The sequence below is a fragment of the Lissotriton vulgaris genome, chromosome 11, assembly GCF_964263255.1.
Source record: "Lissotriton vulgaris chromosome 11, aLisVul1.2, whole genome shotgun sequence".
NCBI lineage: Eukaryota > Metazoa > Chordata > Amphibia > Caudata > Salamandridae > Lissotriton > Lissotriton vulgaris.
Window position 1 is genome coordinate 1,096,146,300 of NC_141699.1, and position 72,089 is coordinate 1,096,218,388.

The 72,089-nt window shown below is 44.8% G+C and overlaps 1 protein-coding gene across 1 annotated transcript; it reads left to right on the forward strand.

Moving 5' to 3' along the window:
• The first annotated feature begins 22,027 nt into the window (after positions 1–22,027).
• Positions 22,028–53,608, forward strand: LOC147684223 (uncharacterized). Its single transcript, XM_086942614.1, has 2 exons — positions 22,028–24,259; positions 52,959–53,608. Exons 1-2 carry the CDS (start codon positions 22,213–22,215, stop codon positions 53,606–53,608), a joined length of 2,697 nt encoding a protein of 898 aa, XP_086798740.1. The 5' UTR covers positions 22,028–22,212.
• The last annotated feature ends 18,481 nt before the right edge of the window (positions 53,609–72,089 follow it).

Sequence of the window (72,089 nt, forward strand, 5' to 3'; positions counted from 1 at the left end):
CTCGTTTCTAAGACATGATCTCTGATGAAAGGAGCCCATCCTCCATGCCAACAGGCAAAAGCGTTATTTTGAGGTCCACTCAGAATGAGGACTGTGAAGGGTTGCGTTGACGTTAGATCACAACGCCCTGAAAACTGAAATGGCCGAAATTAATATACGTATAGAGGGAACGAGCGCCGGCATCTTATGCCCCAAAAGGATCTATTCAATTTCAGATGTTTCAGAAAAAGAAAGCACACAACTCAGGTTTCTTTGACATCATTCTTCAAAAAAATGATTACAATTTATAGGCTAGAAGCATACAAAATTCGAAATAAAATCTTACATCAAAATATTGAAAATTAAGAAATAAAATATGACATTAAACAATTGTATGATAAAAATTGAAATATTATATGAAAACATTGAACCCCAAATTTAGATTTTAAGTGGTGCAAACTATTACAGAGGTAGCAGTTGACAAAATGCAGTTACACATCCAATTGCAGTCAAAGAGTTAAAAGAAAGAGTTAAAAAATAATAAAACCAGTATATTTAGAAACTTGAGATGCTGAACCACTTGCCATCTTTCCACCAGGGGTGCTGCTATGAGAAGCTGGGGGACACTTCAAACCAAGTACTAAAGTGCCTATTGCATGCACATACATTAGAGGTAGACAGGGAGCAAGTTCTGCCTCTGAAATCCCCTTTGGCACCCCTGACACTCGCTCAGCGTTGGGGTGGGCAGAACTCACAGTGTCGCGGAGTAACATATAAAAAGTCTGCGAGATTCCGTAGAGTTCGACAAGCAGGTTGAATTCGACATGACATGCTACTTGCACAGAATCTTAGCTCCAGTCGCTTTTTCTGTGCAGTACAATCAGCGCGAATGGAGCCACACGGTGCCAGAGGGCACGGCTTCTTTCTGCTGCTCAGGTAAATTTTGTACTCAAGCTGCAGCTTTTTCAACATGATCAGTTGTGACCTGCTGTTATTGCCTGCATTGAGAAATCTCACTGGGAGGCGTTCTTGCACCTGAATATTGCGATATGGAATAGAAATTCTCGCTATAATTCGACAACTTAATGCTGATGAGCCGCGTGCGAGTCGAAACTCCAGCATGTGGTGGTCGGCGGACTTTTGCCAAAACTCTGCGTTCCAAGCGGAACACAGAGTGGGCAAAACTCCTTCAACTTTGCCGGCAGAGCGGAATTTACAGCCCACCCCTATTCAGAATCCCCTGGTATCCAGAGATTGCAAAGGCAGAGGAAGGAACAGAATGTAGAGGGGGCTCTATAATTCACATGTACGTCCTGTTAATTCCACCCCATGCCCTTCCTCCAGCCCTCAGCAGCATATAGAAGCTTTTTTGGGGGACTAAAGTTTTTGAAAAGGGATTAAACATTTGATGGGGCCTTGGGGTCAAATGTTGAGTGATGCCACTTCAGCTACCCTTAGTGCCTCGGTCAATCGACCTCCATATCTGATTGACACGATGTCAATCAGATCTCCATCTTGTGGAGAAGTGTGGCTCAGGGGTTAGAGGCGGCAGACCCGGAAGCTGAGATCGGCACTGGACCAGGGTTCAATTCCCCGCCTCGACGGGGCTTGGGCTCAATAATTCCACGGACTCGATAATTCTCGCTTCGGTGCCTACCCAACTCACGGGTTCACACTCTGCGACTCTGGGCAATAGCTTGCTTAATCTCCACAACGGCCCCTCGCGGCGGGATGCCTGGCTTTCACCTTGTGGATACCCTGCCGGGGTCATCTCACAGGGGAATACCAGGACGGGTTCCCTAAGCAAGCGCTTAGATGCCTGCGATGTGGGTAATTTGCGCTATATAAATACATGTACATTGGAGGGTTTCAACTAATTGTAATGATGTACATAGCCTTAGAATTGAAGAACAGCTGCTCTAATGAGGCCTTTACTGAGGGCAGGAAAGTGAGTGATGGGAGGTTAGTTTACTACAGCATGGGTATACAGGTCAGGTTTTGGGAGGAAGGCAAGGATGTGGATGCTTTGTACACAAGGTGAGTATGGGCTTGGTTGGGGGAAGGACTGAGGATTGTGCAATGAGATAGAAGGCTGCATTGCAAGGTTTGTGATTGGATTCGAATATGTTGCTTTGTTTTTCTCATATGTTCCTTTGTGCTCTTCTCTACTTTCCCCATCTTTTTTAAAGGCATAATTTATGTGTGTTGACTGTGTATAAAAGATCTGCATTCTTGCCAATGTTGTAAAACTGCCAAGGGTGGTTGCTAACATTTCTATTGTAAAAGATGTTTACGCAGACTGAGAACTCAGGCATGTTTGCATTCTGTTGGAACATATTTGGAAGGCCAACAAAACGAAACCTATTGTTCTGTGAGCACACCCTAATAGGGTGTAACTAAAATAGACACTGAATGAATTTTTATAGGGGTCACTAAAAGCATAAATGTTGCTGGCACTTAGCTTGGGGATGTGTGTGTATAATCCAGGATTGTGCATTTATTAAGTGGTATTATATATGGCATAAAGTGCCCCCAACCAAGCACTATAAGCACTATAAGGATATGGCAAGTGGTTGAAGAGGTCTGCGTCGATGTAAAGGCGCGAGACTGCAGATGAGTGGGTTTATGAGATCACAAATCTCTCATATAGATTGCAATAAACTTAAATATAATCCTTCAAAAATAGTATAGCCAGGATATCGACTAGCACAATATTGTGAAGGTAAGTATGTGTAGTGTCTATGCACAGATCTACTATTCTTAAACACACTTATAGGTACCTTTATCTTAAACATGCGTAGACACGGAGTTAAAGATTGCACATCTATACTTTTTTTGTGTACAGTTACCGTCGGAATGTTGTGGTGGTCGACATTGTTGCTACAATATTTTTGTGGGACTATATTTTTGTACACAGTCTTCGGATGCACAACTCATTTTCATGTACGCTGGCTGTATATTGTTCTAATATATGGAAATCCACGGTGCTTCATTTGAACCGGTGGTTGCGGGGGGGGGGGGCTATACTCCGGGGGTCCAGCTGTCCATGGCAGTCACAAGGCATGCGTTTTTTCAAAGGAAGCAAGTGAAACAAACAAGCATTATCATAGCCAATAGGTCTCGCCTTTGGGACCTTATAAGTATTTAATTATGCAGCACAATATCATTGGTGCAACACCAACTGTTGCATGGCCAAACACTTATAATGTCCCAAAGGCGAGACCTGTTGAGTACCACTTCTCAAATCTCCGGATACCCATGGTGGATAGAACAGCCTACATCCTTGAACCCATTTATAGTTGGTACTCACCCCTGGAATGCTCATTCTAGTGCTAATGATGGTCCGAATTCTAAATAGCTGCATGTGAGAAACTGGGAATGTTTACATTCTAGCATGCTTGGTTGTATTAGTGATGAATAGTTTATTTGTTTGAGCATATGTGGATTTCTATCTCCTAGGACACCTACAAATGCACTGCCTTGCTCCGTTCACAAACGAGCGTTGTCTCTACACATACGACATCAAAGAGTGGACTTGCTACGCGTGTCTGATTCACTGCTACATCCCGAAACCTCAATGCACTGTAATTGTCATGTTGCAAAAAATTCAATAGGCACATTTTCAAAGATCAGATCATCTTTGAATTCAGGCGCTTCGAGAAAGAGAGGTCGGTAATTTCTGTCTCTGTGATAGCGAGTCAATCTTGTGTGCACTTTTGGAGTTGCGGAAGAAGATAAACTAGCACTTAATCTTGTATATTGAAGTGCACTTGCAGCACCGATACAGATCCATGTACAGGCAGGCATGCATTATGCTCGTATTAGGTTACCTGGGCTCTGGAATTCCCATTAAGAGATCTTTAATTAAGTTGCTTACTACTGTTTTTTTCAAAAATGCAACCGAGTGGGATGCTAGCTACGATAGGTACCAGACCCAGAAGGGGGAATCTAGGTTCAACTAATTCAGGAAAAGCCTTGTGATCACAGCAAATATTGGGGCCCACGTCCTCTTCTTTAAACTACTAGCATCGTGGTTTATTATGGAGGTCTCAATGGTAGAACTGTAGAGAACCAAAACTGACTGCCAAATACACATTCTAAATAAAAACAGAGGCGATGTTACCTTCTCTGTGGCTCAACACAAGCTCCAGCGCGAGCGACGACTCCTTGAATAAAACCTCAGAGCTGGGACTCGGTGCCTAGTCACGTGACTAGCCGGGCATGTGACCACTCCGAGTCAGAAACAAGGAAGTACCCTGCCGATTTTGCACAGTGCGGAGACCGCATGTGGGGAAATCCCAAAACCAAAAGTCAATGTGAATCCTTATGCTTATCTGAATGGAAATCACTTTGATTTCCGGATTACATAGAATACATATTAAGGCACTATTTTGCCCGATTCCGACTGAGAAGAGACCAGATCTAATGAGTGGTTCACGCGTGCGCGCCACAGCGAGGCATCTGGTTTGAATTATCGCGCACGCATCTGGGCACGATAATTCAAACCAGATGGTGCCTGTGCGGGTAACAGCACGCAATAGGCCGTGGGTGGAGCAAAGGCGGGACATGCACCCGCCTTTGCCCAATTGCGTGCTGTCTTTGTTAAAAAGACGCACGCAAAGCCCAATCGCTTGTAACGAAAGAAGACCACATGCACGAGCGTGGGGTGAGCTTTCTAAAGCCCCTTACAAAGGTCTAGCAGAGCAGTGTATGCGCGCTGCACTAGTATCGACCTAAAAACCATTGAGGATTATCTGTCTGCACGAAAAAAATTGGCAATCACGTGCAAGTTTGGTAATTTACAGGATGAGTTAGTGAGTGACCAGATCGTAATGTATACAACAAATAAATGCTTTCAAGACAACTTTTGGGTTGAAGGAGAAGCAAGCATCAAAGACATTAGACCTGGGCGGTGAACTCCGCTCTGTTTGTGGAGTTTTTCGCACTCCACGGAGCACGCAGAGTAAAAAGAAAACTCTGCTCCGTGGAGCGGAGTCTTTTCCCCACTTGCACTTGCCAACACTAAGTTGGGGAGCGCTAGTGAGGACAATCTAATGCTCGACTGCTTCCCGGCAAGATTTCACAATGCGGGCCATCGCGGATGGTCACTATCTCTCGCGTTGAGAAACCTTGCGTTCGCGTTGAGGAAGCTGCCCCTCAATTAGAACTTCTACTCGTGCGGCAGAAAGAACCTGTGCCCTCTTGCACTGCATGTGATGCTGTTTGCACTGATTTTATAGCGTGGGACAAACACCCAGAGATAAAAATCTGTGTGTACGGCTCCAGGTAATGCACTCAACGCATGAAGAACTCCAAGTAGCTTGGCGGAGATTTTTTGTCACTATGCTGCGTTTCACGTGAACTCCGCCCAGGCCTAGACATTATAGCCATGGTAAAGAAAAACAGAATTGTCTGATCATTGCGTAAAAGCTACGTTATCACAGGAGAAGAAGGTAGTTGACTCTGTGGGGGAAATCTCAGACAGTAAGCAGAAGAATACACCGAGCAGTGGGAACTGTGATGTTCAGAATGCATATAGAAGAAGAAGAGACTTTTGGGAACAAGGAAAGAACTACAACATTGTGCGTTATAGATGTGGCAGCATGATGCATTCAGCAAAATTTGACAGTTGTCTGGCAAAGGCTGCTAAGTGTTTAGAGTGTGGAGTAATATGCAATTGTGAAAAGGTGTGTAAAAGGAAGCAGAAGAAGAAATGTTTCATGTCCACAAAAGTAGCGCACAAGAGAGTGACGAGGATGACTCATCAGAAGTGAGGGATGAGGACACTGAAGTGAAGGATGTGGGACGTAGAAAGTAGGTGTTGAAAATATCTGGAAAAGGTTCAAGGTTCTAAGCCTTTGTGTTGGGTCACTTTTCGAGGACTAACTTTACAGGTAACTGCGGACTTAGGGTCTCCATATGCAAGTATTTGCTGAGAGAGGATGGGAGAAGCCTTTTATTGATGAAATTGGCGGGTTATTGTACCATCAGATATTTCTCCAGAGAGGTATAAAGGGAAAAGAATAAACACATTTTGATTTAAGCAATTAATATTTAGGTTTATAGACAGGCATGCTTCTTGTAAACTGTACATTGCCAAAGAAAGACCCTCAGTACTTGGTTGGAGGGATCAGAGAAGTCTTCATATGATTCAAGTTCCCAAGAAGTGTGGCTCAGGGGTTAGAGGCAGCAGACCCGGAAGCTGAGATCGGCCCTGGACCAGGGTTCAATTCCCCGCCTCGGTGGGTCTTGGGCTCAAAAATTCCATGGACTCGATAATTCTCGCTCCGGTGCCTTCTCAACTCACGGGTTCACACTCTGCGACTCTGGGCAATAGCTTGCTTAATCTCCACAACGGCCCCTCGCGGCGGGATGCCTGGCTTTCACCTTGTGGATACCCTGCCGGGGTTATCTCACAGGGGAATACCAGGACGGGTTCCCTAAGCAAGCGCCGGGAAACCCTTTGTGGGTAGCTGTGCGCTATATAAGCTCAAATACATTTACATTTACAACATCAAGGAACATGTTTTAGTAGCTTTTGAGGGTGAAGATACAAAGATATGGGTCCTACAAGCATTTCTTTCAGTCTTCAGTTGTACAATTGGGAGACTTAATGGTTTTATAAACAAATATGACTGACAGAAGGGGCCATACTAAAATAACACAAGGCACGTAATGTTCCATTGAATATTAGAGATGAAATGAAACAGTAATTAGAAAAGTTGTTGGAATTAAACATTTTGAATCCAGTGGAGGCATGTGAGTGGGTTTCTCCATTGGTGGTCGCCCAAAAGGCCAACTGCAAGGTTAGCTTGTGCGTCGATTTGAGATGATTGAATGGCAACATACTAGTAGATCAGTTTCCTTTGCTGAGGATTGATGAAACTTTGTTGGTAACCACGCAAGCTAAAAGGTTTTCGACATTCTATTTATCCACTGCGTACCATCAAGTGTTGTTGGATTCTAAAAGCAGGCACTTTACTATATTTTGCACACCCTTCGGCTGTTTCCAATTCAATCCCATGCCATTTGGATTGGCTTCATCCACAGCAGTGTTTCAAAGATTAATGTCACAATTGTTTGGACCTAAACCAGAAGTTGTTTTCTTCCAAAACAACATTTTAATAATGGGAAGGAACAAGAAACATCCCGATGAAGTGTTGACAAAAGGTGCTTAGTATTCTGAATGGAAAAAGGTTTGTCTGCAGAAAGATCTAAATGTAAGTTTGAAGAAAAAAGTTATATATCTGGGCCACAAGATCAGTGGTGTTGTCATTAAACCTAAGACGAAACTTGTGGAAGCCATTGTGAATGCCTCAGCTCCTGAGAACAAAGAGGAGCTAAGATCATACCTTGGATTAGCCGAGTTTTACTTACAATTTGTGGAAATGTTTTACAGAAAACTCATCTAATGGGGCTAATAATTAAGCACAAAGTTCAATTGAAATGAGGAATGGCAGAAGTCCTTTAAATAAATTAATAATCCCATTGCTGATGCTCCTACACTACAGGGGTTTGAGCCTCTAACATATTCATATGTCACTACTGTCTCCAGTGCTTCTGTATTAGGGGATGTGCTATCCCAGAAAACCAAACAAGGCATTAAAGTGGTAATTGCATTTGCGTCTCTCTCTCTCTGTCACCCACAGAAAAAAAATACTCAGTGATAGAGGTGGAGACATTGGCACGTATATGGGCAATGTAGCAGTTCCATAAATTCACGTAGCGTGGAAAATGTACTGTACGGTCTGACTACAAGACTACGACCAAGCTACTAACCACAGAAAGGTTGTTTAGAGCATCAGCAAGAATTGTACATCTTTCCATGAGAATGCAGGATTTTGTTTATGATGTAAAATATGTTCCAGGTGTTAAAAATGTGACGGTGGATTTTCTGAGCAGGTTGTTTTGACCGGGTATGCGTTCCATGGGCATTGCGGTGGATGTTCCCACACAACACACGTGAGTTTTTATGCATTCCCAGGTTTACAAGGATCCGTAAACCTGGACTGCGGCATAACTGTATGCCTGCCCAGGGCAGGTGTAACGAGGCGAAATATGCGTATTTCTTCTAGTTTGTACCTCATTCTACGTGTTCTGCATTCTACAGCACACGTAGAAAGAGGAAAACGCCTCCATGGATTGTTTTCGGGCAAGAACGTGTCACTTCCTGCACAAAAACAATCCTACCAATAACGCAGACACCCTTGCACCAGCGTTGGCGCTAGGCACCATACTGTACACTGGCTGAAAGGACAGGAATTACCCATATCTCGTAAACACGGTGCATTCAAGCCCATTTGATTTGCTGTAGGGCAGCGTAGCAAAAAGATTTGCGATGCTGTCCTATGCCAAATCCTTATAAAAAAGTCAGTTCATAATATTCGGAAGACTGTATGTCTATTTCATCTCATCCGTTAGCCTTCAGACACAGAATGATTATGTGACCAAATGATTAATGAAATATGAAATGACATTATTTGTCTTATCTGTTTAATTGTAATGTGCTGCTTCAATTTAACAGAAATTTAACAATTGCCTCTGAAAAAAAAAATATATATATCTGTTATTTGTAAATATTCTGGAAAGGTTTTTAAGAGCTTCAGCAAGAATTGCACGGCTCTCCATGAGAATGCAGGATTTTATATATGATGTACAATATGTTCCAGGTGTTAAAAATGTGGCAGCGGATTTCCTGAGCTTATTGTCTTTACCACTCAACAAAATAGATCTGGATGTGTGGAATGAATTTTTCTGTAGCCAGTATTTTTGTCTAATAAGCGGACAAGCAGTGTGAAAAACGAATACTGGATGAAAGCATACAGTACAGATGAGACATTAAAGATTGTAAAGGGTAAGATTGTGAATGGTAGGGGAAACTTGCACAGGAGTGAATACAATGGAGAAATGAAAGCTTTTTGTGAAGTGTGTGATGAATTGAGGGTTAATGATGAATTTGTATGAAGAGGGGAGAAAATTATCCCACCTGCTGGAGTTAGTGGAAAAATGATTTCAATTGGTTACGAAGGGCATCTTGGAATTACGCATACAAAACACAATAAAAATGCTTTATTGGTGGCTGAGAGTGGATTTGCAAATGGAGAGGTTTGTCAGAACATGTGTGGATTGTGAGAATGCAGATAAATCCCAGAAGACCGTGAATTCCCCTTTGTCTTCTTTGGGATTTCTCAAACTACCTTGGGTGGACTTTGCATTAGATATTATGGGGCGGGTTGCATGGTCGGAGGTCACATTCATCTACGTTATTGTCCTTGTAGATTTATTTTCCAGATGGATTGAGTTGAAGGTGGTGAGTAGAGTTGACACTCATATGGTCATCAAGTTCCTGGGTGAGGTTTTTCGAAAGGAGAGTTTTCTGGCGTCCATATTGACTGACAGCGGTGTGCAGTTCATTTCAGAGGAGATGAAATGTTTTGTCAAATTTGCAGGTATAGATCAAAAGTTTACAGCACCATATCCTACCTGGGGTAATGCTGTAGTGGAAAGGGCAAATGGAGTATTTAGGGGCATCATCCAATTGGCTAATAAAGGAAAAAAGAATTGGGGATGTGAATTGAAGAGAATGGTGTGGACATACAGAAAGACACCACATGAGACAGTGGGGCAGAGTCCATTTGCATTGATGAGAGGACGCTTGCCTCACTCAAAGGTAAATCCTGGATGTATGAAGAGGAGTAAGAAGGTTGATTGGGATGCTGAGTGTGTAAAAAGATGCATTGTGGCTTCACAAGAAAGAAATAAGGAGCATTTCGCTACCAAGCATAAAGCTAAAGAGGTGCATTTGGAGAAAGGTCAATGGGTGTTGGACTTGGCCCTTTTTGAAGGGTCTTCCCTGAATCTTTTGCCTTCCTCCTGAAAGAAAGAAAGAAGGAGTCTTGTCAACAAAGTGCCCCAGGACTGACCAGAACCGGTTTGGACTAGGCAAATGCCTCTCTACCTTCAGAGAACAAAGAGAACATGAGTATAAAAGGGGGAACCCAGACCTCATCATTTTAGATCACTTTTGGGAAACAAGAAGAAACCTTTGCTGAGGAGAGGAACCAGACAAACTGAGGAGGGGACTATCCCTAAGCTGAGTGCTGTTTGGGGGATTGGCCTGCAGTGGTTGCCTGACTGCCAAAGAAAGGAGAAATGACTTTTGTGCTACTTTCATTCACCTTGTGAAGGATCTCCAAGGGCTTGAGATAGAGCTTGCCTCCTGCTGAAGTCTCAGGGACAACATACTTCACCCACCATCTACCAAGGAGTTCTTTGGAAGTGCCTGCTGTTGTGTTGGGACTTCTGAGGGACTGGGTGTCTCAAGGAGCTGGAAGCGCGACTCACAAAGGAGAAGCATGTCGCCGCCGCAGCCTCTGTCGTTGCATCACTGAAGAAGGGTGTTGCCACTGCCGCTGTCGCTTCGTAACGCAGAAGCGCCTCGCATCGCCAGAGAAGAGGATCACATCATCGGAGAAGCGTGTCACCGCCGCAGCTGCCGCATCGCATGGCCGAAGCATCTCACATCACTGGAGAAGAAGATCGACGTCGCGTCAGACGTCGCCGCATCACCGGAGAAGCCTGTCGCAGGGCCTGTTGCGTCTCAGGAAGAACCGTTGAGTCGCCGCACAGCCGTCGCATCAAGAAGAAGACGCCATTTTGTTTAATTTGCACCGGATCTTCATAGCATCACGGCGCTGCTGGTCGCATCGCCACAGAAGCACAGTAAGAAACTGACGCATCACCCCCCCACGCCGAGAAGAACCAACGCATCCCCCCGCATCAGTATGGACCTGACGCATCGCCGTTCTTGCGTGTAAGGAACCGAGGCATCACCTTTCCAGCAACACTTTCGTTATATAGCGTTACGCACCCAAAGGTACATTGATCTCAAAGTGTCGCATTTTACATCTTAAGAGAACTGAGCTATTTCTACCATTTTTAAAGTACAGTATTGTGGATTTTTGTCATTTGTGGTCTTGTGTTAAGTCTATATAAAAATACTTATTTTTAATATACAACTCTTGTGGTGTCCATCGGTAGTGTTGTCACTGGGTTACTGTATGTGTTCACAAATGCTTTACACACGGCCGCTGAGAAAAGACTGTCTGCTCGGGCCAAGCTACCAAAGGGGTGAGCAGGGGTTATTTTAGGAGTGTACCTCCTTATCCTGACTAGACGCATGGGTCCCTATTTGTTCAAAGGTACCTACCTCTGCCAACTAGAGACCCCCAAATCTAACAATGGGTAAGAGTGAAGTCAGGAAGGAAGGTCCCCAAAGGCGGGAGTAGATTTGGTGAACCTAAAGAAGTTGTAAGAGTACTGAGAAATTCTGTGGAGTTGGACAATGGAAATATTTGTCACATGAGTCACTTAGCAAAGTATGGTACAGATAAGAGAGATGATGGTTGTAAAGAAGGTGAAGGTAAACAAGGGTTGTACAAGTACTGGTGGCTGGAAGTGGAACAGGAGAATGAGCAGTAGAAAGAGCAGACGGCGGTGGAGGGCCGCGTGGCCCTGGAAGAGAGTGCGGACTGCAGTATGACACTGGGAGAGGGTGCTTTAGAGCTGGAATTAGGCACAGAAGATTTGCAAGGAGTGTTTGAGGAGAGCTCAGAGAACGCGATGATTCGCAGTAGTAGAACCAGTAAATTTTGAAGAATTAGTAGGAAACCGAAGATTTTAGAAAACTATGTATGTGCATAGAGCATTTGTTTTTAGGGAAAAGACAACTAGTGTGTGTTTTTTAGACAAAACGTTTCCTTTAGTTTTGTTTTGCTTCAAGGAAAGGGGGTTTGTATTATTGGGGTAAGTTTCGACTAGTGGAATTTTGATTTAGAATTCTGATGTGGTGATGTTCTGTCTATATAAAGAGGGGAATGGAATGTGGTTAGGATAGTTGAAGAAGGAGCTGGCTATGTCTGCCCAGGCTGTGACATCCTTGTACGTGCAGACTTGAATAAAGTGGTCCTACACCTCAAATCCTATATGTGGAGTTCACTACCGGGCCACCAGCCCTCATATTTGGGACGTGCATGTATTTTTTCTCATCCAACATTTCCCAGGAGCAAAGAGGAAAAACATACAACAAAGAAAGAATGAGAAATAGAAAGACAGAAAAAACGCGACAAAAGGAGAAAGCAGAAACCTGCATGTAAAGGGGCCTGTTTGCAAGAATATCACTCAATGCAGCACAGTAAATCACCTTGCTGTGCTAAACAGCATGACAGGAAAAGGGCAGGAATTCGCTGTGTTTTAAGGCAATACAGCGCATTCCTGCCTTTCCTCCTACCCTGGCGCCTTGCACCAAAGCAGGTATTCTTGCACCATGGTGCAAGGGTGCCCCATTAGCATGCAGGATTGTTTTATGTAGCAAGGTACATCTTCCTGTAGCAAAACAATCCTGACAGGCATATTCCTCTTTCTATGTGTGCTGCAGGAAGAAACGAGGAGAAATAAAGATTTTTTCCCTGTTTCACCTCTCCAAGGGAGGCGCATCTTTTTGGCGCATTCCCAAGCCTACCAGCTCTGGTAAAACTTGGAAAGCATAAAAAACCATGGGAATTGTGTGGGAACACCCACGCACTGCACAGGAACCACCTTCCCAGGGCAGAGCTACGCAATGATTTGCGCAGCGTTGTCTTACTCTAGATTTATGGAGCCACTAAGGGACACGCAAAGCGGCCTTGCGTGGCTTCATAAATCACATGTAAGGTTTGCGCCACTCGTGCACCACATTGTATATTGCAAGAGTGATGCAAACTGGTTTATAAATAGACCCCCCAGTATTCTCAAGCTGGCGCTGGCTGCAAGCTTCTGAGCAAAGCTTTGGGCACCGGCGGCCCTTGTTCTTCAACAAACTAAGCATTGGAAATCCATAGCTTGCTTTTTACCTTCACTTTTATTTCCTAACCTCCTCTCCCTTTTCTAGCACTTCCATGCTCTCTTCTCACCCACTCCTTATCCATAAGGTTGTTTCTTCGCGGGAAACATCCTTTACAACGAAACTTTTACGACGCAAAGCTATTACAACGTAGGTTTTACTACGCATACCTTTACAACGCATTACACTGGGGGGCGCTCTAGGATAGGGAATACGTTTAATTTACTATCCAACACCTTCCCTAGTGTCCACTGGGACTGGAGTTGGAATAGTAAATTAAACTATTCACTATCCAGCACCCCAAAGTGTAATGCTTTGTAAAGGTATGCATAGTAAAACCTGCGTTGTAACAGCATGCTTTGTAAAAGCATGCATTATAATGTCATACATCCTTTCTTCGCCTTCGGTTAACAGTATCCGGGTCCCTCTCGTACCGCAGTGCATTGACAATCCTTCACCTCGCTGTCTCTTCCACACTATTCCCTCCCTTCCCAAATGCTTCCAGGTTTGCCACGTGGCTCCAGGTAATGTGTGACACCTTCGGCCAGCCCTGGCTTTTTAGATGAAAGACTTTAGTGCTCTTAATTCTGAGCCAGAACCAAACCCTTCTTAATGGACTCTAAATATAAACGGCCGGTCTGTGGGCACCCATTGTGAATGGATCTTTTTTGTTTGCTCCTCTCAGGTGTTTCCTTATTCATAGATGTCGAAACTAAAAGAGCAGGTGCCCGTATCCTTCAAGATGGCACTGGTTCAAAAATGTACAAAGCTGGCGGAGGCTGAACAGCGCCATCTCGTTTTACTTGTACCGTACAATGCGGAGCCAACCGCCTCCCAGCCCTGTTTGTCTCTCAGTGGATGGCAGCTGTGGACACCATTGACATTTTTAATATCCTTTCAGCCTTTTGTCTGGCCCCACCCTTGTTTCTCTCTCGGTTGAATGCAGAACAATGGGGGAACTTTATACCTGCTGAGAACACTTGAGATAAACACCTCCTGCATGATAGTTGGTCGCGCTAGAAGGCAGAACCAGAGATCCCCAGGATCTTTGACCGAGCTGGCATTTCCACCCCCTATAGAATGTGAGAAGGTAAGCCAAGACTAGACTATCTCCAAAACCAGACCTATCAAAAGTGTCAAACCAGCCAAACATCGCAAGAGGGGGAACTAGAGTGGGGCATTGAGCATTCATGGTTGGGTTACAGTAGGCCACCCCCCTCTGAAAGGAGCCCCTACCGGGCACATGCCAGCAGGCCAGAATGACCAGTCCAGCCCCGAAGGCAGCACAAGGCCAGTTTGTTTCTGGAGACATGGGGAGGTTGTGCATGAGTGTCCACCTGAGCACCGGTGTTGGACTGAAAATTTATCTGGATGACTTCTTTTAGCATTATACGAGCTAAGTTAGCAATTGCTGCACCATTTTGTATTCAGCCGCCATTTTGTGCCCTGATCGAAATTAAGCTTCTGTCTCACACCGTCTGCCTCAGCAGAAAACAGCCTCGATTATTCTTTTATTATTCAAGGTTGAACTTTGTTGCACTAATGAATAGCTTGCTCTGTTTTTGAATGCCTTTCCTCGTATGCAGCCCTGCTTCCACTCTGAGAGAGTTGGGCACAGGGTGAGCAACTTTGAAGCTAAGTGTGTTCCTGGTCTCAGGATGGTAGCTCCTTCTGTGCCTTCTTTGTTAACCTGCTCCAACTGGAAATCTCCAGTCTGGGCGGGTCCTGTTGAGTATCGGAAATGTATAATATCGGATGTTATGTTGGTGAGGGTCAGTCCATCGGCAGCTATCTAAGGAGGCTGGTCAGACCGGACTCCACTCGAGAGCATACTAATAAATAACTTTGGTTTGTTTTCTCTATTTTCTGACCGACTCTTCTTTTGTACGGAAGGCTCAGAGGTGGTCGGGGGTTACCCGGATGGCCCTAATTGGGTCACTTCCTTCACACAAGCCCAGTTCTTTTCCCCATAGTGGAAGCTATCATTGCAAAACCTGCTCCCGCCACAGTGTATGGCTCAGAAGTCCTAAGGTGGAGCACAGACGGAGTAATTAAAAACGTAATTAATGGTACATGCCGGTGTTTATTTTGGCTGCCGGGCCATACATCTCCAGCCCAAATATGGCTAGAATTCAGATTCCAAAGGCCCGATTGGCCAGGCTCGGTGTGTACCTAAAAATGTGCCACAAAATAAAAAGAGCGCAGGAAGGTTGAATAAATAACATCTTGCGGAAAGTAGTATCCGACCCAGGCAATCACGCAAAGAATGAACATAACCGGCCACGCAAACGCTGCAAATAGAACCACTATGGGCTCCATCTCTAAGCCAGGCGGCTTTTAATAAGGCTGCGACTCAGTGGCTAAAAAGCATTCTATTCCGACAGGCAAGGCCCTACTGGTGAAAAGGTCACATGCATCGGTGCGACTGGATCTTACAGATCCCTGAAACCTGAAGTCTAGCTGAACTTTTTGGGCTCAAGGCAAAGTTGAAGCTACTGGGCTATTGACTGGGCAGATTTACCCCTTTTTGCAATTCCCCAGCCTGGTTAAGACCAGTCACTGGGACTGCTTGTGGCCTGTGCAAATATCTTAAGGTGGACACAACACACATCGTATGCACATGTCCAACACTGGTGGAAGAAAGAACATAGGGGCATATTACCAAGAGCATTATCGCCGCATTAGCGGGACTTTTTCCCGCTAATGCGGCGATAATTTTATCGCCCTTTAACCAAGCTGTCGCTAACACCAGTTAGCGACAGCTTGTAGGCGATAGCGGGCATTTAGGGGCCCACTTTGCATGGCAGCGATAATTATCGCTAATGACATGCAAAGTGGGCGTGCCAAGATGGTAGCGACTGAAAACAGTCGCTAACATCTCTAACTCCTATTAACAACTTTTGGAAATATTCGCGCTAAGCGCGAATATCTCCAAAAGCTAACGCCTGCAAAAAGCAGTTCTTAGCCATGTTATCCAATGGTAGGTGGATAACATGGCTAAGAGCATTATCACGATAATGTTGATACATATGGCCCAATGTCTCATTGAGCATTTGCATGGAACATGTTTACAAAACAGCACAATTGCTGATTATTTCACTGCACATTTTTACGATGTCTCATGGCGAACTTTGACAGCAAAATGACTGATTGGTGCCCGCTCCGATTTTAAATTGAATTATTGGCGTTGTTTATAATATTTGATGTAGGAATGGACTGATGGGTATCACTGTGGTTTTAGCTGATAAGCTTGTTGTATTTGATGTTTATTTGTAATGGTTTTAATTAACTGATCAATAAACTAATTGAAGACAGCTCTTCATTGCAGAGCAGGGACTAACCGCATTTCAGATTCAGGGTTCCCAACGCCGCCCTTACTAAGAGCCTGGCATAACTGTAAAGTGGATTTGAACCATTGTCTATAAGCCACACCAGGAGAGTTCTCATGAAAAGGGAGCCTGGAGTAACAGTAAAGTGGATTTGAACCATTGTCCAGACGTGTAGCCACACCAAGAGAGATCTCATGAAATGAGAGCCTCGCATAATAAAAAATTGGATTTGAACCTTTGCCCAGAAGTATAGCCACAACAAGAGAGTTCTCATGAAATGAGAGCCTCGCATAATAAAAAAGTGGATTTGAACCATTGTCCAGAAGTATAGCCACAACAAGAGAGTTCTCTTGAAATGAGAGCCTCGCATAATAAAAAAGTGGATTTGAACCATTGTCCAGAAGTATAGCCACAACAAGAGAGTTCTCTTGAAATGAGAGCCTCGCATAATAAAAAAGTGGATTTGAACAATTGTCCAGAAGTATAGCCACAACAAGAGAGTTCTCTTGAAATGAGAGCCTCGCATAATAAAAAAGTGGATTTGAACCATTGTCCAGAAGTATAGCCACAACAAGAGAGTTCTCTTGAAATGAGAGCCTCGCATAATAAAAAAGTGGATTTGAACAATTGTCCAGGAGTATAGCCACAACAAGAGAGTTCTCATGAAATGAGAGCCTCGCATAATAAAAAAGTGGATTTGAACCATTGTCCAGAAGTATAGCCACAACAAGAGAGTTCTCTTGAAATGAGAGCCTCGCATAATAAAAAATGGATTTGAACAATTGTCCAGGAGTATAGCCACAACAAGAGAGTTCTCATGAAATGAGAGCCTCGCATGATAAAAAAGTGGATTTGAACCATTGTCCAGAAGTATAGCCACAACAAGAGAGTTCTCATGAAATGAGAGCCTCGCATAATAAAAAAGTGGATTTGAACCATTGTCCAGAAGTATAGCCACAAGAGAGTTCTCATGAAATGAGAGCCTCGAATAACTGTAAGGTGGATTTGAACCATTTTCTAGAAGTATGGCCACACCAAGAGAGTTCTCATGAAAGGAGACCCTGGAATCACAATATAGGTGCACAGACAAAATATCGACTACAAAATATCGAATGGACAAAATATCGAGTTAAAAATATGGACAACAATAAAATATCGATTACAAAAATATCGTTGGTCAAAATATCGTATAAAATAATGATTAAAAAATATCGAGTACAAAAATATCGACTCAAAAAAATCGATAATATGTAGAAAAAAGGTTAAAAAAAATTATTAATAGTAATATAAATTGTAGTTAATGTTTAGGAGCGGGATGTTGGGTTAATAGGGGATAAGGGTGGGGAGTAATTCAATAATAATTAATTAATTAATATATGTTTGTAAATATTTGTAATTAATAATTATTTGGTAATTAATTAATATTAATTAGTTAATTAATGAATATAATTTTGTTCATATTTTTTATCAGTAATTAATTGGTAATTAAATAATATTGATTAGTTAATTACATTAATTAGAGTAATTTATTTATATATATAATTTTTAGTTATTGTTAATTAATTAATTGGGAAAAAAGAATATTAATTATTAAATTAAATAATTACAGCTAATGTGCTAATATATTTACTTTATTGTTATTGTTAATTAATAATTATTTGGTAATTAAATAATATTAATTAATTTTGGGTAAAGGAGTATTTTTAGGGTTCAGGGTCAGTTTGGGGTTTTTGGGTAAAGGGGTATTTTTAGGGTTCAGGGTCAGTTTTCAGTTTTTGGGTAAAGGGGTATTTTTAGGGTTCAGGGTCAGTTTTCAGTTTTTGGGTAAAGGGGTATTTTTAGGGTTCAGGGTCAGTTTTCAGTTTTTGGGTAAAGGGGTATTTTTAGGGTTCAGGGTCAGTTTTCAGTTTTTGACTAAAGGGGTATTTTTAGGGTTCAGGGTCAGTGTTCAGTTTTTGGGTAAAGGGGTATTTTTAGGGTTCAGGGTCAGTTTTCAGTTCTTGGGTAAAGGGGTATTTTTTGGGTTCAGGGTCAGTTTTCAGTTTTTGGGTAAAGGGGTATTTTTAGGGTTCAGGGTCAGTTTTGGGTTTTTGGGTAAAGGGGTAATTTTAGGGTTCCGGGTCAGTTTTCAGTTCTTGGGTAAAGGGGTATTTTTTGGGTTCAGGGTCAGTTTTCCCTACTGTTGCACCCACTGGAGTGGGAATAGTAATTTTAACCCCTACGCTATCCAACGCTTTCCCTACGCTTGCACTCTTTGGAGTGGGAATAGTATTTTTTACACTTCTGGTATCGTACGGTAATATAATAGTATCTTATTTAATTATAGTATGTTACTATATATATATGTTTTAACAAATAAGATTGTAAAAAATTATTTTTATTATTTAATTATTATAAGTTAATTTAAGTATTTTTAAGTATATTTTAGTAATTAAATTTGAATATTAATTTAAATTAACACTGTTTTTAATAAAGTTGATATTTTTTACAACTATATTATTGTAAACGATATTTTGTACTCAATATTTTTGTACTTACCTGTTTGTAGATACAAACTCGATATTTTGACTGTCGATATTTTGTCCACGATATTTTTGCAAGTCGATATTTTGTCCCTCAATATTATTTCAGTGATCCAACAATATAGTGGATTTGAACCATTGACAAAACCATAACCTCACCCTCAGAGCTCCGACGAAGATAGACATACAGCAGTAACTCAACACCCATGACGTCACTGAAGTCTAGACTTTCTGTTCGTTTGCTTAAAAAAGAGCAGGGCCAGCGAAAGGCTGGGAATCTCGTTTGTCTTTACCAGAGGATTTTTACCTGGTGCTCAGATACCAACACAATAAATAACTATTTTCAGGTACTTTGTGGCAGATTCTAATTTTGGAGGGAAATGAAAAACTTTAGTGATTCAGAACAAGTCTCCCCAGTTACAAACCATAGAAAGTTTTGTTTTAAAAAGTATGTTTATTGACTAAGAGGCTCCTCTAAGGGAGGAAGTTGCAAATAAGTAATGCCTTGAATAGTTATTACATTTGTAGCAGCGGAAAGGCATAAGACATGATAGAAAACTGTCATACACTTCTGAAGCATTATTAAAAAAAAGGCACCATGAGATGCTTAAATGACCAAAGTTTTGCCCTTGCTTCAGCCTCGTCATCTACCTCAACACACAGAGAAGGACATTAAGCTAACCTAGATCAGCAAATATTGATTACATGATTGTTGACAATTAATTCACTACTTAGTCTTGCTTTATTGTAAGTCTCCAAGGAATCCCCTTTTTGTGGGGTGGTAGCAAAGGAGAGACATTATAGAGTGTTTTTTTGTCAAATCTATGTGCATTGATTGTCAGTACGCTCAATATGGAGTAAAAAATATATATGGATTTAAATATATAAATGAAGATCGAGGGCATTTTCTGCAAATTCAACGATGCGTAGTGCATTATGGGTGAAGAACATTGGGAGAGCAATGCAAGCAAGAGTAAAGGGTATTTATTTTACAGGGATTTGCAGATGTGTTTGTCTTCCTCAGGTTCTGAAATCTCTAAAAAATAACAAAACTCAACTCTATGTTAAAAGTAGGCCTGGGCGGTAAATTTTGTTCCGCTCGCGGAAATTGCGATAATTTGACATTTTCGTGTTCCGCTGGAGAGCGTGAAAATGTCAAAACGTTCGCAATCTGCAGCAAAACTGAAGATTTTTCTTGCTCGAGCTTTAAAAATGCTTTCTCGCGCGCGCGTACGGGTCCCTGCGTTCTCCGACGAGTTTTCCTATGTTGGATTGTTGGTAGCCGGTCGCGCTATCCTGCGTGAGTTTGCGATCGCGAACACGTCAATCGAGACCCCGAACAGGAAATAAGCATCTCGAGCGGGCGGGACAAGTAAAAACAGGATGGCGACCGCATGTGCAAGTTGGCGAGACATTTTTCAACGCGATCAAGCAGAAAATATCGCGAACAGGCGGGGGAAAAAAACTTCCACGTCTGCGATATTTCCGCGTGTTTGCGGGGATTTTTGACATTTTCGCGATAGTTTGCAAAAGTGAATTTCGCAAATTCTTTCCACCCCTAGTTAAAAGTCATTCTTGAGTTGGTTGTATATATGACTTTTCTTTGTGAGGTGCTGCAGAGGAACTCGTAGTAGGTGCCATTTTAACCCATACAGCTTTGCTTAAGGGTGAATTGGGTTTCAGTAGGATTTTACCCAAAAGCAAAAAGAACATTTGTTCTTACCGATTGGCCAGACTTCTGTGGGTTGGTAGGTAAGGCCAGTTTTCAGGAACAACAAAAGTGCCCCCATTTTATACCCCCTCAATATCTTCTTCATCACTATATATTTACAGGGTGTGTCCACAGCCCAGAGGTTCCACAAGTCACACTGAGGTAATGTTTGCACTGGGAGCATCCATTCTAGCGAGAATATAAACATTGTGATGGCTGATGAGGGATGCGACCTGATCTTCCCTTTGTTAGCAGACATAACTCGAGGCAATGGGACATGTGATTGCAAGATGAGGCACTTGCATAACATGATGTCTTGACAGTGTCACAGCTGCAAGACATCCTGCATTATGCAGGCTGTTGAGTAACACACCTGGCTGCATCTATATTGAAGGGAGCTAAGTGTTTGGATTTTAAAAATTTGACGTGATGCTTGATGGTGGCTTTCCTCGCGTTGCACAATATTCGGTAAAATATGCAGTGTGGGTAGAGCAATGGAAACGTTACACTCAAACATTTTCTGTTTTTTTCAGATATAACATTTCTGATGTTAGGTTGTGCTGCATTTTTTGCTTATAAAAATAAAGACAGAGAAATGGGTTTCAATAAAATGCAGAATATGAGAAAGAGCTGAGGTCTTCATATAGATTTCATCTAATCTGTGTCGATCTGATTAAGGGGGCGGGAGCGAATCAGGTTGCATTCCCTGGGCGTGAAGCAATCAGCCTCCTCGTTACAGTTGCCTATCTTGGTGAAGACAACAGACAGCCAAGCAACTTCAATTCTATGTCAGTCCACGGAGGCTCAGATTATGCTTCTCTTCACTTTACTGACATAAACAGCAGCCAATAAAAAACTTTAAACTGGCATGACCCCGGAAGGACAACCCCCTCCAACAGTATGCACCAATCACTATCAAGTCCACTGTATATCTGTCCATGTTTATCAATACGACCTCCTCTTTCTTTGCTGCTGCAGCAGCGAGTTAAGTGCCCTTCTATTTTACTTCTTTCTTGGGGGTAATGTGTGTAAGGGCGGTGGTTGTAGACGGCGCGCGCGCGCGTCAGTGATGATATGTGCTGAGCGGACCTCCGCTCGTGGTTGAGGTGTTTTGGTGACTTTGTGTTATTGCCTTTTTTCAAGTTTTCTTGTTTATTGGCCCGCGCGGGCGTTTTCTGTTTTCAGCGCGTAGCGCGACCGGCGGTGTACCGGTAGGGGGCGGTGGAGCAGGAGGAGGCAGACGCGAGACGCTCGCGCGCAGGAGGCAGTCGAGCCCGGCCCCCACACGCACTGCGCATGCGCGAGGAGCCGACTTTCGTTTTTCACTTTACCGGCTCCTCACGCATCGTGCTTTCAGACTGCATCAATCCTGGCCTCAGTAGAACGCTAAACGGAGCGCATCCGCATTAGAGCTCTGCTCTAGGGGAGCTTACAGTGTGCAAAATAGGGGTCTCCTTCCACCTAATATTCAGCCTCATTGCCTGTAGTGATTTTGGGTGTTTAAGTCTGTGTGTGTGTTGGAGGCTCCCCTGGGCTACTCCCCCCCCTTGAAGCTCCTCCACACCTCCCTGCTTCAGAGCTATGGCGTACTACGCCGAGGAGGATAACCAGTGGGCAGAATACGATGAATATGTAGACTATGAGCCACAGGAAGAGCATTTGGAGGAGAATTTGGTAGAGGCCCTGGATTCCCACGTCCAGGGGTCAGTGAAGACTGCACTAGTCCAGGCTCTTAAGCCTTTTGCTAAGCCCCTTAAAAATTATGGAAAGAGAAAGTTCAAATCTGCCGGGATGGGCGGTACCTCTTCTCAGTCCTCGGCCCAGGTGTTGGCCCGAATGGCCAGGAATGTCCTGAAGGACCATGGCTCAATGGCGAATGACACGTCTGGGGATTCTTCCCCGACTCCGCCGGATTCATCTGATTCGGAGGTGGGATCAGTGGCCCCCAGAAAGAGATCTAGGAAGGTGAAGCACACCCAAAAGGCGGACGATGGTCAGGTACCCAGGAATCTTCTTTTTAACCCAAACAATATTGTGCACCCTCGGTCCACTGAGTGGATACCGTGCCCTGAGGTGGCACAATATGTGAGCAACAACCTGCGTCAGGGTTTCGATAATGGAGTGAGGGCCACGTTGCGCTCCGAATGCCCCAGGCCATCCTTGACAGGGAAGGTGGCTGACACGCCGGATTTAGATCCCACAATGGCGGCGTTTATGCGCAAGTTTGCGAAGGATCCAAAGAAGGGGCTGGATAGAGCATGGAGAGGTGTCCAGGACAAAATGTTGGATGTCGCCGGTCCCCTAACGAAGATTCTGGACGCGGCGGTGATAGCCAAGGATAGGAATGTGCAGCTGAATGTGTCGGAGGTTCTGGAATGGGCACAGCGTGCCATGTGCTTTTTAGGTAATGCAAATGTGGCCGTGTCTACAGAGCGGAGGCGCTCTTTTCTTATGAGACTTGACTCCCAGCTGGCGGAGATGGCCCCTTCCGAACCTGGTGTCCTAGCTAATGGTATGCTATTCGGAGACAAATTTGTCAGGGAGATGGGCAAATATGTTGCCACCTTCTCTGCATTAGACAGGGCCCAGTCCAACATCAAGAGGGTTCTCCATGGTGGTGTTTTTGATAGGGCCGGACGCCCAAGAGGTCGAGGGTCCGGCCGAGGTTATGCACAGACCTCACGTGGAGCAGAGCAGAGGGGCAGAGGTAATCGACGCCCCAACTTCTACCCCTCCCGTGATAGAGGAGGTCGTGGCAAGGGGCAAAGAGGAGACTATCGTGGACAACAGGCGAACTCAGGAGACTACTCCTACTCAGGTACGACTTCTATGCCCATCAGAGCATATGGTGGGGGGCAGACTGTCACTTTTTCTCCACAGGTGGCGCCAACTTACGAACGACCCTTGGGTGTTACAAACGATACAGGGTTTCCACATAGAATTTTATGCCTCCCCGATGCAGCGGCGGAGACCAGGCCCACTGTGTTTTTCCCAAGCAGAGCAGAGTTTCATCGATGCGGAGATATGCTCCTTGATCCAGAAGGGGGCGATTGTGGAATCCTCCCCACACGAGCTAGGCTTCGTCAGCACCGTCTTTGTGGTCCCGAAGAAGGACCAAGGGTATCGACTGGTGTTGAATCTCAAGGAGTTCAATGGCTGGGTCGTTTATCGACACTTCAAAATGGAGGGGATACACCTCCTGAGAGATATACTATTGGAACAGGATTGGATGGTGCGTCTGGATTTAAAGGACGCCTATTTAGCAGTGGCCATCTATCCCCCACACAGGCGGTTCCTGCAGTTTCAATGGCGCGATCGGTGGTTCGAATTTTCCGCCATGCCCTTTGGACTGTCGTCCGCCCCATGGTGTTTCACCAAGCTGATGAAACCCATCGTGCAGACGTTGAGGGAACGGGGTGTTCGCCTCATTATTTACCTCGACGACATCTTGATCTTAGGTCAGTCACCGGAGGTGGTGTCGCTCCATCTGTCGTGGACGATCCACCTCCTTCAGGACTTGGGCTTTCTCCTGAACATACAGAAGTCGATCTTGCAGCCTTCTCAGGTGATGGAGTTCCTGGGTTTCCAGGTGGACTCGGTGAAAGCTCAATTACTCTTGCCCCTCAAGAAGAGGGTGGCGGTGAGGAAGGAGTTGAGGAGAGCGCTTGTCTCTCCGACAATCTCCTTGAGGACGTTGGCACGCCTGGTGGGGCTTCTGGCTTCTTCGATCCAGGCGATCTTTCCGGGTCCTTTGCATTACAGGGCCCTGCAGCGTTTGAAGGCCTTGCATTTGCGCAAGGGACTGACCTATGCCCAACAGATTTCTCTTTCTGCGGAGGCACGTACGGAGATAAACTGGTGGTTAGCGCATATGGATGCGTGGAACGGCAGAGCCATTTTCGCGGCCACCCCGGAAGTGGTGATAGAGTCGGATGCCAGCCGGTGGGGCTGGGGAGCCCGTTGCGGCTCGGTGGAGACCGGGGGCCGGTGGTCCCGCGAGGAGTTGAGTCTCCACATCAACTGTCTGGAACTCCTGGCGGGTTCTTTTGCGATCCGCACTCTGTCCCCTCAGGGAGTTTCGTGTTGTATTCTCCTCCGCATGGACAATGTGTCCGCGATACGCTACATAAATCGCCTGGGAGGCACCAGGTCGCGTCTCCTAGCGGAGATAGCCAAGGACTTTTGGCATTATTGCCTGGCCCATCAAATTTCGGTGACGGCGGAATATATTCCGGGGTCTGCCAACGTGACGGCGGATTGGAACTCTCGATACTTGAGAGATGCGAGCGATTGGAGACTGCACCCTCGAATCTTCGGGGCATTGAACCACAAATGGGGTCCGTGTGTGGTAGACCTTTTTGCCTCTCGGCTCAACAGGCAACTTCCCCAGTTTTACAGCTGGCGCCCGGATCCCTTGGCGATCAGCTCGGACGCCTTCCTTCAATCGTGGACGACGGGCATTCTGTATGCGTTTCCTCCTTTTATCATGATCCCGAGAGTTCTGGCTCAGGTTCGGAGGCAGAAAGCGGAATTGGTCTTGGCCTCGGTGGTGGTGGATAAACTTTAAACTAGCATAATCTGAGCCTCCGTGGACTGACATAGAATGAAAAATTGTCTAGCAGACGCGACAAAGAATTTTCAATTCTATTAAGGACACGGAGGCGAGGATTATCCCACCCGGGCTTGCAGGATTGTATTTCATGCAATGTTATATGGTTGATGAATTCTTGTACCCACCCGAATGATTGTTATTGGCTTGTTGTCTTTCCAAGTTTGGGAATGGCCATTACGACTTATGTTCTTGTTTCAGGAGATCAGCACAAGCAGACATGAGGTGAACAGTCTATGCTCTGGAAATCTGTGACGTGGTGCAGGAGGTGCCTTCCTCGACGATGGATGCGATGGTTGCCACGTTGGCCTCCGGTCTTGTTGGACTGATGATGTGTCGCAAAGAAAGAGGAGGTCGTATTGATAAACATGGACAGATATACAGTGGACTTGATAGTGATTGGTGCATACTGTTGGAGGGGGTTGTCCTTCCGGGGTCATGCCAGTTTAAAGTTTTTTATTGGCTGCTGTTTATGTCAGTAAAGTGAAGAGAAGCATAATCCTCGCCTCCGTGTCCTTAATAGAATTGAAAATTCTTTGTCGCGTCTGCTAGACAATTTTTCACTCCTGTTTTAAAAACCCTTGTATTCCTTTGAGACTGAATGAGCCAATAAAACGTCGTGTACAGCATGCCCATGTGAGAGCCATTCATCCATTGGACCTCTTTTGTTTCTCATGCCTCTATTCGCTACTGACATACAGGGCGGAGACTGTAGCCATCTTTGAAAGCATGAGTTGAGTAGAAACCTCATTGTGCAATAATTAATAAACATTTTTATTTGAATGTTGACTATATTATCAACATTTCCACGTGAAACCTACCTTGCATATCAATATATGTCCATGGATTGCTTTTTTCATGTTTTTCTCTGTTCGAATACAGGACTATCACGCTTTACTCTGAGAGGGAGCAAAGGCTCGTGAGACCACAGATGCTTTTCCACCCTCTTCCCCTCCTCAGTGGGAGCACGCCTGGTTGGCAGGTGGACCCTAAGGGGAGAAGTGTCTAGATGGCCACGTGAACTACTTACCTTTGAAAGCAGTAGGATAATAGAGCTTTCCCTTGTGTTCCCTGATGCAAAAGACAACACTGAGGTAGAAATAAGAGAAACTGAGGAAAACTGAACTATATGGCATAGTGGCTGAGATCAGCCAGCATAAGTGCATAGGATATCGTAGTGTGATAGCAAAAGGTAAAAAAAAAAGGCCTGGTCAGTCCAAATTGTCCAGTCACAGCACCAAAGTCTCACAGAGGCAACAGGGAGAAAAAATACCCCAAAGAACCTAGGGGCATATTAGCAGGAACCTCGTTAAAATTATCGCTGATTTATCGGCAAGAAACTGCCGATAAAACGGCGATAATGGGCTTGATAATATGCGTTATAGAATTCCTATAGAATCCCCGGTTAGATGTGCAGGACATCTAACCTGGGATTCTATAGAAATTCTATAACCCATATTAGCCAGCCCATTATCGCCGTTTTATCGGCAGTTTCCTGCTGCTAAAACAGCGATAATTTTAACGAGGTTCCTGCTAATATGCCCCCTAATTTGTTATTAGTGAATAATGACATTCCAATAGGAATTCACAGAATCTTTACAAGTAACAGATCATTTTGGGGGATTTTTCAAAGACGATTGTTAAAATCCTGTTAAAGTGAAGCAGGACATTACTATTAAATAGATAAGACAATTAATGTAATTTCATATTAAACTATTCATTTGGCCACATAATCATTCTGTGCCTGAAGGCTAATGGATTAGATGAAATAGACATACAGTCTTCCCAATTTTCCGAACTGACTCTTTTACAAGGATTTGGCAGAGGACAGCGTCGCAAGTCTTTTTCCTGTGCTGCCCTACAGAAAATCGAAAGGGCAGGTATACAGCGTATTTACAAGGTACCTTCCTGCACAAAATTAATCCATGGAGGTGTTTTCCTCTTTCTATGTGTGCTGCAGAATGCAGAACATGTAGAAAGAGGAAAAACTGAGGAGAAAAAAACATATTTCTTTTTATTTAGCCTACCCTGGGGAGGCGTACAGTGTTGATGCATTCCCAGGTTTACAGATCCATGAACATCTGGGAATGCTTCAAAACTCATGGGTGTTGCGTGGGAACATCCCCCGCAAAGCCCATGGAACGCCGCCCTGGCGCAGTGCAAGGCAACACAGTAACTTGTGCTGCGTTGCCTTACACCATATCTACGAGGCATTGAAATGCCCTGCAAAAGTGGCTTTGCGTGGCCTCGTCAATATGAGTCCGCACTTTGCGCTGCCGGAGTTTTATAAAGAGCGACACTTCAGCGGTGCAAGGGGCTTGTAAATAAACCCCTTAGTGTTTAGTCACAAAAGAGTTTTAACACATTTTGTTTTCAAGAAAGGGCACATTTTAGTGTATCCTGTACTCTTTGAGAGATATCAGGGATAGCCAACTTCTCGCATCATTCGTTGGTTATGTGATGATGATTCAGAGTCAACCAACACAGCAATTCAATCAGCATCACAAGAAATGTATGCCCAACCTCACATCTGTGATTCCATCACATACGATGGAGCCTCAACTCAACAATCACCAGATACAATCTCCATTAATGCCTGTCTATCAGGTGGAGACAGAACTTATTGGTAACAATTTATTTGTTTTGTTTCGGTCATTGGTGTACCAGTTGTGAGCCATTTGTGGTTGTTGACTGTGGGGCAATTTCTCAACAGTTCTAAAAGAGAAGGACAGCGGGTGTGCTTGACATGAGAAGCAATGTGAAAGAACACAACTGTTCTCCATGGAAGGAGACGCGAGGGTTTACTCTGCGGCATGGAAGGAGACGCGAGGGTCTACTCTGCGGCATGGAAGGAGACGCGAGGGTCTACTCTGCGGCATGGAAGGAGACGCGAGGGTCTACTCTGCGGAATGGAAGGAGACGCGAGGGTTTACTCTGCGGCTCACCAGTGGAAATGGGTTCAGTAGAAATTATGTGAAAATTTGGGCAATCCGCGATGTCTCCTGAAGACTGTTCCCAGTGGAGAAGGACCAAAGCTGAATGGCGTTCGGCAGGTACGGATCTCAGGTGGGATGGTCGGCAAAAAAATAATGGACTGAGAGGCAACTACGAGTAATTACCTGTGACTGAGGTTAATTCAAGAATTCCACCCATCGCGTTATTGTTCTCAGTGCAACGCTACTAAGACCAGGTATGAACTGCAGGGTCCAGCATCAGAGTTTGTGTGTGAAGGACAGGTTTACTCATTTCCACTTCAGTAGACTCATTTCCATTGTCAGCAACTGATTTTTAGGATAATTTCATTCATCTTTCCGGTTCATCTTTCGCCGCCGATATTCAACAGTAAACCCTGTCCATCGCATGGACCATCTGGCCCGGCACCTTGGTCCAAGTGGATCAGTGAAATGTTGCACCCCTGGTTCATCAGACAGGGTTCAATTGAAATACAAATACTGCAACATAGGATTGGGGTAGTTATCATCACAGCTAGAGGAAGTTTAAGTAGTTACATTTTAATTGGGTGCAATTGTGACCAATTTGGATTAATTTGGACTACCTTGAAAATGCATAGTGCAGAAGCAAGAGGCAGGCCGTGCACTAGACCTTGGCTTTTGCATACCAGGGCCCGCATTACAGAACTGCCCTGGGGGCACAACAGGCATTTGCACCCACTTTGTGTCACCCGTTGGGTACTTTGGTATCACAGAAGGGGCCGCAGACACTCGTGTGGCTTCTTTTGTTATACAGATAGTTCTGGCACGGGTGTGGTGCCAACGCTAGCTCAAGATCGCATAATCTTATTTGCATGGGGGAGTGGCCTCATGCAAATGAGGGAATCTGTTTACCCGTGTGCCATATTATGGATGTGAGCGCAGATGTTACATAGCTATTATGAGGCGCACTGACGGAGCGCCACTAAAAGGCGGTGCAATGTCACTGCACCCCTCAATAGCAGCCCCCTGCGGCGGGTAGGGCGTACTATAGACCTCCCAGACATCTCTTTTTTTAAAGTGCAGGTGGGTTGCGCGTGCACAGTTAAACCCGGGGCGGTCTTGAATGCGCCGCTCCATATTTCTCTTGAATGCACTGCCCCAAAGACAGCACGAGGTCGTGGCTGCCCTGATGGCAGTACACTCAACGTAATAGGGTGCACTTTCCCTGTTTGCGCATGGCGCCCCCGTTTGAAGGTGCACCCTGGCGCAAACAGAGAAAATGCGCCTCAAACGTAATAGGGCCCCTTGTCTTCAAACAGTGACCCAAATGCTTCTAATGATCCTGAATTTTAGAAGGCTTGGTTGTTAAATTCCTCCCTTCCTAAAACTAAAGGTCTTGGGTTTTCGCAGTAACCCGCCCCACCCTGAATTAAAGCGGACCGGGCTCAACTCAAAATATAGGGTAGTAGGGCTGGGCTAGAATGTCTCAAAGAACATCATGTTACAATAAAAGCAGTCTGGAGAGACAGACCCCGGACACTCTACCTAAGACTTAATCATGGAGGAAGTAGCCTTATTCCACCTTTGTTGAATTTGTTAATTACAGACTTAAAAACTTTGAGCACGTACAAAAATTCAATCTTTTTCAACTGCAAAGTAGCCCAAATAAGGAACAGACTGAAAATTACGTCTTAGGCCAGAGGTGATCTTCGCCGCCAGTACTTGGCTGTTCTAGAATAATTTAATTAGACCGCATTTAAATAACTTGAACTTTAATCCAAGCCCAATTAAGATTCTTACAGAAAGTTTTAAAAGTTATTGGTTCAGCATTCTTGCAAACTATCTGTATATCAATACAATGAGGAGTTGTTCCGGCAGGAATTAATTCTGTTTCAGTCACTGTTCTCCTGAAAAAACTTGCCTGCTCCAGTGAAGTATGCTTGATGTACCTGTGAGCATCTCCAGCAAAGTCATGACGATGGCGATTTTACAGATTCTTCGGCGAATCAGGACCATTTGCTCCTTTCTTTAGCCTTCGTCGCGGTTTCAGTTCTACGCATCTTTGGGTGGGCACTAGTAGGTGGTGGTTTTCCACCTTTGATCCTTTCATCTCCCACAACAGCCTTTGATACTGCGGATTATGCATCATCAGGCGTCTTACCTTTCACTGCTGGATCCAACTCTTTAGAACTTGATGCCAACGTGGTGTACGGTGAACCGGCTTGTTTGCCCAGACAAAAGGCGTGAAAATTAAAATGTTCCACAATAAATAAACACCAAAATGTGTCCAGGGATTTACCAATCTTCTCATGACCTGATAAATTATATCCACCTGCCTGGAGAGCAATCTGACCAAGTGTTAAACTTAAAACGCGTCTCTTTTTGGTTCAATGAAAATTTATTCACAAATTAAATTCTATGGTATTACTTTCCATAATACATTTCAAAAGTATTACTCTTCTTGAGTGGTAATATTTGTGCAAACAAATGATACATATTAACCGTAATTTATAATCTTGAACACAACAATATGTCAATAATTGTTTCAAATATTTGCATCATTTTGCATTAATATTACCAATATATGTACACCTTTATCAATTGCAATTAATCCCTCCTTTTACGGACTTCAGTCAGACATTATGTGCACAGTTTCTAGGTGCATCCTTTGATATTCCCATATACCCCTCTTTTTTCTGTTTTCCATAATCTCCTGCCCAAGTCTGTTATTTATTTCCATTGTTATCCACACATCTGCCAGCATGCTTTGCACAAGTCTGTATTCGGTATCTATTGTAGCTCATGTTAGTAGCTTTTCAAGTATTTATAAAATGTATCCAATATCTAATTTCTCGTGTTATCCTTGTAGCGACATAGGGTCATATTATCAAGAATGGCAATAACATTATCGCCGATTTAGCGGCAGGAAACTGCCGCTAAATCGGCGATAATGTTATCACCGTTCTTGTTAATATGGCCCATAGTATCCAGTTTGGCCACCCCCCCCCCCCATGTTTCTTCGTCTCAATAAGGAGGATATTCACAAGAACTTATCTCCGATTTATCCCACCTTAACGCATCAAAAGTGGAGATAGATTTAACACCCCATTCACAAGCTGGTGCAAACTGCAGACATCGCCTGTATTCCCGCGATAACTGCCCCAAAATTCATCTCCACTGTGGACACACCATGACGGCCACAACACCCACTGCAACCAACTCAGGCCTTCCATCATCCCCAGGACCCGTGCCCCCCCCCCCCACCAGGGAACACCACAGAGGCAGCGTACACAAAGACAGCGGACCCACCTGAAACGCACATGCCGCCCGCAGTCATGCAACTCACAACACTGCCAATAGACACGCAGCACAACTACATCCAACATGACACACAACATGCCAACCGACCAGACACAACAACACGACTTCACTGGGATGCCGACCTTGACATGCCCACAACCCAGCCACGGAATGGCACCAAAGACACACAATAGCAGGATGTGAGTGAAGGCATGGAGCAGGCATGTGCGAGAACGGCAAATGACTAAGGAATGTGGACCTACCCAATGCCAGGTGTGGCGTGGAGGTGCCCGATTGACCACAGAGTGCAAACCATGTAAATGGCCATGTGGAGAGCAATAGCTGGTGCATGGAGTGTAGTGGCCAGTGGACACTACCATGTCCCCACAGGCTGTGGGGCAGAACGTGGAAATGTTGCACGTTACATCGGCCCCTGCATGGACGTGCATAGTGGGTTGGACCTGCATACGAAAGGCCTGTGTAGGGTTGGGACAAAAAGCCTGTCACACTGGTCTTGGTTCTCATTCGGAATGGACCACGCGTCAGCAAGGGCGGTGCCTCACGGCCCTCCATGAGTCCTGCGCTGAGCGCGGCGGGGCCTGCGTCCCTGAGTGACTGCTGCACCCCAGGCCGCTGGTCCCCAGACCTGTCATGCCTGCCCCAGAGCACCAATGAGGCTCCACTCACCTGACTATACTGGCGTGTGTTAAAGAGAGCCCACCACGTGCCGGTGCAAGCTCCAAGCACCAGTCCCACAACCTCTGCTTCGTCCCAGTAGGTCCCACATGTTGAACTGTGTCCTGAGTCCTCAATGGCAGTGACCCCAAGTCCGTGGCAGCGGCCACAGCACCAGACTCCCTTCGATCAGTGAGGCATAATTCCATATGGCAGGCCTGTGACACATGGTGCCACTTACCCTTTTCAACGCCAGCCGGCCACATAAGGTGCCACTAACCCTGTTTAACGCCAGCCGGCCACACGTGGATGAGGGCTCAGGCCTACCCTGCGGTCCAATACGTCACACATGTGGCTCTGTGTCTTGGGTAAGATGTGGAGGAGTTCACACAATTGGACATGCCTCATCGAAGGCGGCATCCCCTAACAGCACTGGTTCCACTAACTCTGTGCTCAATGAGTCATGGGCACTATCTGGTAGGACCTTGGTGGCGTCTGAGTCCATGGCCTGGTGGCTTCCTGCATGTTCATCTGGCTAGACCGGACTTGGTGTCCGACATGTGTCTGTTCCATTCATCTCCACCATAGTGACTGTTTCAGCGTGGTCCTGCCCTCTGCATCATACCCTGGGGGTACACCTCCCACTGTCCACCGATACACTCTGCGACACGCTCCTTTTACATCTACGGAAACCTGCTCTACACTCGTGACCCTGCCCCAGTGACCCGCAAGTCAGCATCCCATGGCGGTTGGCCCGTTAAGGTCGCTCTGCATCCGGGGCCACTAACTCTGTACAGCACAAGTCATGGGGTCTTTATGGTGGAATGGTTGTGACCTTTGCGATGTACACTGTTGTCGATTTCTGACTGCACCAGGCAGCCCTTCCCGGCTGGTGTGCACACACCCCACAAACATCCAACACAGGTGTCTCTCAGTATGTGTGCCTTCTAATGAATGTGGCCGTGCACACATGCCCATAGCCATTCCCACCATCTGAGCAAATGTCTCGGTGTGGTCATTGTGTCAGCATGATGGGCACGGCCCTGCAAAATCACAGGGTGCTGTCTTCAGCGGACATTACCATGTCACCTCAGCGTTGGCAGTGACCCTGGACATGTAGCTTTGCACGCACCCCCCTGCATGCACAAGCGGCGTGTGCTGGTCCGGCATACATCAGGTCAGCGCAGGGGTGTGCTGATTCAGCAGGGGGAACAGGGCGTGGCTCGGACTTGGCCTTGGGCAAGAAGTGCGGTAAGTGTTTCTCTGTGTTGGGGTGTAGTTGCCACCAGGGCCACAGTAGTCGATGTAAACTGTTGCAATGTAGCATGCACCAAGAGGGTGGGCCCCCACATACGGGGACATTGGTCTACACTCACGTGGCCGCACACCTTTAAAGGCCAGCATCACGGTTTTCCCAGGGTCGCAGACATCCCACCAAACCCACGCCAGGCCCTGTGCATCTCCTGTATGCATGCAGATGGTGAAGTTACTGTAGGGAAAAAAGGTCTTTTTTGTGAACTTTCAGGTAGTAGCACATCTGCAGCTCCGAGCAGGAACTGGCATGTGGCCAGCGCCCCCTGACAGATACAATAGCATTTGTTTGCGACTCCCACACTATGCACTGCCCGAAGGGAGACCAATGTGTACACATCCCACACGCAGTAGTCCATGGTCGTAGTTGGCGTGTGTGATATAGCCTTCACACGTACTCCCACCTCACCCTCGGCCTGCACCTGTTGCACAAATACACTGCGCATTGCACCGAGCTGTGACATTTCATCCACAGGACTGGCACAGGGGCAGCCAGTGCCTCTTCTAGCAGAGCCACTGATGCAATGGCGGACCATCCCAGACACATGCTCATATCCAGTCATGTGGACCTGTACCCTGCACATCTGCTGCATGTACTAGGGGCACTGCCATTGGCCGTCTTGCGGATCAGTTACCGGCTGAGCTTCCGCCCTGCAGACGTCACCTGGGTTCAGCCTGTGTTGCATTGTCGCTCGTGCATATTCGAGTGGCCCATGGATGTCTGCCTCTCCAACATAACGGTAGCTGACCTGGATTATGACTTGTGTGTGTGCCCCCTGTTGGCCCACGACCAGGAGTGTCACCGAGATGTCCGTTTATGGCATGCATGGATGTTTGGTATGCAGGCTGGACACTGGACCTGGGAGATTGCACGAGTCCTTGTGTGCAGTGAGCACATTGAGCCACTACCCGATTGGGCTTTGGTGCAAATTGGGACCAGTGGCTGGAGTCAGCACATCTGTCTGGGTCAGCTGATGGATTACGTCAATGACATGTCAGATGTGGTGGACGACGATCGCTCATTGGAGATGTTAGCCTATCCAGCTGTACTTGGATGTGACCCATTGCACGTGTACTGACGCCTGGTTGCATGTTGGGTATCTGGTCACATGTCCCAAGTCGACAGTAGACATGTCTGCATTGGCCTGAACTCATGATCCGGCGCGGACAACCGACGCAGGTTGGCACTGACTTGTGTTGGTGATGGGCTCCTCTGAGGTGGCAATGGGCTCTTCCCAATGTTCCTCATTCAGACGTGCTGCTGTGTTGGTCTGCCTATCGTGGCACTTCTCTTGGCCGCACTGACACACATTTGTTGATAAAGTTTCCGCTCTTTCACTTGTCTCCAACTGTGTTGTGTCTTGATTTGTATGCCAATGTGTGTGTCATAGACTCTCTGGCTCCCTGCCATACGTGCATTGCTACCCCACAAGGACTGTGGGTTTGTAGGTGTGCATTGTCATGTCCCTCTTTCGTGCTTAGCCAGATGCGTATGGCCGTTGACCGGCACCAGGCGGGTGCACTTGTGTCCTGTGTTCTGTTGTGCAAATGTTGGTGTTTGTGCCACATTGTGTTCGAGGTTGGGGTGCTCTGCTTCCTATGCGTGTGTGATGCATTATGTGTGAGATGTCCCTTCAGCTCTGATTTGTTCACTCTTCTCCCTTTCAGGCAGTGTGGATTTCACTTCTATGCTTGTTCAGAGGTGTGATGTTGCTGTGTTGTGTGACTTGTGCTCCTGGTTGGTGTTGTTACTCTTGGGCATGGTTTGTCTGCAGTTGTGCTGTGCTTAATTGTGCAGGTGTGCCATTGTGCCCATCTCCCCCGTCCCCCTTTCCATGCTGGTTCCTCTCCCTGTTGCTGTTGTGTCTGTTGTTTTGGGCAGATTGCGGTCCCCGAGACCTGCCACCGTCTCCAGACTGATGTGGCGGACACCATTTCCACCATGTCATCCACCTTCTGGTGTGGCGCTGGCCTCCCACCTCCGGTGTGCATTGCTGACTTCTCATTGTTGGTGTGTTTCTTATTGTTTGTGCCTTTTGCATCATTCCGGATGTTCTGGTTTTCTTCCATTGTCCACCTCCACTCTCAGGCTGCATTCACCTTGTCTAAGATGGCTTGCCATGTACCATGTTTTGTTGCCAATGGGGCTTGAGGGGTTGTATGCTGGCTTGGGTTGCCTACATTGTTCTTGGCTGTTGTTTTCTGTTTGAATTGTCTATTTTTTTCAGGCTTTTGTTGTGCTTATTCCCGCCTGTTGTTTGTGTCACGGGCCTGGCGGTTCTTATCCCTGCTTTCTTCATCGTGAATTGGCTCTTCACACATTTTTTTGTGTTGTGGTTCGTGTTTTTATCTCCATCGAGGTGGTTGTATCGGGGACATTGGCCCCGGTTTAGACAGACTATCGCATGCTACCGCCTTTTTATGAATTCTGCGTTGACACAGGGTTATTTTCCTGTGATCGGCTGCGATGTGTAAAGGTGCGTTGGCATTTGTTGGTGAGGTTTAGCACACGTTCTTGTGAATATACCCCTAAATGTTTCGCCATGTCCACTTCCTCGCTCGCCATTATGATCTCCCAGGCCTGGCATTTTATCTGAGTTATATTGTGCATGTAGTTATGTAATATCCTACAATGGTTTTTAATTTTTGTTTGACATTTAAGTTCCCTGAAAGTTATTTTCCCAGTCTACTGGTGTTCCCGAAACAGACCAAACCACAGGCATTTGATACAATGCGTATCATTATTACTGTCAAAAGAAGGGCTGCCTTCACCAAGAGCGGATGTAGCACAGTGTCCAACTTTCTGACATTGTGACAATGTATTCAATGTGACAGGGAAAGGCTTCCTTTTAGCTGCTTCTAACCCTTGTTGTCCTTGCTCTGTTCTCCAGAGTTTAGTGTTTGCTTTCATGATGCTTCGCGTTGAGCGACACATGGTGTTTATCTGTAAACATTTGCGAGAGTCTCTTATCCTGCTTTGGCATTGGCCAATGTGTCTTTCATATTTATCTTATCTCCATCCATAAACACTTCCTCCTCAGCCTCAGGTCTCCTTCTGTTTCCTTGATGGTATTGTTTCTCTCAACGGTTTACGGGCCTTTTCCACTGCTGGGGATACGACACTTCCCGGGCAGTGGCGGGCTGAAGGATTTTAATGTTTGACTCCTGCCGCATAATCCCCATGTGAGGTACGCCAACGGCAACAATGATGTTTAGAATAGCAACAACAACAACAAAACTGCAGCAATAATAATAATTACAACAAAACTACAGCAATAATATTAACAACAACACAACAGCAGCAATAATAATAATAATAATAATAATAATAATAACACCTTAGCTGCTTCGAACGTTCAGCGCCCAGTGCTGAACGTTCGAAGAACGAATGCTGGCCCGTCGGCCAACAGTCGTGCGCAGCACTAGGGAGGTAGCGCTCGTGACGACCGTTGGCCGACGGCAGCGCTTAAGGTGATAATATTAATAATTATAATTATAATAATAATAACAACAACAAAATTGCAGCAATAATAATAATAGGGATAATAATAATAATAACAAAACATCAGCAATAATAATAATAAAGATAATAATAATAACAACAACAACAACAACAAAACGGCAATAACAACAAACTGACTGCAAAAATAATAATAATGATAATAATATTAAAAATACCAGCAACACCAAAACTGCAGCAATATTAATAATAATGGGCCCGATTCACAGAATAACCTTAAGACTCAATCCTAAACTTACTACTGTTTTGGTATTCACAGATTGCATTTACTACTTTTGGTATTCGCAGAATGAACTTACTACTTTTGGCATTTACAGAATGCACTTACTACTTTTGGTATTCACAGAATGAACTTACTCTTTTCGGTATTCACAGAAGTTAGGAATCCTAACTTTAGGACTCCTAAATGCCTTCTGTGAATACCGAAAGTCTTAAAATTAGGATTTTTCTCAATTTAGTAGTAGTAAAGTTAGGACTCCTAACTTTAGGACTCCTAAATGCCTTCTGTGAATACCGAAAGTCTTAAAATTAGGATTTTTCTCAATTTAGTAGTAGTAAAGTTAGGACTCCTAACTTTAGGACTCCTAAATTGCTACTGTGAAAACCAAAAGTCCTAAAATTACGATTTATCCCAATTTAGTAGTAGTAAAGTTAGGACTACTAACTTTAGGACTCCTAAATGCCTTCTGTGAATACCGAAAGTCTTAAAATTAGGATTTTTCTCAATTTAGTAGTAGTAAAGTTAGGTCTCCTAACTTTAGGACTCTTAAATGCCTTCTGTGAATACCGAAAGTCCTAAAATTACGATTTTTCTCAATTTAGTAGTAGTAAAGTTAGGACTACTAACTTTAGGACTCCTAAAGGCCTTCTGTGAATCCCAAAAGTCTTAAAATTAGGATTTTTCTCAATTTAGTTGTAGTAAAGTTAGGACTCCTAACTTCTGTGAATACCGAAATGAGTAAGTTCATTCTGTGAATACCAAAAGTAGTAACTTCATTCTGTGAATACCAAAAGTAGTAAGTGCAATCTGTGAATACCAAAACAGTAGTAAGTTTAGGATTGAGTCTTAAGTTCATTCTGTGAATCGGGCCCGATAATAATAATAATAATAATAATAATAATAATAATAATAATAATAATAAAAATAATAATAATAACTAATAATAATTATTGATAATAAAAATAGCAACAAAACTACAACTAGAACAATGATAATAGTAGTAGTAGTAGTAGTAATAGAAGTGGTAGCAATAATAAAAATAATAACAGCAACCAAAATAATAATGGTAGTAGTAGTAATAAAAACATTAATATTATTATTAATAATAAAAATATTACAAATAACGACAAAAACAAGTATAAAAATAGCAGTAGTAATAGGAGTAGTAGCAGAAGCAGAAGCAGTAGTAGTAGTACCAACAGTAACAATAGTAGTAGTAGTAGTAGTAGTAGTAGTAACAGTAGCAGTAGCAGTAATAGTGGTGATGTCAGTAGTAGCAGCAGTAGTAATAATAGAAGTAGTAGTAGTAGTAGTACTAGTAGTAGTAGCAGGAGTAGTAGTAGAAATATTAGCCAGTCCAAACCATAAGCAAGAGGTTTCTAGTGTTGACTTTCTATTGAAATTCAAGAAGACAGAAACTTGATGGAAAGGGATTATATTTTGGATCTGGTCGGGTGAACGTGAAGTTCTCTACTCATTCTGAGAGCAGTCAGACTATTAGACAAAGACGCCGACTGCACAAGCTATGAATGTATGTGGTATTTGTGCAGAGTGACCCTAGCTGAAAAGGCCGCGGAGCACTCTACAGTGTCAAAGGCAAGAATACAGTCAAGGAGGAACAGGGGATGAAGCTGGGCTGCGGAAGGTTCCAGCATTGAGGTTTAGTGTTCTTTACAGATGTCAGTCTTACATTCTGTTCCAAATTGAAGCAGGTTTGGGCGGTCCTGGTGGATACGGGGATGTTATTCCACATCCTGGATGCATAGAATGAAAAGGCTACTGCCTTGTTTTTTTTCTTCACTCTTCTCAGCCTCCAGTCTGTTGGCGTCCTGACTCTGGGTGTGCCGAGGAGCACCAGATATGCAGAGCTTGTCCTCCAGACTGAGCAGGTGCTGGTCATGAAGCCTTTGTAAACGAGGCTGCTGGTTTAGAGCATGGTGCGGGCCAGCCCAGGGAGCCAATGAAGTTCCATCCGGATGGGGGCGCTGAGATCATATTTCTGCAGAGTGTGGGATGTCCTTGAGTGGTGCTAGTTCAGGAGTCTGCTGCGTCACGGAGCAGGGCATTACCACCATCCAGATGTAAGAGTACAAGGGCTTGAACAGCAGTTCTGAAGTCTCTTTCTAGAGGAGAACAGTCACTCATTCTTTAGAAGAGAGCTAGTACCAGGCCATCTTTGTTTATTTCTAGCCACACTCTTTAGACTTTCAGAGTTCATTAGCTATCTTGGAACACACCTCAGGGAACACACCTCTGACTCCAGAAGAGGAATGAAGGATAATACTCCTGTCAATAATCATAACCACTGGGAATTCCTCTGTGTAGCATTCCACTCCATTATTTTAGCTCCTTGCACCATTACCATAGGAGGCCAATCAGATGGGAATTAAAGGGTGGTCAGATAGGAATATATGACGTTACATCAGGGTCTTCACACTGCGATACGTTTACAATGCAGGCATTACAACACAAGTCGTTACAGCGACTTGTGCTGGAGGGCACTGGATTTAGGAATAGTATGATTTACTATTCCAACACCAGCCTACGTAACAGAAGGGAAGGTGTTGGAATAGTAAATCATAGTATTCCTTATTGAATAGCGCCATCCAGGGCAAGCCGTAACGACTTGCGTTGTAATGCCCGCGATGTAAACATATCATGGTGCAAAGACCGCGTTGTAACGGATGTCTCCCGTCAGATAGACAGCCCAACGATATAATCAGCTTCGTAGAGCTCTAGTTGAATGAAGTGCTCTTAGGGCACTGCCCATCCACGTCTTGTGAATGCACTTAGAATGCTGATGCACTAGCAGACAATGCATTAGACGCCGAATGACAGCTGTGAAACCCATGTCAAGAGCGGCATTGTACCTACTGCAGCTGCACGTTTTTAATTGCAGCCTGGTCTTATGCAATTGTGTGATTCCAAGACCATCTATTGACACGTGGGCTTTCGTCATCTGAATGAACTGTCTATACTTTTGATCAGCAGTAGTAACTGCAAGCAATGAGCTAGCCCGAAGAAACATGAGTGGGAAGATGGTTATTAATACATTTTCAGCTGTTATTTTGACAGCATCAGGGTCTGGGTCATAAAAGAGCTTAAAGTTTGCTGCTTTGCATCATCCACTGTCTCTCAATGTGCTCCGCGCCGCATAAGAGGAGTGAGCAAAACATCCATGACAGCGAATGACTATCCTCAATATTTCATGGGTGGGGCGTGTATGTCTGTGGATGGAACGCTAGGGAGGGCTGAACCTCTTCTGGATGGACCATCTATTATGGATGCCCTTATCTCTGCATACCGGACCCACTCACCATTTATTTATATATTTATTTAAGAAGCTTATAAAGCGCACAGCTACCCCCATCGGGGGTATCCCGGCGCTACAGATTGCGAGCTAGAAAGATTGCGAGCTAGAAAGAAAAGGGCTGCTATGAGATGGTAAACAACCAAGTCTTGAGTTTGCTTCGGAACACAGCCTACGAATCTATGAACCTAAGATCCAGAGGGAGGCTGTTCCACAGTCTAGCAGTGACTACTCCGAACGCTCTGCCCCCACTCCTGGCACGGCGAAATCTGGGAACCACCAGGAGGCGTAGGCTGTTCGATCTCAGAGATCTGACAGACTGAGATAGTTTAAGTCTCTTTCTCAAATATCCCGGGCCTAACCCGTTGAGAGCACGGAAGGCCAGGATCAGAGCTTTGAACTGGATGCGGCGGGTAATGGGAAGCCAGTGTAGTTTTTTCCGGTAAGCGGCAACCGAGTGACGGAAAGGAATATTGCCGATCAGCCTCGCAGCAGCATTTTGCACAATTTGTAAACGTTCAATTTGATAAAGGGGGGCGCCCGCATAAAGATTGTTGGCATAATCTAAATGTGACGTGATCAGGGCATGAACAATGGTCTTGCAGGAATCCAAAGGGAGGTAAGGGAAGATCTTCCTGATCATGCAACCTTGTTAATCTGAGATTGACAAGATAGAGCATTATCAAATTGGAAGCCCAGATTTCGAGCTGTTTGAACTGGGACCGGAGGGGGATTCAGAACCGTAGGCCACCACTAAATAGAGGGCAGTACAGTTTTTTGATTAAAAAATAAAACCTCAGTTTTGTCAGTATTCAATACTAAGTGGTTGGAAGACATCCAGGAGCAAATATTACTGAGGCAATGGCGAAAATTGGTGAAATTGGGGTCAGAGTGATCTCTAAATGAGAACACAAGCTGAGTATCATCAGCGTAAGAGATCACTCTGACCCCCCACGATTCAACCACTGTAGCCAACGGGCCTAGATAGACATTAAAAAATAAAGGGCTCAGAGCCGAGCCCTGAGGCACTCCACAGAGAAGAGGTTTTCCCTCAGATTCGAAGGGCCGGAGAAATACCTTCTGAGTGCGTCCTGTGAGGAACGATCTAATCCAAGTCAGCACAGTGCCTCCGATTCCCAACTGCCCTAGACGGCCCAGAAGTATTTCGTGGGACACTGTGTCGAAAGCAGCGGACAGGTCGAGGAGGACCAACATGGCCTCCTCGCCCCTGTCCACACACTCACGAATGGTCTCTGATACCGCTAGTAACGCAGTCTTGGTGCTATAACCATGCTACTCCAAAGCTCCTGAGCTTTCACACCTTCAGGAGCAGAAGAGGATGGAGGTCTGTGCAGAGTGTGGTTGGCATCTGGACCGTAGTTGTGTGTCTCTGAGAGGAAACAACCTTTACATTGCGGTGATTACATCGCAATGCCATTACAACGTAGTTGTTACAACGACCGCGTTGTAACCACGCAAATCCATTACTACACAAGTCATTACATCGACTTGCAGTAGATGGTGCACCAATATAAAGAATAGTATAGTTTACTATTTCAACACCTTCCCTACTGTTGCGTAGGCTGGAGTTGGAATGTTAGCGCGCCATCTACTGCAAGTCGATGTAATGACTTGCGTAGTAATGGCATTGCGTGGTTACAACTCGGTTGTTGTAACGACCACGTTGTGAAGGCACGCGATGTAATGACTTGCGTGGTAACGAGTCATATTCGTTCCACAATATGTTAAACACCTGAGTAAGGCAACAAGGACTACATGCTCCACTAAGCCTTAGGGCTCTTTTGACTTGCCAATGGTGACTACCATCTTGAATGCCTAGAGTGTAACGGGCATATTACCAAGGAATAGCGATATTTATTGCAAAATGCAATTAGCACATTTTTTTTATCGCTGCCTATCGCTGGATATGTTAGCGGAGAAAACATGCTATTAGCAAAGTTTTTCTCCATTGTGCTAAAATATCCAGCGATAGCGGCGAAATGCGTGAATTTAACTGAGAATACAGCGATATTCACGCATTAGCGACGAAATGCTCTTAGCCATGTTATCCACCTCACATTGAATAGCATGGCTAAGAACTGGTATGAGCAGGTGTTAGCATTTGGAGATATTCGCGCTTTTTTGCAGTTTTACCAGGGATGATTCGTAAAAATACAAACTCAACTTCTTACTTTTCTCACCAAGGAAAAGCTGTTCGGGTTAAGAAACCGATTGGATTTGCTTTCAACAGGAGTTATCTGTTAGAATTACAAACTATTGCACTTGTTATCGCCCAGCATCATCCGTTAGATTTACAAACCATATTGCAATTCTTTTCTTTATAAGTCATCCCTCTGGATTAAGAACTCAGTAACTACTGGAAATGTTTTCACACGAAAACCCAGTGGAGTCGTTGGCATAGAACTGTTGTGAGAAAAGCACTGTAAGAAGATAGTGTTAATAGAAGGTATATGATCATTTAGGGTATTGATGAACTCTATGAGGGTGAAGAAAACCTTTCATATGACAGTAATCAATTTGTTACCTTGAAAGTAAACATAATCGCGGAACGTTGTCACGTAACGCTGACGGTAGCTCTATTTAGCAAGCAAAGTATAACAACTCAGAGGGTTGTTCGCAGTTATCATATCCACCGTCATCGAACTACAGTTCAGACAACATACTGAGTTTTGTTTTGGTATAGGGAGAACGAAACACAGAGGGCCAACTTCACACGGGTAAACTTACACTTTTGTGTAAGCTTACTATTTTTTTTTATATTCACCATCTCCGAATTAATAGTAAGTTTACAACTGTGGATGCTTTACAGACGTTAACATACTATTAACTCAGAGTTGTGAATAGCAAAAAATAGTAAATGTGCAAAAAGTGTAAGTTTACCTTTGTGAATCAGGCCCGAGAGTGTCAACAGGTATATCATGTTTAATTTCAGTTAACTTCCAAGCTCAGTGCAATAACCACACCAAACTTCTTCTCTTGTTCTCAGATATGAACACTTCTGCTGTACAGATTCTGCCCACCTGTATAAGTGGGAAGTGTGACGATATACAAGGCCTCTTTTCTCTTTCTTGTCCCACTCTTGATTCCCTGGGTCCACCGTTGACCCACCACTAAGGATGACTTCACCACATCAAGGCCAACGCTGCCTACAACTCATGACACAGTCATGGCTTCCCCATGCGCTGTCTCTTTACCCAGTGGCGGCTCTCACAGGTAGCGCTGTGGGGCGGTGAGGTGGGGAGGGGTAGTGGAGTTTGACATTTGACGGGAAAGGTGAAAGTAAATAAATAAATAAATGAATAAAACCACTTATCTTGCGCTCGCCGCATCGCCCAGCCATATGTAGGGACCATTCTGTTTCATCACCTGCCTGTGTCGGACTCCATGTCTCCAAGCGATCAATTCACCCCAAAAAAACAAAAACTGAAAAGTAATTATCCTGTGCATGTTCCACTGTGGAAGCAGCAACAGCCCAAGCATCATTCAGATCTACATCCAGTTGCCCTGGCACCAGCTGTAAGTCTGTGCCTCAGCAGCAAACTGCTGGGTTCTGCTTCATTCACTACTGCCTGCACCACTATGTCACTGAACCGTCTCATAACTGCACCTTTGATCAGGGCCAGCTTTAGGGCAGTGCGACTGGTGCAGCCACACTGGGCACAGACCTATGGAGGGGGGTGCTGTGACCTCAGGGGGCGCTGTGTTTAGCAATAACCTATGATAAGAGAGATGAGGGGCACTTTTGCAGGTGGTAGGGAGAGAATCTGAGGAGGTGGTCATAGGATGTGGGGGCGTTAAAAGTGATTTTCGCACTGGGTGCCACCAGCACTAAAGCTGGCCCTGCATTCGATTGTCAAATAGAAGAGCTAATTCTAAATAAATTCTATTTTGTAGTACAGCCACACTGAAAATGCAAGTACTGTGGCAAGTCTATGCCTCTGTGTTTGAATGTCAGTGCACTGTACCAAGGGTAATCCATGTCACAGCACAAAGGTCACCAGTTCACTTAATTTATGCACAAAAGGGTGTTGCGCCTGATGACATGCGTAATCAATGTAATTCAATAAGTGTCATATGGACCGTGTCATTATGGGCGCCATCTTTGTTGCTTCAAGCCATTGCGGCTGCGCATGCGTGAACCTTCTTACACATTCCGACATCTGACACAATGCAAGCGACAGTTTCCTCCGTATCCATTCTTGCCCCAAGATTTATTTTCTGACTCTAACTTGTAGGCTGGTAAGAGCAATAGTAGTGTAAACTAGTAGGAATATCTGTGTAGGAGATCCATTCCTAACGTCCATGTGCCACCAGTCCTGCAATGCTGACATTTGGCAAAGTAGACAGAACTTTTATGAACTTGTGGCAAAGTCTTGACTTGCAATATCTTTGGAGTAATTGTCCTTTAGGAGTCCTTTTGGGTGATAATAACCAGGGCTTCAGCCATGGGGCAGAGAGGGGAGGGCGCGGCAGCTCCAGGCACTCCCACACAAATCCCCTAAATGCAACTATCAGCAGACAGGCTTGGCAGGTCCAGGGTTTGCTTCAATAACAAAAGCTGAGATCATGTGAACACTTTCCTGCCCTCTGGACACATCCAGGACGCACCTTAGAAGGAATGGCTTGCATTGCATTGTGAAACAAACTTTAAATCATGGTTTAATGTTCAGGTGATGATAGAAACTGCTCCTGTGCGATGGGGGAGGAGGCGGGATCAGAAGACTCAAGAGGTCACTATAAAGGGCAAATTAGTGAAATTGATGGCTTACTTGTCAGCTCTCCCTTTCTTGAAGTCTCTCTCTCTCTCTCTCTCTCTCTCTCTCTCTCTCTCTCTCTCTCTCTCTCTGTCTGTCTCTGTCTCTGTCTCTGTCTCTGTCTCTCTCTCTCTCTCTCTCTCTCTCTCTAACAAAAACAAGTATTTCACAACTTTTGTCAAGATTGTCTTCCAAAACAAACATCACCCCAATCATTTTTTTGATCACAAAATCTTTGTCCATCTTTGCCCTCAGGGATTTCCAAACTTTTAGGGCCCAATGACGAGTCTGGTGGTCCATGGACCGCCAAACTCGCGGGGACGTGGTGGTGATGGTCTCCCGACCTCCAATATGCTTGGTGGGACCGCCACGGTCCGGCCAAGCATATCAGGAGTTTCCTCTCCTCCAGGGTTTTCATGGCGGTTCCTCTTCCATGAGAACCCTGGCAGAGGGGAAACAAAGGGCGGGTGCTTTTGTGCCCTGTGGATGCATACAGGGGGGCACAACATGTACCCCACTGTGTTGATGCACATCAGTTCCTGCACGGCGAGGACTTTTTAGTCCATTCCGTGCAGGAACTATTTTTGCCGTTCCCATTGCACTGCCTATATTTAGAGGCAGTGCGCGGGAACGCCAAAATAAAGCCCGCCAGACACAAGGAGACTTCTAACCTGATAGGCTGCCCGAACACCGCTTTGGTGGTGCGGCAGCATGGTGGACCCGGCACCACACTGCCAAAGTTGTAATTGGGCGCCTAGGGCCCGATTCACAGAATGAACTTAAGACTCAATCCTAAACTTACTACTATTTTGGTATTCACAGAATGCACTTACTACTTTTTGTATTCACAGAAGTTAGGATTTTGTCTTAAGTGTGTCTTAAGACAAACTTAAGACAGACTTAAGACAGACCTAAGTTAGGATTTTGTCTTAAGTCTGTCTTAAGTCTGTCTTAAGTCTGTCTTAAGTTTGTCTTAAGTCTGTCTTAAGTCTGTCTTAAGTCTGTCCTAAGACAAACTTAAGAAAAAATCCTAACTTCTGTGAATAGCAAAAGTAGTAAGTTCATTCTGTGAACGCCAAAAGTAGTAAGTGCATTCTGTGAATACCAAAATAGTAGTAAGTTTAGGATTGAGCCTTAAGTTCATTCTGTGAATCGGGCCCAGTGTGTTTAAAAGTAGAGTTTGGATGGTATAACGTATATAAGTAGTTTAGCAGCAGAATGTACATCATGTGTGGACAAAGACACCATACAAGAATGCTGACAACAGGAAACTGACACAGTGGTGCAACAATGACAAAGGGGGACTGGCAAAGGGGCACCAGCACTGTCACGGGTACAGCGTCATGGGACCCCAACACTGACATGGGGACATTGATGTGGGTTCAGCGACTTATGCACAGTGACCCAATGGCACTAACAAGGGGACAATAGCACATGTGTACTGGCAAATGGACACTGGCACTAAGATACTGACACAGGCAAATCAACACGGACACTAGGACGCTGGCACAGCGGGCGCAGAAACAGGAGCATCAATGCTCATGTAGGTCCAGAGACACGTGACCACTGATGCGGGGCACAAACACTAGTGCTGGGACCGTGGTGCGGTACAGTTTCACTGTGACACTGACAAAGAGACGCTAAGACACAAGGATAGCTGACGGTAAGAGAGTGACACTAGATGGACATTGACTTTGGAATGCATGACACAAGTTGTACTGGGTGGGTACTGATGGGGGTGACACATGGACACTGACAAGGAGACACTGATCCTGGGAGCAAGGATGCAGGAACGTGGAGTCTGGAGCATTGACACAGGGCTCAGTCACTGACATGGGGAGCGTCACCGGGAGTCGCAAAGATTGGCAATGAGGAACGAACCTGGGGCGCCAACGCTGACACTAGGGCATAGGGTACTGACACAGCAGCGCCAGCAATCACTAACCTTCTGACTAGGTCTTGCTAACTTGATTGGAGGACGTGTGCCATTAGTCACATTCACTGCCTGAGCTGTGCCCATGCTCTCTCAGAACCTGTGGGCACATTTACTAAACTTTCACGCAGCAAACGGCGGCAAGCAAAGTTGATGTGCTGCGTTGCCTGAAAGGGGTAGAGTAGAAATGCTCCATATGTTTACACAGATACGTAGCATTTCTGCTCTCTCCGCTGGCGCACTCTGTACAGTCTAGCACCAATGCAGGCATCCTTGCAAAGATGCCGGCGTCACCCGCAGGAGGGACACCTTCCTGCACAAAACAATCCTTCGAGGCATTTTCCCTTTTCTATTTGTGCTGCAGAGTGCAGCTCATGTGGACAGAGGAAATAACGTGGAGAAATAAAGATGTTTCTTCTCGTTACGCCTCACTTGGGAAGGCATAACCTTTCGACGCATTCCCAGGTTTACTAGGCTTTGTAAATCTGGGTATGCACTCAAATCCATGGGTGGTTGCATGGGAACGCCCACGCTTCACCCATGGTCCACCTCCAGGTTGAAATGCAATGCAGAGCAAACAGGTGCTTGGAGTTACATTTCTTTACAAAGCCACGTCGGGTCCGGCAAAGCAGGCCTTGTGTGGCTTTGTATATCTTACTGAAAACTTTGCATCGCCTAGGGTCACCTTGTGCAACACAAGGACAATGCAAAGGCTTCATAAATATGGGCCCGATGCCTACCGTGTCTACCTCTACTGCTGACTGTTCCATCAAGGTCTCTCCTGCAAGAGCCAAGTACAGTCAGTGAAATGCTGACTGACAGTGAGGCATGCCTTTGTAGGAGCAGAGTTAGACCAGTTCTCAGTATTTGAGTTATCAGGGCCCACATATGGTGCGGTTTCTAGAAATGTTCAAATATAAAGAAAGCATACAGTGAGCGGTGCTCTACTTATGGTCAGACTGGCCAGTAAGACGATCAAGCAGTGCCCGGAGGGCTGGGTTGTCAGGCAGGGGGTGTTGGCCAATTTGTAGCTGTATGTCGGCCTGTTTTATAGTCTGCAGGGTCTGTTTTTACTGTTGATTTCCCTGATACTAAAACAAACATTGTCTGAAGCAATCTCAAATCCATGCAGTCTCCCATACCTTGCAAAACACTTATACAGAGCACCTTTGCAAGTTCAAAACTGCTCCAGTTTTTATCAATTTTGAAGTAGAAATTCAAGGCCTCTTGTTGAATGTGGGCCCAGTAGAGATCACTAGGTTATCTAGTCCTAGCTGCTCATGGATTTGGACGTCTATTACCCAGACATGCAGGAAAAAGAAGTAAAAGCAACATAGAAAGTGGAAGCCCTAAGAAGGTGGGAAGAAGTATCGTTTGCTGTAAGGTCCCACCTTACATGCTGCCCGCTTCCCTGCACCACTGCACTCTTCTTTGCTGCTCTCTTTCTAACCATTGCATCCCTTTGGCATCTTGCATGTTATGGGGGTGGACTCTGATTATTCTGTACCGGTATACACCCATTACAACGCATCTTTTACTCCGCACTACCATTACAACGCGACTTTTACAACGCATACCATTACAACGCATTGCGCTGGGGGGCGCTCTAGGATAGGGAATAAGTATAATTTACTATCCAACACCTTCCCTAGGGTCCACGGGGACTGGAGTTAGAATAGTAAATTATACTTACCACTATCCAGCACCTCAAAGCGCTATGCGTTGTAATGGTATGCGTTGTAATGGTCGCGTTGTAACGGTAGGTAGTTGTAATAGTATGCGTTGTAACATGGTACATCCTTCTGTACCACCCTGGCAGTTGTGGATCAGATTTTATTTTGTTTTTTAAATGCCCAAAGCTAGGGCAGCTGGACATTAGCGCGTTTTTCGATTCGAACATTCGACTTGATAAGCATTTTCGGGTGAGTTTTGTAACCAGTGATGAGTGAGTGATGGAGCTGTGAATGCCATTGGACTGTGATGTGGCCTAGCAGATTTTCCAATTAGGCAGACACGGCCCATCCTAAAGGGCGGAGGGGCCCGCCCATCCACCGTTTTTGCAGACATGAAGAGTGTCTGTCAGGCTGAGCAGAGGTCCGCCTCACAGACATTCTTTGCGTTCAGGTCAGGCATCAGGGCAGTGCATATGCATGGGATAAATATGCTGATGCCTGGCTCCCTGAGGTGAACTTTGCCAATGAGGTGACACCTGGCAGGGAACACAGTTGTCTGTGCTGGTGTGGGAGCAGAAAAAGTGAGCTGTACAAGGGTTGCTTTATGTATTCTTCTTCCGGGATACCCAACTGCTTCTACAAGCGTTCTCGTAATTTGCTTTCATGCAATTACACAAAATTACGCATAATGATGTGAAAAGTAAATCTATCATTAAGAGATATATTTTATAATCAAATGCAGCCAAGTGCCAATTTTTTGACATGAGAATGTATTTCACGCTAAAAAAAAAAATAGGAAAAAACACAATTGCCATAAAAATAACAGCCTCTGATATTCTGTTTTTTTCCCCATTGTTGCCATGCTCATGTGCCCTGGTGTAATGTCAGATTTTCATGTAACAAGTGTGACAGGAATTACGCATGTTACACAGACATAATTTACATTATGACTCTGACTTATCAACCACTGGCCGACCGACCCACAGAGGTGTTTGAAGAACTTGTCTCGTCCACTCTGGGAGCCAACACCAACCCTGTCTCAGCTACTTCTTCCTCCAGAGGTCGGCCCAAGCCTGAAGATGTCCATCTGAAGCCTTCTTTGATCCAGGCACCGGAGGCCATGCTCCTTCCCCACCACTCTTTGCATCCCAGGAAGCACCTGCGACTTTGTGGACCATCTGTGATGGGCACTCACACTGGAAGCTTGTCCATCATGATCCAGAGGGGCACCAACCTACGGACAAGTATCACTAAAATACACCCATTCGGGCCCATAAACAACTCTCCCTTACAATATCCGGTTGATGAAAACCCTGCTGGGATCAATTTAGGGCTTTTTTATATGTCTGTTTACCTCCTGAATTTTGACCCTATTATTTACTAAGCCCTTCCCTACTCATCAATCGTTATTAGTTGAGTTAGAGTTGGTAACTAATGGCATTAAACATTTACCTACTTATTTCATTGAATAACCACAGACTCAGTTTAAGTTTAAAATTTTTATGAACATTTTTAGTGTATCAGGTACAAATTACAGTGGTAACTCTATCATTCTGAAGAGGTAAGATTCAGTTACCTAAATTAGGCTATACATTTTAAGGACGAGTACCTCAGGAAAAAGGATGGAGAGAAAAGGCACATTGACACAAATACGCATTTATATTTACCTAGGATGGTGTGCGATCAAACCCCTCTGGCCAAGAGTTTGTACCCCATGAAATAACAGGTAACAAGTCCAGGCAGGAATAGAACAGGACAGGTCACCTCTTCTGGATTCAACGCCAGCGTCAAATCCCTCTCTGATACTAGTTTCCATCCTCAACTATCTTCCTCATCTCATTCCTAGTTGCCTCCCCTCCATAGTCCTCTTCCGCACTCTCGTTCTTAGATTTTATTTGTAAAATTCTTAGTCTGCTTTAAGTAAATTGATCAGCAATCGGACAGCATCTCTATCTCTCAGCGTTCTAGCAGCGATCAGGCAGCGATTAAGCTAACTATCATAATTATACCTTCTGGTGGCATGTTCCACCTCCAAATGTTTCAAACTTGTATAATTTGAGTATTCTGATTAGACAAGCCAAGGGACTGATTGCCACACCATACTAAGTTAATTACTTTTTCTGAAGAGCATTGCCTTATGTTCCCGCCCATTTAATTTGTTTCACCCAAACTTTATTCCCACCCGTTTCTCATATTATTTTTAAACATTGTATAACATTTATACATTTGTTCACTGAGTCTTCAGGACATTCCTTCATGTTCTGCCTATGAGAAAAAAAAAGATCGTCCTTGATCAGGTTCCAAGATTTGAGATCACGACTCCATGGTGGCTGTCTACTGCGACTGCGTGCGTTACCCATGTGGGTTTTAAGCCTCGTCTCTCAATTTAGGCCCAGTTGAGAAGTCAGAAAGACAAGATGTTAGATTCAAATAAAATGGTTTTACTGTATACCACTTATGTCTACTCTAATCCCATTTAGCCAAAATAATTCTTTATGCAATAGCACTTAGTATAAAACACAGATTAGATTTAAGCAGAGCAGATGCTTAGCATGTGAGTTGTAAAGCGGCCATTTTGCACGTTAGTGCGCAGAAGCAAAGCTTTCCCTCCAAGCGTTATGACATCATGCAGTTGGCGCAATTCATTTCCCGCTTTTTTAGCGGCTATTTTAGTCTTATTCAGTTACTTGTTAGTAGACACATAGACAATCTTACCCTGCTTTTACATTGTGTACGAATTTTGTGTAAATTAGTAGGACAAGCATTTATTGGATATTACTTTTTTAACATGAATGTAGGTTCTTTTTTGTTATCTAAAAATTGTATTGTGATGTGACCTCCCTGCCCACTTCCACCTCAGATGTTTTGAACTTAATATTTGTTCTTACTTCTCCTTGCTTCTGTAGCCCCCCTCCCTCCTCCTTCTGTTTTTATTTTTGATTGATTCATTTTGGTATCACTTGATGGTTTGTTCTCTTATTTAAAGTTATTAATATCCTACCAATTTTATAAAATGTAAAAGTGACGTTTGTTATCAGTATGTGCTTGTGATGCGTGTGTTATTACCTTATTTGTGCTGTGTTCCACTTCACGTTTGGATGGGGGGACATTGTCATTGCACACTTGATGCTTGATCTCTGTTTGTCTTTTATGGTTTACAAGGAGCCTCATGTCAACAGGGTAAGCATGATCCAGTGCCCTGCCTTCTGTTTCTGACCAGTTATGTTGACCACAAGAATCCTCAGCTTCAAGGCGATGTTTGTACCCTGTGTGTTGTATTCTGGGTGAAGAAGTCTTGTCTAGCTTCCAAGGCTGAGTATCAGAATATTCTATTAAGATTATCGTCTCTCATAAATTTTGTATCTTAATTATTGTTCAGAAAGGCCCCATCAGTAGCTAATAATTAAATATATGTTCCCATTGGGGCGGTATTTTTGTAAACAGTATTTAGGACAAGATATTTATGTCTGATAAGAGTTCTGATTATGCTATTCAGGCCTACAAATAACAGTGTGTGTGTGATGTCATGGAGAAAGGTGGCCAGCTTAGGGATCAATTTTCTGGCAAGTTGCTCAAATGGATTGTTTCGTGCGAAGTGAAGACTACACCTGCCAAAAAGCACTTAAAAAATTCATGGTTAGGACAGTGCAGTCAAATTACCCTTACGTTTTCCAGGGTATGTGACACACTTTGTCAACATGATGTCAGTCGAACCACGATCCTCAACAAAATTAAGGTGTTCATTGTTCTTTGTGGTAGTTTTCTCTTTTATTTTATGTTAGACTTTGTGTGGTTTGTTTTTTAGGTCTCGACCTGAAAAAGACTGCGCACATGCGCAGTCGAGCTGGCGAGATTTAATGATGTAGGGAGAGTTTCACTAGCGAGGTTAAGCCCCGCCCCTCTTTTCCATTGGCTGTCACCGTTTCTCTTTTAGCCCCGTCCTTTTCAGATTGGGTTCCTTGACTTCCTGCTGGCGCAAAAGGTTTCTTATTTTCTTTATGGGTCCAGATGGCCCCATAAAGAAGATAAGGAACCTTTTACCACAGCAGGTAGTCGGGGCACTCAGTCTGAAAGGGACAGGGCAAAAAGACAAAAGGCAGCGCTTGTTATGTGTAAGACTGCAATGTTGCATTTAAAATAATATAGATTTAATAAAAGACAATGCAGGATTGCCAGAGCCTGGCCTGTTAGATTTGCCAATGCCTCTTTTGTTTGTGTCTGTGATTGTTTCTTACCAAAGAATCCTGTTGTAATGGGCCTGTTTTTGCTCCGCTGCAGCTCGAGTGTTCACGCTTTTTACAACATTGAGCGTGACTTGGTGCCTGCTCTGTGCCCAGTCCTCTCCTGTGCATGTGCTGTTCCTGTTTGGGTATGCGGCGGAGGCGACTCCAGATGCCCGTGGCAGGATCCAAGCCTGGTTTTTGCTGCCGCCTCCAGACGAGCAGCGCCGGGGTCCAGCCTCCTCCCGTCTGAGACACGGATGGGCCGCTGCCTCCCCTTCCTGGCTCCGCCCCACCCTGGGGACCCGCCAGCAACAGCAGCACTGCCGCCGCTTCCCATCACTGAGCCTGACCGAGAACGGGGAGGACACTGGAGCCCGGGCCCTGCTGGCTCTGCGGTCAGCCCCCTGCAGCCCGCTGCGCAGCTCGGCCGGCGGCGGGGTGTGCGAGGGCCTGGCCCTGGCCCGCCTGGAGGGTCACGACCTGGAGTTTCTCATGCGGCAGCCGACCATCACTGTAGGCCGCAACTCTTTGCAGGGCTCGGTGGACGTGAACATGGGCCACTCGAGCTTCAGCTCTCGCCGCCACCTGCAGCTCTTCTTCCAGGAGCAGCACTTCTACCTTCACTGCCTCAGCAAGAACGGCGTGTTCGTGGACGGTGCCTTCCAGAGGCAGGGGGCGCCCGCCCTGCATCTGCCCTGGCAGTGAGTGACACGAGAGTGGTGGAGGGTGGCCTGGGCGTGGGATGCTGCTGGCTTGGCAGGCGGTGAACTGAGAATCTGTCAGTCGTGGTTTGCGGGTGCAGGGGCCCAGGCAGTCTGTGACTTGTAGGTGAAGGGGCCCCTGCAATCTTAACTTGTGGGTGCAGGGTCCCAGGCATTTGTGACTTGTGGGTGCCGGCTCCCAGGCAGTTGTGACTTGTGGGTGCAGGGACCCAGGCAGTTGTGACTTGTGGGTGCCGGGTCCGAGGCAGTTGTGACTTGTGGGCGCAGGGGCCCAGGCAGTCATGACTTGTGGGTAAAGGGGTCCTTGCAATCATAACTTGTGGGTAAAAGGTGCCTTGGCAGTCTTGTGGGTGCAGGTGCCCTCGTAGCCTTGACCTCTGGGTGCAGGGGACCTTGCAGTTTTGAGGTCACAAATGTGCATGCAGCCTAGCTGGATAGGTTATTTGTAAGTGTTTGTTGGTTTAGGCTTTAAGGGCAATTTCACTGAGTGTCAGATGGGTACGTTAGTTAGTAATACATGGTTAACGTGAAGAACATTGGCATAAGATAACGGAAGTTGGCACTGACAAATATGCTTAGAAGTCTACTTAAGTGATGGCAATTGGGCTGTTAGCAAGTGGTTGGTGATAAGTGTGTGTACAGTGTGTGGTAGGTGGCAATGTGTGGGCTTGGTGCCGATTGAGAGGTGGGGATGTTGATAACTGATAAAGCGTTAACTGTGAAGTGGTGAATGTTGGTAGTTAAAAGTAGACAGGCGCTCACTGTTAATAATTATTATAAGTTATGCATAGACTGGACCAGGTGATACATCTCAGTTGTTTTGGAAAACATAGTTGATTCTTATTTATTAAACAAAGTGTATATATGTGCTGTTGTATGGCCCAAACTTAGACTAACCTCATGAAATTATCACATAAGATCAGGATCTGCAGTTTGTTGTTTATTTAAACTGGATTTGCAAGTCTCTGAATTTAATTTATGCTGTCTAAAAAGCCATCAGTAGCAAAAATCACAGGGGGTTGATTCAGTTAAGGTGATCAGAGGCTGGAATCAAGGTAAATACTATTAAGTGCGCATTGCCTCTGACACCATAGATCTTGCAAATTATTTGTTTTCAAAGTCCTATTTATTGACAATGACTGCTTAAATACTTTTAGCACATTACTTTGCGAATAGTTCAAAGGTACACATTGGGTGTAAACAAATCGTTTGTGATTATCTCCTTATGTAATAAAGCACATTCAACATATATTACAACAAATAACTTGCTAACATCAAAGTAAATCAACGTGAGACAAATAAACAATACACAGTGATGAAATTAATAAGTTCGTATATCAACATCGTATATCAACATTATCCTTAGAAATTGATATTTTGGGGTCCTACTGGGAATCTGGGAAAGATTTTATGAGTATCCTGGGGGTATGGTGGCTATTTTACCCTCAAAGGAGTAATTAATTGTCCTGTATCTGGCCAGGGAAAGTAACTTGTTTCAAAAAGAGTTTTATGCCTTAGTGTGAGATACGTCTCTCACTATATGTCCTATTATTTAACTGGATCATAGGGCATGCATTTCTCCTGGTCCGGGGGTTGAGCCTACGCGTTTCGACCTTTTAAATCTTGACAGGAGAAGTTGTTTGGACAGGTCTTCATCAGGGCTCGCTGTAGGTGCTGTAGGGCATCATGTTACACCCAATATAAGTAGAGATGGTTCTGCATGTCTTATTTACAGGTAAGTCGCAGAGGTCGGTATGCTGATGGTTCACACGGTAGTCTGGTGCCGTTGTAGAACCGTGAACCCACAGTCCAGGATGTACTGGGGGTTGACTGGTGACCGGTGTCGGCTTTACTTTCTTCTTTTTTAAGTTCGGCACGGCATCCTCTCGCGGGGCAGTCTATCCGCGGGATTGAAGACCGGGAGGTAACTGTTTTTCTTTGGCCTCGGCGTCTCCTCGCAAAGCGTTTCACCACTTGACCGGGTCCCGCTGTGTTGAGGTTCGACTCGAGAGGATGCCGTGCCGAACTTAAAAAAGAAGAAAGTAAAGCCTACACCGGTCACCAATCAACCCCCAGTACATCCCGGACTGTGGGTTCACGGTTACATAAGGAGATAATCACAAACGATTTGTTTACACCCAATGTGTACCTTTGAACTATTCGCAAAGTAATGTGCTAAAAGTATTTAAGCAGTCATTGTCAATAAATAGGACTTTGAAAACAAATAATTTGCAAGATATATGGTGTCAGAGGCAATGCGCACTTAATAGTAAAAAGCCATGAGTAGCATGGTGTAGGCTTTTTATTTGATGGTAATGCAAGTTTAACCTATGTTACCTATCCCAAATAACTTACGTTCCCGCACATTTCATGTCAATGGACATGACGTGTTTTTTCTCAATAGTAGGATTATTCTGTAAGTACTACTTTCACTATAGTTCAAACAACCGCAAAGGTGCACCACAAAACATGAAACAGTAGTAATATTAATGATATCTCTCAGAGATGTTGGAGTTCTTCTTCAAATCTTTAATTTTCAAACAGTAGTCAAACACATACAGCTGACGCGTTTCGTCCCAAACTGGGACTTCTTCAGGGCTGTCGGTAAAAAACATATATACATATAATCAGTATTGTATGTACAAAAATTAATTTACAATTTAAAAACATTTAGAAAACCAATTAAAAACGCTTTACTACCATAGACGTGGAGCCTATGCATATGTTTGATGTTAAGGCATTAGCTCGCTGTCCATCTGACAGCAGGGTAGTATAAGATGGCCTCAAGCTATGTACACATGTATACACAGTATTTATATGTGAAATCTATATCACTACAATTCAAATATACAAAATTGGAAAATACACATATATCTTACAATTTCAAGAGATGGGAAACAGAATTATGCACATGGCATAAAGCCCATGTGTCTGACCATGACACAACGAGGTGCACTGGGAGAAAGCACCCTGTATATAAATAGAGGAAAGCATAGTGTGAGTCTAAGTCCTTGGCCCAAAGGGGATTGAGGATCCTATTAAGTCTGGCCCTATCACTAGTAGTACATGGGGTCCACAAACTCCTTTACCTTTAAATTGGTCGCACGTCGCGTGCGTGGAAGAAAAATGGAAGCGGGGTCCAGGGGTCACCTTGCCAGCTACAATTATCCTATTATTTAGGTTCTTTCCGACGCTGTATTTATATCTGGGACATGAAAAGAAAGAGATATCTATGTGAACATACCAGCTTATGTTCTTGTGTTTATGCACAGCACAGTTTAGCAGAGTATGGTGAGCCTTGTTGCCTCATGGTTGGGGCGCGTCAGGCTCCCTAGGTCAAAGATTAGTTCTTCTTACAACAAACCTACTTACTAAATGTATGCTAGCGGGGGACAGCAATACAGATTTCTTAAAAGTTCCTCGGAGGTATAACGGATTGTGCCACCTTACTGTAAAGACTGTCTCAGTCCGTATGCTGAAAGATATAAGAAAGCAAGAAAGAGGCTTGAACCCTGTGCAACGGCTCATTCTATTGATATATAATCATTAAATCGTGGGTGGCCAAGGGTCAATTACAAAGGGAAGATAACTCTCAAATCTCGGTTACCTGAGTCAGATATGTAAATGATGTTGGACTGAAGGTCCTGTGAGTCCAATGGAGGAGGGTGTGGGCACTGTATCCCAGCAGGCCTGTTAATGAAAAGTAAGCAGGATTCTGTTTGTAAAAAGCCTCTAGCTCCAAGGACATGAAAGACCACCATGCATGTATTTAAATAGTTCGGTGTGACCTATCGACTTATGGTCCTAGATTATAACGCCCCCAGTTTAGAATCAAAATACAATTAGCATGTGCCAAATTATGCCGCCCCGAGTTTAAGATCCAAATAATGAAGACGGCGGCCATGTTGTAGACACTACAACATGGCCGCCGTCTTCATTATAGTCGGCAATATGCTCTGTCCATCGCCTTTCCGCACAGCGCGTTTGCGCGATGGCGGGAATCTTTGGCCAGGTGCAAGCCATTAGTTCAATCTCCCCTACTATAAAGGGAGCAGTATGGGCCTACAACTTCAGCACACGACGTCGCTGCGGGTGTTGGTCAGGACGAGGGCTGTGGATGGGCGCCGGCCGTTTTTACTTTAACGGTGAGTTCACTTGTAACCAGCAGAGCCTGGCTGATATTTGCAGACTTACCATTGGTCCTTAGGTTAGGTTAGGCTTTGGGCATTTCCTCCACAATGGGGACAGTGTGTTCTTTAGACTTTGGGGACAACTTTCCACTACAGCACCTTTGGTTAGGAAACTCTGGGTCCTTCTCCCCCTTACAAACAACCCATTAATGGATAAGAACTACTTACCAGCTAATTACTAAGGGTTTGGCACATGACATTTTCATCTTTGGATCTTAAACTCGGGGCGGCATAATTTGGCACATGCTAATTGTATTTTGATTCTAAACTGGGGGCGTTATAATCTAGGACCATAAGTCGATAAGTCACACCGAACTATTTAAATACATGCATGGTGGTCTTTCATGTCCTTGGAGCTAGAGGCTTTTTACAAACAGAATCCTGCTTACTTTTCATTAACAGGCCTGCTGGGATACAGTGCCCACACCCTCCTTCATTGGACTCACAGGACCTTCAGTCCAACATCATTTACATATCTGACTCAGGTAACCGAGATTTGAGAGTTATCTTCCCTTTGTAATTGACCCTTGGCCACCAACGATTTAATGATTATATATCAATAGAATGAGCCGTTGCACAGGGTTCAAGCCTCTTTCTTGCTTTCTTATATCTTTCAGCATACGGACTGAGACAGTCTTTACAGTAAGGTGGCACAATCCGTTATACCTCCGAGGAACTTTTAAGAAATCTGTATTGCTGTCCCCCGCTAGCATACATTTAGTAAGTAGGTTTGTTGTAAGAAGAACTAATCTTTGACCTAGGGAGCCTGACGCGCCCCAACCATGAGGCAACAAGGCTCACCATACTCTGCTAAACTGTGCTGTGCATAAACACAAGAACATAAGCTGGTATGTTCACATAGATATCTCTTTCTTTTCATGTCCCAGATATAAATACAGCGTCGGAAAGAACCTAAATAATAGGATAATTGTAGCTGGCAAGGTGACCCCTGGACCCCGCTTCCATTTTTCTTCCACGCACGCGACGTCCGACCAATTTAAAGGTAAAGGAGTTTGTGGACCCCATGTACTACTAGTGATAGGGCCAGACTTAATAGGATCCTCAATCCCCTTTGGGCCAAGGACTTAGACTCACACTATGCTTTCCTCTATTTATATACAGGGTGCTTTCTCCCAGTGCACCTCGTTGTGTCATGGTCAGACACATGGGCTTTATGCCATGTGCATAATTCTGTTTCCCATCTCTTGAAATTGTAAGATATATGTGTATTTTCCAATTTTGTATATTTGAATTGTAGTGATATAGATTTCACATATAAATACTGTGTATACATGTGTACATAGCTTGAGGCCATCTTATACTACCCTGCTGTCAGATGGACAGCGAGCTAATGCCTTAACATCAAACATATGCATAGGCTCCACGTCTATGGTAGTAAAGCGTTTTTAATTGGTTTTCTAAATGTTTTTAAATTGTAAATTAATTTTTGTACATACAATACTGATTATATGTATATATGTTTTTTACCGACAGCCCTGAAGAAGTCCCAGTTTGGGACGAAACGCGTCGGCTGTATGTGTTTGACTACTGTTTGAAAATTAAAGATTTGAAGAAGAACTCCAACATCTCTGAGAGATATCATTAATATTACTACTGTTTCATGTTTTGTGGTGCACCTTTGCGGTTGTTTGAACTATTTTAAACATTCCCTAGGGAAAAGGCACAGTGATGATGGGTGCCATTCAGTGTGCACACAGCCCCCTTGTTTAAACTTAAGGGTTAAAATACCGCACGGGGGAAAGTTAGTCAGGTGCTTACTCTAGAAAGGGTCCATCATCTATTCAGTTTCCTACTTTCACTATAGATTTGTATTTCCTTGTAGTCTCCAATCCCTGGCTATGTCATTCTCCAGAGCAGATGTGTATTGTTCTGTGGCTATGTGTATGTGTGTGTGGCTCTGTGTGTGTGAGGCTCTGTGTGTGTGTGGCTCTGTGTGTGTGTGGCTCTGTGTGTGTGTGGCTCTGTGTGTGGGTGGGTGGCTCTGTGTGTGTGTGTGGCTGTGTGTGTGTGTGTGGCTCTGTATGTGTGCGGCTCTATGTTTGTGTGTGGCTGTGTGTGTGGTTCTGTGTGTGTGTGTGGCTCTGTGTGTGTGTGGTTCTATGTCTGTGTGTGGCTGTGTGTTTGGCTCTGTGTGTGTTTGTGTGTGTGTGTGGCTCTGTGTGTGTGCGGCTCTGTGTGTGTGTGTGGCTCTGTGTGTGTGTGTGTGTGTGTGTGTGTGTGTGTGTGTGTGTGTGTGCAAATGCAACAGGTCTCACATTTGTGAGAGATTAAACTATTGGCATTGTAAATGACAATGCCATTTATTTATCTGTTTTCAAAACCAACACATAAATAAAAATGTTGTCATTTACAATGCCAATAGCTCTAGCTTTTGCAAAGGCGAGACCATTGCATTATAAATGCTTGTTGACTCTGTGTATTGCATATCAAATTTTGTGGTTTCCTGTGTGTTTTTCTTGTCTTTTGTGTGCTTTCCTTTGATTGTTGCAAAAACAACAAGGTACTGGAAGGAATGCTTGAATAATCTAAGTCACTATCAGTCACTTTGATGCCGATTCCAGACCACCGTCTTTCACTCACAGACCCACCTTAAGCAAGTCAGTCTTGGTCCTGTTCCAAAACGAATAGTCCAGCCCAAAAAGCTGTGCCAGGACTTCTTCAGATGGTAACAAACACCCTCAAACCGGGTTCAACCTACTTAGATCTCGTCAAGGAGGTATACTTTGAATCAGATGGCACAGTGAGCACAGGTCCCACATCTGGACATATCTGTCCCACTTAAGACGTCTACTGCAAAAAGAACAATGGTGATCTGGTGATCGCTCAGAGCCACATTCCAGATCACTGTTTTTCACCCACTGAGCTTTCTTTGAACAGGGACCTGCCTTATGCAAGTCAGTCTTCATCCTCCTCAATAGGAACAGTCCAACCCAACTGCCAGTCACTGTAAGTGCAATGACTGTGCCCAGACATGGGTTCCGCGCTCAGTGGGCCACTGGAATTGAGCTTCACCTAAACGAAGCAACCCATATTGGCCAACCCCGATCTTGGGATGCTTGTCTTCTGGTTCATAGAGGAACTCGGATGGCAGTCTGAGATTGTCAGTTCCTATTGGAGAAGAATGTAGACTGATTTGCATATGGCTCAGTATAATCAGATGGTGGCTGGTGGACAAAATAATGATGTACTGAGATGCACCCCCAAATAATCACCTTGCCAGACATTAACTCGGGCATCGGTCCATCACTTTTTGTACCTTTTCACTGTGACTTCCTTTGAATGTTGACAACCAAGGTCAGCTCATTAGCTTCACACCTCTGGTACAATTTGTTTGTACTGTAAATGATGCCCCTCTCAGCAAAACATATTGTGATGATTTTTCAGTCTCTCCACACATTATAAGGCTCATCCAGAAACTCTGGCACCCCAAACAAAAAAAGTCCTAACACCTCGGTTCTGTCATAGGGTGTACGCATACTTTTTGTTCTTGCAGTCATAATATGGTGCTACCATAACCGCTCAGGACAATTATCGCTTAGTTAAACCTAGAGTACAGATCAACCATAACTGAGCAGCAGAAAAGAGGAATGTTTGCGGGAAGGAAATAAAGAGTATAAAGTGTCCAAGGGGAGTAGGCTGTAAGTGGCTGTCTGTTTTCTGTCTGTTGGTCCTTCCCAAATCTGGGTAGTGCAGTGGAGATTCATTGGTCTGGGAGGGTAAACCATATTCATTGATCATGCTGATCTCATTGAGCACTGGCGTAAAGGCCAGAGGACCAGACCATTTTCCAAGTAAGGATGGTCCAAGGTGTGTCAAGCTTCGAGGACAACTGTTGCCTGTCGTTGACCACGTCCTATCAATCAAACATTGTGTTTGGAGCTATGACCGACAAGATGAAGATGGAAGAGAAGTACAGGTTGCAGTCCAATAGTCAAGGTTGTTCGACTAAGCGATGATGGACCGTCCTCGCCATGGACATCCATCTGAACCTAAAGGCGTTGACAGAATAAGAATGCAACGAATGGAGATGGTTCTGGAATTCCCCTAAATCTCAAGGTCTATGAGAACAAGGGAGCGAAAAGGCAGCGCTTGTGCTAATAAAGGATCAGGAAGCTGGCAAGGAGTTTATTAAAAGTGGATCAGCAGGTCTAAAACTAGACAGGTGGCAACCCTGCCCTTTCTCTAGCTGTGTTTGAACAACAGTCGTTGCTAGCACTGTCAGCGCAGCGACTCTAACTCCACATTCCGAGTTGACAAGGTATACACAGATTTAAAAGCAGACGGCATTTTTCTAACAAGGGAGAATGACAAAGCAGGCTGGCACAAGTGTGTTGTTGCAACACTTTGTTGGCAGCATCTTCTTCAGAGTGATGCCAATGGGCGGGAGCGTGTATCTCGTCAACCTATCTCTAATCGCCTACCGTGGGGGTGTGGTTGGCACTTTTCCTACCTCGATACCATGCTGTCTTACGGCTCAATGGAGCAATCCTGGTTTTCACCTGCCTGCTCTCGGTGATGCCAGCTTTTGTTTCCTTTAATCACTATTTCCCCCCCGCGGTGAATGTTCACCTTACTCATCGGGCACTCTGGACCAACATTTTGTGAAAGTCATGACCTTCTTACATAACATACATGGAAGATAAAGTCAGACAAAGATTACATGTCTTAAAGAATGACTTAAATTGAAAAGATTTTGAGTCACTTACGGATATGCTCTACTTACGGATCTGCTTAGAATACGTTTCGCACATCTCCGAGTAATCCTACAATACATTTCAAAGCTTCTCACAAGTACCAGAGGTTTTGATCAAGTCTTACCTGTCCTTAAATCATTAAATAGGTTCCCTTTCCAATCTCCTTTAAGATACAAAACAACCTGCCTCATTCAACAAAATTCTCTGGCATCCTCCTCACCAAAAATCTAAATTGAAAGCAAAAAAAGACTCTAAACCAGCCAATGTCTACTTCACTTGAAGATACTCCCAACTAGGAAAAAGAGAACTCTCCTGGGTTCCTCCTCAGCAGCCGCGGTCCGTGCAGGTAACAGCAGTAGGGAGGTGGGACCATGTAAGGGGGGATTTCGAGGGACGATGCAGAGGGAAAATTCATTACTTATTTCATTTTCCCTTTACTCCGTCCCTCAATGTATACTAAGGGGATGATTAGGGCTATCTAGTGATTGTGGCGCTACACTTGGTCCCGGTTTTATTATTAGCCTATATATAGTGTGTAATGGTGCTTAGGGAGGGGGTTATCATCCTCAACCCCATCAATCAGATTCTAACAAAAGATCCTACATTCAATTTTTACAGTGTCCTAGCACACATAAATCCACATTTCATAAAAGATTATCACAAGATGTATAATAAAGTAATAGTTTTCTTTCTTTTTAGATCGTTTAGTCTTTATTCCAGTTGTTGCCGCCAACACGTGATTCGTCGCTTAAGGGCAGGTCACCCACGACTGCCTCAGGGCTGTATCAGTGTTGTTAGAAGCATCTAGCCTTCCAGCCGGTTGTAGTTCCGTCCCGGCCTATTTGGCAGCCTGGGTTTAAAATCAATATGTTGTCCTATTCAATCGCTGTTCCATAAATCAATTGGTCATACAGTCTGTATTATTAATCATGGATCATGAATATCTGTGATCTTTACAGAGGATATAATAAGTAGTGGTTCAATATCTGAACTTAGAATTTCCTTGCAGATTCGAAAATGCCACAGTCTCGGCTCTCAAATCCAATCTTGCTTACCATGGTCTCACTGTTACGAGATCAGATCCGTATTCGAATCTCCCAGCTCTCCGTTTGGTCGTTACACGGCCCCACCGCTGTTACCTGCACGGACCGCGGCTGCTCCTCAGGAAATGCGCAGAAAATACAGAATATTCTTCCATTCAGTTCAGGCTGGCACCCGCTCTCTGTACATTCAACAGTAATCTAAAGCATTACCTGTCACTTTAAATTGTTAAAAGTTAGGGGCCACCTTGCCGGCCCCATATAAAAATTTTGAAATTGGAAACAGTGAAAAGAACAAAATATCTCAAAGAAGGATTAAGGCCTCGACTATGAGCGCCTCATAAAAATCCAGGGGCAGATTTACAAGCCCCATGCAGCACTTTTGCGTCACTTTTTCCATGTTAAAAGTGACATAAAAGTGGCGCAAGGGGCTTGTAAATCTGCCCCCCACCCCAGATTTTTCACCCACTATATTTTGGCAGGTCATAATTGGGGAAATTTACTGATTGAAAATTGCCAAATATATAGTGGGTCGTGCAGAGTATGGTGTTTTAAGCCCCACAATTCACATGTTTTACCACAAATTCAGAGGAAAACTCGTAATTAACGAAAAACTCGCAATTGAGGCTTGCTCAGACACAGGTAGAATTAAATTTTTTACTGCAACATTTACTTGAAAGGAATTGAAAGTAAATGAAAATACGTTATTTATTAAACATTTTATTGAGCACAACTTTTTTCCAGGTGACCTTTTTTCTCACAATTTTTTCTTCAACCTATTGTGAACATTCCATCTTTACTTTGGTTGACTACCACCATCACTTCTTATCCAATAAATATATATGGAGCTGAGAGAGCGATCATTTACGCATTACCACAATCACCTCGTTGTTTTCCTCTGTTCCATTTCATATCAATCAATGGTATTCTGGTAATCATTCCAGATGGAACTCACTTTGCTGCCCCATTCAGACCCAGCAATATGCAAATCAGTCTTGACCCTGTGCCTCATGGGAACAGTCCAGCCCGAACTGCCAGGCCAGGTCTTCCCTCCATCGGAAAGAAGCATCCTGACACCGGTTTCTGGGTAACACCCCTCATCAGCCAGGCTAGCTTGAATCCAGTGGCAAAGTGAGCAAGGGACCCACGTCTGAGCACACCCTGCCAACTTAGGGCGAACAAAGCAAACACAAGGAGATGATGGACGGAGCGCTGAATCTTTTCAGACACTCACCCCTAGTCACAGATCTGGGTTGAATCCATCATCATTCTTTGGCTCACTTCACCAGCTCAGTTCAGACCAAGCCATATGCAAATCAGTCTTGACCCTGTGCCTCATGGGAACAGTCCACCCCGAACTGCCAAGCCATGCCTTCCCTGGACCGGAAACAAGCTTCCTAGGACTGGTTTCGCTGAAAGTCCAACAAGCTTCCAATGCAGACATTTGACCCTGGATGCCCATGGTGGATATCTGCCATTCTGCCACTCAGCCATGTTTAGCTGAGGTGCTTTACTCCCCCACCTTACACCCTATGGTCCTAGTAAAGAAGCACATTTTTATCAACTTTTAAGCCCATAAATGTGGGTGCCCCTGGACAAATGTGGACCCTCCACCACCACAGAGAGCAGAGAGGATGTAGGAAGAGGACAATGGCTGCTGGCAAGAGAGAGGACAAGGACAATTGGCAAGAGAGAAAGAATAAAATTGCAACAAAGATGTAAAAATTAAAACTGAAATGAGACAGCGGAAAAAAGCAGAGAGTGACTGCAGTCATAATTCTCTGGTTGGTTAGAGAGCCGACCCGAATAAAAGGATGATGAAAGGTGACACCGAAGCAGACACTACTTGAACGTGCCTCTAATCTGACCCACTGAGGAACCAGGCAACTTCTGTGCAGCGCTAGATTCAAGCGCCAAGCTAAGAAATACCCACAATAACCACTCCACAAGCAGTATCGGCTGCTGACGTCAACATGTAAACACCTCACCAAGCAAACGTACTACGAGAAACGAAAGACAGGCATGACAAGCATGCACTTGTGCACCATGTAAGAAATACAAGCATGAAAAACATGAGCTTGTGTACCATGTAATAAAAATAGGCATGAAAACATGCACTTGTGCACCATGTAATAAAAACCAGCATGAAAACATGCACTTGTGCACCATGTAAGAAATAAAGCATGAAAAACATGAACTTGTGTACCATGTAATAAAAACAGGCATGAAAATATGCACTTGTGCACCATGTAAGAAATACAAGCATGAAAAACATGCACTTGTGCACCATGTAATAAATGCAGGCAAGAAAAACATGCACTTGTGCACCATGTAATAAATGCAGGCATGAAAAACATGCACTTGTGCACCATGTAATAAAAACAGGCAGGAAAAACATGCACCATGTAATAAATACAGGCATAAAAAACAAGCACCTGTGCGCCATGTAATAAATGCAGACATGAAAAACATGCACTTGTGCACCATGTAATAAAAACAGGCAGGGAAAACATGCACCATGTAATAAATACAGGCATAAAAAACAAGCACCTGTGCACCATCTAATAAATACAGGCTTGAAAAACATGCACTTGTGCACCATGTAATAAATGCAGGCATGAAAAACATGCACTTGTGCACCATGTAATAAAAACAGGCAGGAAAAACATGCACCATGTAATAAATACAGGCATAAAAAACATGCACCAGTGCGCCATGTAATAAATACAGGCTTGAAAAACATGCACTTGTGCACCATGTAATAATGCTTTTCTTGTCTCAGCTCGATGGAAAGGCCTTCCTTCTTCAAAGCTCCAGCCCCGCCCCCTCTCTGATCGTGAAAGTGATAATACACTGACTGGCCACAGGTGCACACATTACTAATGAGTGTAAACACTGCTCCTGGAGGTATCGATTCTCTGGGGTGTTTATTGATGAAAGGCTCCCTTGCTTCTCACAACAGACACCATTGTAGCCATTAGTTTCAGATGTAAGCATCTTAAGTCATGTGAGCCCGAGTCCTTTTATGGGAAGGAGAGCAGCTCAGGGCGCAGTTTATCTCCTTGTAAAACACGGCAGATATTTCTTTAGTTTTAAGGTCTCAAATATTTGTATATTTTAGCTCTGTTACATCTGTGCTTTCTCACCGAAGTGACTGTAGCTTCCCCTACATGCTCACGCCATTCTTATTTGAGTAGATGAACCAGTGATTCAATCATGCATTTGAGAATCAAATTGATTATTACATATGAATAAATTCATACACAGTCATAAGTATATACAAATCCATTGTGATAGACGAAAACGTTGACTCAGGCAGTGTGGCAGATGTCTACAACACGCGTTTCGGCAGACATGCCTTCATCAGGTAGCCGTCCACTACTTGGGTAAGATCGATTTCAAGATATGCGCCTTGGGACTCGTGATAAAAGCGAGCAACAGTTCCATATGGGTTCAATGTAAGTAGGAATATCGGACACTCTTCAGGTGGGAGTCCTAGATGGACTGCGGCGCCTGCTTCAGAAGTTTGTTAAATAGGACAACTTAGAACGATCGGATTTCGTTACCTGAATCTTTGATGGTAGAGTCTAAACGGTCTAATGGTTGCCGCCGGGTATTACATATTATAATTGAAGTCTGCTGCTTTGACCTCCTTCAACGGTGTTTTCCTCGGATATTGGAAACACGGTGCAGGCAGCCTTCAGTCTGGATAATCCTGGCTCCGAATGGGCTCAGCCGAAAACAGTAACTCCTTGCGACATGATGCGTCATATATTAAATATGACGCATCAGGAATGTCGCAAGGAGTGCGTACTGAGAAGTGACGCATCGCTGCTTTCACGCAGTGATGCGTCATTTCTCATAAATGAGGTCCCCACTGTATTATACATTGGCGCAAAGTCAAAGAGGACATCGGGTGATGCACTGCCAGTGCGCCACATAGAGGTATTCCTCGGAAAGAGATGAAAGAGGTCTTATGGATCCCTTAAGACCCACTCAACAGTCCTTCTGCAGGAGGTTGAAGTACCTCAAGCACCCGCGGGGTGATTTCTGCTCCCATTGCAAATGTAGGCTGGGTGGCCGACTGGCAGTGAAAGAAAGACTAGCTGCTTCAAACAGAAGACCTGACTTTCATTAATGCCCTTCGCCCAGGGCAGGCGCGGGTTCACGGTTGCGCTGGGGACTGTGCAATACCTGTATTAGCATGCACTGACACAGTCTGCGCTCCGTATGCCTCATTAAATCTGCCTCAGGTCGCAGAACCAGGCAGTGTATCCCGTCTGTAATATAGAAGTGACTCTCATCATCGTGTGCCACGCTAAAGAGCTCAGTCATGTATCTAGGGATGGAAGATAAGGCCCTTCACATGTAAGATCATACATGCTCCGCGACCAGGGGCCCGTACTCCTACAAGTCGCCTCTAAAGAGCCATGAGGACACCGTAGAGACAAAATTATATCTATAACAAGCACAAATAAACAGAACAAGGGAAGCAACACAGGAGCTAGCATGTCTTGCCGCAGAATTGGAATGCTGAGGAGATCGTGGCCAGATATATATGAGGGTTGTAGTAGAGAGTCCACCAACAAACAGCAAGGGTTCCATATTCTCCTCTGGCGGTCTTTGTGCCCTATTAGGAGGACCAAAGATGAAGAAAGTTCCACTAGGGGAGACTCCTCCGGCCTGACCATCACGTTGGCAGGGTCGCCAGTAACCCCGGCATATGATCATCTGTCGACTCAAGAGAGGCTGAACCCACACCACTAAAGGTGGGGCTAGCCCAGTGAAGGACTGCCATGGAAAGAGTACAAGGTAAGGATGGTGTGCATAACATTCTGGTACACACCCTCAGCTTGTTAAGGAGGCAAGATATGAGGCACTGACAATATTTGGGGTGGATTTTCAATGTCCTCAGTCATGGGCTGAAATTCCACCATCTGCATTCCAGCAGAAAAAGTCCTCCACCGGCCCTAAAGTAGATTCTCCACTGGCACCAACAGCCCGTAAGTGGTGAAATATCCACCGTCCATGGCAGAGAACGCTAAACGATGAAACTACAAACTAGGGTGTTACAGGACTAAAACCTGCTACAATGGCAGATGGAAAATCCATCAGTAACACTCTAAACCAAGGCCTCAACAGAGACGTAAGGTCCAGACCTAACCTGAGTCCAAGGAGGCGGATCTCCGCTGAAGACCTAAGGAGGCATGTCACAGGCTGCTGAGCAAGTTGACAAATAGTGTGGCCCCCCAAGACTGTGTGGGATTTAAATGCCCAGGCACTGAATATAACAAATAAATACCCCACTCACCACAAAATGGTGCCTGTGGCCAAACCAGTTCATCATACAAGCCCTCAGAGCCACACAAGCAAGAATCGTCTCTCCTTGATGCTAACCCCATGTTGACCCTCAGAACCGCACAAGCAAGAAGTGTCTCTCCTTGACTGCCAACCCAGGAACAAAGCGAGATATCTGCCTTTGCACCCATTGATGGCCTGATAAGTGCCTGCAACCCGTATCTACCAGCATCTCCTTGGCCGCTCCATTGGGTCGCCACTATATCTCAACATGCTACCAGGCGCCACAGTGGAGGCCTCCTACAGCGGCCCGAGAGGAGCTATGTTTATTCATGACATTCTTAAGGGTTCAGAGCAGATGGGTTGGAGTTTGGAAGATACCATGTGTTGATTGACTCTTTGCATGACAATGGAAAGTTCCAGATATGACATCACACTTCCCCTTCCTAGGATGCTTCTCAAGTCCAGGAAGGATAGGACTGTACAGAGTGTGATGGACACCTAGGAATGCAGGTACCACATGAACCCCTGACTTTCATGGGTCGGAGTGCTGCATGTGGTCTTCCATGCATGGGCTGGGAATCACTGCTGGCAATGATGTGTCATCCTTTTGCAAACGCATCACCTGCATGCCTTGATCTCATTGGTTGGATAAGCTCTGAGGTCCGAAACTGTTAATGTTCAGCATTTGATGCAGACACTCTTATCTCACTATATAGATGCATTTCTAAATCAGGTAAACTTGCTCTCTGATGTCATGTCATCCAGCTTTTTTGTATTGTCCTCACTAAACTTTTACCTTCTGTGTTCAGGAGTAACCCTGGGCGTAGGACTACGCTACACTCGCGGAGCGTACGCAGTTTGCCCTACCACACACTATGTGAATTGCACGTAGCACAGTGCAAAAATGCGTAGCATAGCATATCGGGCATTTTTTTGCTCGCTCGCGGTCCTCAGCGTCAAGTTGGTGACCGCGAGCGAGCAAAATCAACATCCCGGCAAGACTTTTTCCTCGTTTGCGATCAGCAACATCAAGTTGCCGATCGGGAGCATGGAAAATAAACCTCCTGGCGTGATTCTCAATGCGGGGAGGTCAGGTTTCTCATTTCGAGTGGTCGCGTATGCTCGCGACCACTCGCGATGAGCAACTACCAGTCCACGTAGAGAAAGCTGCTGCTTGAGTACAAATCTACTCGAGCGACAGAAAACGACTGCTTGCACTGTGCAAAATGCTGTTTGCAATGATTGCACAGTGCGGACAAGCATCCGGCACTGTGCAATCAGTGCAAACAGCATTTCCTAACCGCACTACGTAGTTCGCGTAGCTACGCGTTGCGTACGTAGTGCGAAGTGCACTTCGCCTAGCTACACGTAGCCCTACTACGCAAACTACACCCAGAGTTATTCAGGAGCAAACTGACTGCAGAAGCAACTGCAAATTTCCTAGCATGCCGGCCTCTGAGCATCCAATAGAGGGTGGTTGAGCAAGGCCACACGTCAGGTCTGATTGGCTTGTAGTTGAGTCCCCACTGGCTTTAAAGACACCAAGAAAAGGTTTTTTGGAGAGTCCACTTCATCTTTACCTGTTCAGTGTGAAGTGCCACCAAGAGGAGGCTGTTGGGTCTAGGGAATAAAGCACATTCAAGCCCCAGCTCACAAGTAGTCATACACCGCCAACCACAGAAACCTCAGTTATGGCCTGGTTTCCATCCAACTACGCCCTTGTCAAGATTAAAGCAGCGTGCAGCTGCCATCTGATGAGCCACATGCCTCGCGGTCACCCAACACGCCCTATGCAGGTCGCGACCTGCAGTGGCACGAAGTGGCTAGGCCGGTCTTATGCAGTTGTTGTCTGCCAGCTGGCAGAGAGCTAGCGGGCATCAACCACATCAGGGGATGAGGATGAGCTGTGCCCTCCCTGCTTGGACCTTGGCAGACCCAGTTAGTGCCAGCTGCCCTTCACAGCTTGATCTGGGAACGATGCCACACTACTAACGATGCCGGACTCCTCTGCCACGTCAGCAAGGCGGTTCCCTCTGGGCACCACACACTCCCAGGTGCACCGGGTGTGGGCAGGTCTGTCAAGAAAGCTGCCTGACTGGTTCCATCAGCTGGTTCATTGCAAACACAAGCTGGAAAAAAAGGCTCTCATGTTCACTGAAGGAAAGTCCAATGCATTAGGGCTCTGGGCTGGAGACATTTGATAAGAGAGACCCCTGCACATTCTGAGTTTTACACCTACATGAGTAACCCAAGTATGTGAGGTCCATAACGGAGCTGTATGGCCCCCCAGGCCAGAGGAATGGAAGACAAGCAGAGCTGTAATTTTACTACTACTAAACTGAGATAAAACCCTAAACTTACTACTTTTGGAATTCAGAGAAGGCATTTAGTAGTAATAAAGTTAGGACCCCTAACTTTACTACTACTAAATGCCTTTTGTGAATACCAAAAGTTGTAAAGTTAGGATTTTGTCTGTTTATTAGTAGTGAAGTTAGGAGTCCTAACTTTACTTCTACTAAATGCCTTCTGTGAATACCAAAACTAGTAAGATTAGGATTTTATCTCAGATTAGTTCTGTGAATCTGCCCCTAAGTGATTTGCCCATTATCACAGGATGTTGAGTGTCATTGCTGAGACTCGAACCCGGTTCCCCAGATTTATTTTATTTATTTATTTATTTTGAAAGTTTTATATAGCGCGGACAAGATCTTTGCAGTTATCAGAGCGCTTTACAAAAACAGGGGGTAAAGAAACAAGGGGGTGATTAACAGACTTATGAGCAAAGAGTAGTTGTAGGTACAAGATGGGTAGCAATATAGGGAAGGTACATGGGGGGGGGGGGCATAATAATCACAAAACCGATGATACAAATCGACAATCAGACAAAAACAATAGTGTAGATAGGTGCAGAGTCTCAAATAGATCCAAAGTACAAGTTCAGGTGAATTTAGTCATGAGGATAGCTTTTACTTCTTTCTTAAAGAGTGCAACCGCCCTAGTCAATAGGCCACATCCTCTCCCAATAGATTAATATACATAGTTGAAGTGACCACGCTGCAAGTTCTATTTTGGTGCTAATCACACTTGTTGATATTAGTCACTGCAGTGGTACTTATCTCATCAATCTCAAGAGGGTGAAAGTCTGAGTCAGACTACCCAGACAAGACCCAGTGGTTAATAATAGTGTTGTGCACCAAACCCATGGATCCATTGGGGTT

What these genes read in the sequence shown, in the direction of transcription:
- LOC147684223 (XM_086942614.1), top strand. Translation starts at nt 22,213, where the DNA reads ATGGGCGGTACCTCTTCTCAGTCCTCGGCCCAGGTGTTGGCCCGAATG. An exon ending in AGATTTCTCTTTCTGCGGAG is followed by an intron (nt 24,260 to 52,958) that starts GCACGTACGGAG and finishes GCTCCGCTGCAG; the next exon opens with CTCGAGTGTTCACGCTTTTT.